The sequence below is a fragment of the Lissotriton vulgaris genome, assembly GCF_964263255.1.
Source record: "Lissotriton vulgaris chromosome 2_1 unlocalized genomic scaffold, aLisVul1.2 SUPER_2_unloc_1, whole genome shotgun sequence".
Taxonomy (NCBI): Eukaryota; Metazoa; Chordata; class Amphibia; order Caudata; family Salamandridae; genus Lissotriton; species Lissotriton vulgaris.
Genome location: NW_028240612.1, coordinates 1840227 through 1912315, shown reverse-complemented (window position 1 = coordinate 1912315; position 72089 = coordinate 1840227).

Genomic DNA, 72089 nt, shown 5'->3' with positions numbered 1-72089 from the left:
TAAATATGGTCCTGGATTTTCCCCGTGCTTCCGGTGCGCGTACCATGCGCTTCCCCCGCGCAAAACGAAAAAAATTTTTTAATGCCCTGCAGGACCCTATTTTAGTCCCTACATCAAACCTAGGGGGTCAGAGGGGGTCTACTCTTCCCCCTTATGGTCATTTGCCCCTTTTTTTTTCAAACCCCTTGTGTCTCGATTTTACCGAGACACAAGATGGCGGCCGCTCCGCACTGTTTAGAATGTTTACAGACAACTGAGATCCAATCAGCTTCCTGCGCGCAAGTCGCGTGTCGCGCCTGGAGCGCACTCCGGTGCGCGCACGGGAGAGCGCCTATAGATATATATATTTTTTTGAACCTAAATTACTCAAAATCCACTGGAGCACATATCTTGAGACATAGCAAAGGCACATCGGGCTACCAGTCCCTACAATTTTGCCAAGTTTGGTGGAAATCCATTCAGCCGTTCGGGCTAAAAGTGAAATCGACCGCCCTATGGAAATTAACATGGGGAAAACGTGTTTTGGGACCCCCCTTTTATCTCGGCCCCCGCTTGACGAATCCCCCCCAAACTTTCAGGGAAGGACCGGACCGCCATGAGACCATTTTCCTGAAAATTTCAGGCAGATTCGTCAACCGGCGCCAAAGTTATTCAAAATAGAATGTTGAGATTTAACATTGAAAATTATCCTAACTATAACTACCTACTGGCGACCGCCAGTAGGTAATATGTATATATTCACAGAAAAAACCATAGGTTTTACACACGTTATAGTTAGGAAGTAGCATTTAAAAAACCTATGAAATTCACTGAAAAAACCATAGGTTTGACACATGTTATAGTTAGCTGGAAATTTTACTGACATAAAACCAATGAAATTCCACGTTATAGTAAGTTGGACTCACTATAACTTGCGCGTGCAATGCACTGCTGATGACGTCACATATTACATCACTCATGACATGGTCAGTGACATCACTCATGACATCACTGATGACACCATCCTTGTGACATAGTGACAGACCTCCTTTCACTGTAATGTAACCCTTGAAACACATATTCAAAAATAGAAACTGAAATTTAAAAAAAAATGGAGATACCCATATCAGTTACAACAAGTAATTCAGTAATTCCACCATCTATATACACATCCACTCATTCACCAACAGTTCTATATAGTCACTCATACATATACTCACTCATCATATGAAGTGATACACCTATACATCCTGTTACACACCGACAGTCATCGAAAAGTTACTCACACACATACTCACAGGTGCAAATAAACTATTGAACATCCATTTATTTGAATATAGAGTTATACACACATGTCCACCTTACTTCTATTGAAAATTACACATATTTATTCTCTTAAACAATCACTTATAGAAACACATACTTATTTAAACAGGAACTCTTACAATCTCTTACTCTCACATATACTCACTTATATACATCAATATTCACATATACTAGATTAAAACATATGTCGTTACTGATAAAGACACTAGTGAGACAGTCATTCACTCACTAACAAACACATATACACACTCATCCACCCATACAGTCCTGCACATATGCTGTCTTCAAAACACATACAAACAGAGAGTCAGTCACTCATGCATCTATGTGCTAAGTAATACCCCCACAAAACCATATAGACACTCATACTGATACTAAGAGAAACATCTATAACCCATATACATACGCATGTAGCTACTTACCAACACATGTAGCCACTTATACACAAAGTGAAACACTAATATATATATTTAAATATTTAAACATTACTCACTAATATTTACTTTTCAGAAAGACACATATTCACTGGATGGTGTCATCAGTGATGTCATGAGTGATGTCACTGACCATGTCATGAGTGATGTAATATGTGACGTCATCAGCAGTGCATTGCACGCGCAAGTTATAGTGAGTCCAACTAACTATAACGTGGAATTTCATTGGTTTTATGTCAGTAAAATTTCCAGCTAACTATAACATGTGTCAAACCTATGGTTTTTTCAGTGAATTTCATAGGTTTTTTAAATGCTACTTCCTAACTATAACGTGTGTAAAACCTATGGTTTTTTCTGTGAATTTCATTGGTTTTTAAAATGCTAATTCAGAAAAATGTCGTGTATGCAACCTATACTTTTGGCAATAAAGTTCTGGCAATATTTTTTTTAAAAACAAGCCGTTTTCTTCACTGTTCAAGTTGCATAGAGACTCCTTGTAAAGCAATACAGAATTCGAAAGTCTGTACCTTGCCTTTTTTTAAACACATTAAAATTTGTCTGTAAATAAAAATAGCCTTACTAAACTTTCATGCGCGACCCGGTGTGCGCACTCTCGGCAACAGTTGTCAATAAAATGGATATCGCATTTCCAGGCTTTCGTGCGCGACCGAGTGCGCGCACCTGCCTATATATTTCGTAAAAACCTTGCGATTTGAACTTATTGAATTTCTTCATACACCCCTCAAAGAACTTATAGTACGTCAAAGAGACTGTACCTAGACTTCTTTTTTATTCTTATGAAACTTTTCAGTAAATGGAGCCGAATGTCTTTTTAAACTTTTGTGCGTTACCGGATGTACACACCTTGGTATTTTTTTTAGAAATATAAAACGTTTCATACTTTAACAATTGTGTGCTTAAATCCAGCTCAGAAGATATACAAAATCAGGATGGTAGTTGGTTCAACCTGGACCGTTTATTAGAGGTAGATCGTCCGACTCCACCGGAGGACACCCCTAATAAAAAGGACATATATATAAAATGCGGACTAGCCGCTGTATCGTGCTAGCAAACTATAACATATAAATCGTTAGAAAAAACAAAAGGAATCGAGCAAAATCAGTAGGCCACTGATGAGATCTTTTTTTGACCTCGCTAAAATAGAAAAATTAGGAACAACCCCTCATGAGAAATATGAAACTAGTGAGAGGAACCGAGCTCGACGCCATGATGGCTGCAAGACAGCTCGGCTCCGCCGCCCACCCCACCCAAAATAACGACAAATATTATAAAGATACACAACACACCAGCAAAGTAACAGGGTAAAACGTTTTATTAAATAACTATTTACATGGCAGCCTGCTGCAACATGAAAACAACACTTTCAATTGGTTCTTAATAGTTTCAATTCTGGAATTTACACGCAGCACTCCACCCACTTCCCTCACTATCTTTTCTACTCTCAAGAGAGAACAACGTCCTACATCTTTCGGAAGACTTTGGTGAAATGGCTACTGTATCTCATTCATCTTCCAAATCTGACCAAAATGATCGACTACCTTTAATAAGAAAAAATAAATCTTTCATCTGGCAATTTTTCACTTATCCTGAAGATCAAAAGAAAGTGAATGCACCAAAAGTAACCTGCACGATATGTGACTTGGTTCTCTCAAGAAGAAATCCAGCAAAAAAATATTCCTTTTCCATACATACCATGGTGCGGCATGTCAAACAAGTGCACCCTCTGCAATTTGCAGAGGCAACGACAAGAGCCCTGGCCACGCTATTACCATTAGAGGTGGCCAGCACATCTTCTGATCGACGACCAGTATCTCCATCGAGTGCAGAGATGGACTTCAGATATTTAACTATATATGGTCTATAACCTATGGTTTTTTCAGTGATTTTCTTTGGTTTTTTAATAGCAAATATCAAAAGCTTTTTTGTGGAAAATGACTAAAATTAGGTATACATAAGCGGCGTTCATTTATGTTCACCACAGCCATTGTTAAAAGTAAAGTGAAAGTTGCGAAACAGTGGCCACGCCATCTAGTCTCTTTTAGGCCCCATCATGCACGTAAGTAACAGCCATTTTCTGTGTCATGGCCTCTCTGCCCACTGCCAATAGCCTATGATTGTTTGAAATTGGTTCTCTTTGGGTCATTCTCTGTTCACAAATAAGCATAAAGTCACAATACTCTGTTTAGTTTTTGCAGATAGTGAAGGATAGGTAGTGCACACTTTTGTCCCCTTTGTAACCCGTCATGCCTATCTCTGCCCCGTTTGTTGGTAGTTGGTTCAACCCGGACCGTTTATTAGAGGTAGATCGTCCGACTCCACCGGAGGACCCCCCTAATAAAAAGGACATATATATAAAATGCGGACTATCCGCTGTATCGTGCTAGCAAACTATAACATATAAATCGTTAGAAAAAGCATGAAACTAGAGAGAGGAACCGAGCTCGACGCCATGATGGCTGCAAGACAGCTCGGCTCCGCCGCCCACCCCGCCCAAAATAACGACAAACACTATGCAAATATTATAAATATATACAACACACCAGCAAAGTAACAGGATAAAACGTTTTATTAAATAACTATTTACATGGCAGCCTACTGCAACATGAAAACAACACTTCTAATTGCTTCTTAGTAGTTTCAATTCTGAAATTGAACACCCAGTACATCCAGAGGTCATGTCCGACAAGTTGTGTGGGGGGATGCCTTGCTAATGCCGCCACCCCCACCACCTTCTGTAGGAAGGACTCTGGATATGCTTGGTCCCTGAGAGGCTTCGATGTCCCTGCCTTGCACAAATGTCATAAGTTCTGGATGTTGAGTGCCATACTTCAGGGTCCGACAAGTTGTGTGGGGGGATGCCTTGCTAATGCCGCCACCCCCACCACCTTCTGTAGGAAGGACTCTGGATATACTTGGTCCCTGAGAGGCTTCGATGTCCCCGCCTTGCACAAATGTCATAAGTTCTGGATGTTGAGTGCCATACTTCAGGGTCCAAGAAACGCGGACTCGGAGGGGGCGCTTGGCTCCTGCCCCCTCCCCAAGTCTTGTTCCCCTGGTATGGCCTGAGATCGCCCCCGACATAGGCGGCCGGCTACCGGGGTCAGGCGGAACTTCTTGCCTTTTGATGCCTCTTCCATTCTGGACCTTGTCCCACAATCCGTTTGACCTGAAGACACGTCCTGCGGTGCCCTGGTCCGACCATCACATATACCTGCGCCAGGAGACGGCGTGGGGTGCACTGGAAGGGAGAGGCGGCGCGAACGAGCCTCTCCCACCTCACCAGGTGGAGGTTTCTTAGCTACACCCCAGCGCTTCACTCGGCCAGCTGAGTTCCGCCTGCTCCTGCGGCACAGTGCCTCGCTCGGCCAGCTGAATTACGCCTGCTCTTGCTATTACACCGTCTCATCCGCCATCCGGCTGAATTGCACCCACTCTTCCGATACAGCGACAGGCGGCTGCCACGGAGCTCAGGAAATGGCGGTCGGCTCCACAGACTTGGGCCTGGCCTGCAAGGATGGCTCTGGGCAACCCTGGAACTCGGACGCTTGACTGCTAGGGCATGAGCCCCATTCCCAAAAGCGTCCCCTCAGCCTTGAAGATTCTACAAGAGTCACCGAGGCCCCCGACTCCTGCAGACTTCCGGTGGGGAGCGACTGCCATGATTGCTTGCGGAATGGCCACGACGTAGCCATGGGGTGCTCTCATGCTGACGCCAGCTTCAGTCTGAAACATCCAGAAACACTGTAGACTACCAATTCGATCAGTTCCGGTGGAGCCCCAACGACATATCGCGTTGTTGCGTAATCCGTCATATGACGCGCCGCGTTAGCGCACCCGGAAGTGCTCCGGTGCGCGAGGCGTGAAGCGCAGCTTCCCGGAAGCAATCCGGGGCGTGGCGCGGAGCGCGTAACGTAAGCATTTACATTTCAGTTGGTTCTCCCTCACAATATTTTCAATGTCACATAAAAGTCACCCATCACCCACTGCCATCTCTGGCTGTTTCCATGGTAACACCTCATTCTGCACCTGGCTGAAGGCACAGGTCAAAAGTTCATATCTCAACGTTCTACAGCAAAGTAACAACACTGTTTTCTCTCCAGAAACACTTGCCAATCCACAGCTCTGTTACATGTCTTTTTTTTTCACACCCAATAGTACTTTTCGTTTAACATAAACATTAACATGCAACGTACTGTTCAATCTCCACTTCTTACAATCAACCAATCATTTTTATTTTTTAAACCACACCCAGCCTCTTCCTTTTTCTTTATTTAGAATTTCAACTTCTAACTACCATTCCACTTCCAGAACCGATCGGAGGACGACTACAAATCCCTTGAAAATGAAGGTCTGGCTAATAGGACACAGTTATATTCACTGGAGTGAAAAATATGCAGTAAGCAGAGGAATTTGCAACCTCGGCTTACCAAATGTACACATAACATGGATTGGCAAAAGAGGATTGAAATGTCACCAATTGATTCCATTGGTGAAAACTTTTATGCATCTCCCAGAACCAGACCTTATAATTGTGCACTGTGGTGGGAACGATCTAGGCACAATCACTGGGGTAGGTCTGGAAATGCTTCTAAAAGACACCTTTCGACAATTGATGACACTTTTTCCTCGATCTGCCTTGGTATATTCCAATATATGCTAAAGACAGAAATGGAATTGGTCCAATCAACATTGTGCACAATTTGAGAAAGCAAGGAGACATGTAAATAAATCTGTTTCTGCTTTCCTCAGAGATTATAGCATGGGTTCTATTTACCACAACAACTTGCGATACCACATGCAAGACGTCTATAGGAGAGACGGTGTTCATTTCACGAATGAGGGAAACAGAATCTTCCTCTGCAACATCAGGCTCTGCATCGGTACTTACTTATAAATGCAGAAAACACTCAATTAACACAATGGCTCTTTTCAGAGCCACCTTATATCTAAGCACTCAAACTTCTGATTTATCTCCATTTTCAAACTCTTGTAAAAAGGTGTGCGCGACCGAGTGCGCGCACCACGCAACTTTAAAAACAAATATATATATATATATTTTCGCCTTTAAGGGCCTTACTGCACACCCTGAAAAAATCTACGCAGCAAAACAATCTCTACCTTCTCCCCTTTCCATATTCCAACGCTTTGAAATCAACAATATATTTACTCGCAATGACAAAATGGCGGTCAACACTTCCTGATTTCCTTCGAATCGAACGTTAACAGACGGCACGCAGCAAAATTCCGCTCGCGCGCGCAGCCGTTTGGGTGCGCGCACGTGTGCGCGCGTATAGATATATAATTGACTTTAACTTTAATTTCCTCAGCAACTACTGAACGGATTTACACCATTCCAAAAAAAGCGTAATCTGCGAGCCGGACTGTACAGTTTTGCCAAATTTCTTATAAATCCATTCACCCGTTCGACCTGTAGCCGAGTCTAAAGGTCCTATGGAAAATAACATGGAGAAAACACGTTTTGGGACCCCCCTTTTATCTCAGCCCCCACTTGACCAATCCCCCCCAAACTTTTAGGGAAGGAGCGCAGCGGACCGAGCCATCTTCTTTGAGAAATTCGCTAAGATTCTTCAACCAGGGCCAAAGTTATTCCAAATAGAATGTTGAGGATTTCCTATGGAAACTAGGTCCTAACTATAACTACCTACTATATACTATATATATATATATATATATATTCACTGAAAAAACCATAGGTTTCACACCAGGTATAGTTAGGAATTAGCATTTAAAAAACCTATGAAATTCACTGAAAAAACCATGGGTTTCACACCGGTTATAGTTAGGAATTAGCATTTAAAAAACCTATTAAATTCACTGAAAAAACCATAGGTTTCACACCAGTTATAGTTAGCTGGAAATTTTACTGATATAAAACCATTGAAATTCCCACGTTATAGTTAGTCGGACTCACTATAACTTGCGCGTGCAATGCACTGCTGATGACATCACATATTACATCACTCATGACATGGTCAGTGACATCACTCATGACATCACTGATGACACCATCCTTGTGACACAGTGACAGACCTCCTCTCAGTGTAAAGTAACCCTTGAGACACATATTCAAAAATAGAAACTGAAATTTTTAAAAAATGGACATACCTATATCAGTCACAACAAGCACTTCCACTATCTATATACACATCCACTCATTCACCAACAGTTCTATATAGTCACTCATACATATACTCACTCATCATATTAAGAGATACACCTATACATCCTGTTACACACCGACATTCATCCAAAAGTTACTCACACACATATTCACACGTGCAAATAAACTATTGAACAACCATTTATTTGAATATAGAGTTATACACACACTTCCACCTTACTTCTATTGAAAATTACACATATTTATTCTCTTAAACAATCACTTATAGAAACACATACTTATTTAAACAGGAAATCTTACAATCTCTTACTCTCACATATACTCACTTATATACATCAATATTCATATATTCTAGATTAAAACATATGTAGTTACTGATAATGACACTAGTGAGACAGTCATTCACTCACTAACAAACACATATAGACACTCATCCACCCATACAATCCTGTACATATGCTGTCTTCAAAACACATACAAACAAAGAGTCAGTCACTCATGCATCTATGCGCTAAGTAATACCTCCATCAAACCATATAGACACTCATACTGATACTAATAAAAATATCAAATAACCCATATACATACGCATGTAGCTACTTATCAACACATGTAGCCACTTATACACAAAGTGAAACACTAATATATGTATTTAAATATTTAAAAATAACTCACTAATATTTATTTTTCAGAAAGACACATATTCACTGGATGGTGTCATCAGTGATGTCATGAGTGATGTCACTGACCATGTCATGAGTGATGTAATATGTGATGTCATCAGCAGTGCATTGCACGCGCAAGTTATAGTGAGTCCGACTAACTATAACGTGGGAATTTCAATGGTTTTATATCAGTAAAATTTCCAGCTAACTATAACTGGTGTGAAACCTATGGTTTTTTCAGTGAATTTAATAGGTTTTTTAAATGCTAATTCCTAACTATAACCGGTGTGAAACCCATGGTTTTTTCAGTGAATTTCATAGGTTTTTTAAATGCTAATTCCTAACTATAACTGGTGTGAAACCTATGGTTTTTTCAGTGAATTTCAAAGGTTTTTTTAATGCTAATTCCTAACTATAAGTTTCACTTTATAAATAAGACTGTTAGCACTCTAGTTGTTCTTTTTAACACTCTGGTACATTCTGTCATTGGGCTACAGTTGGGCTACATCTAGTTGAATTTTGGGCTACATTTACAATTTTTGATCTCTGGTGGCCATCTTTGGGCTACATTGGGCTACTTTGGGCTACATTTGGGCTACATTTTGGCTCTAACATATATTAAGCCCAATGTAGCACAATACATATTTTTCTAAAGTTAATGTTTTTTACAAACCACTTCAGAATAGGGCTACCTGTCCCTACAATTATCCCATTTTTTATTTTTTATTTTTTTGGAGAGCGCTCCCGGAGCGCGCCCCGGGGAGCGCCCCAAAAAGCGTATTTTTAAAAAGCGCCCCGGGGCGCGCTCCGGGGAGCGTCCCGTGAGCGCCAATATCGCAAACGAAAACATGATCGTGACGTATCGCGTAGCCGCGACCGCGTGATACGCACGGCGTAAGCGCACCCGGAAGTACTCGAGCGAATACGATCGCACAACGTAAACTTCCGGCGCGCTTACGCTGCGCGACCCGGGGCGCGCCCCGGGCGCGTAGCGTAAGCGCGTCGGGTCATGTGAGCAGAAAATAACACTTTTCATTGGTTCATAACAGTTTTAGTTTCATAATGATGAAGCCCCTGGTCTTGTGACCTGAAAATAACACTTCTCATTGGTTCAGGACAGTTTTTTTTTCTAAATGATGAAAGACCCCACCTTTTTTCCTTATTCTGACTTTGTCCTTTGACTGAGGAAGACCTGTTTGTTGCTCTCTCTACTTTTTTGCTCCAAATAATGGCTTCAGTAGTAGCATCAGCTGGTGCATCTGCCCCACCACCACCACCACCACCACCAAGAGGACCAGCTCCAAATTATATTGGTGGTCAAGAACAGGAGGAGGAGGAAGAGGAAGAGGAGGAGGGGAGAAGAAGATGGCTGCCAGAAGAAAATACACCTTACAAACCCAAACCACACATTGTTTGGCAGTTTTTTTCAATTCCAGAGGGGAAAAAAAAGGTGAATGCGCCCAAGGTGACTTGCCTCATCTGCAATGATGAACTTTCACGGGGCAACCCAAACAAGAAATATTCTTTTGGTAACTATACCATGATTCGGCACATGACAAGAAAGCATCCAAACAACTACTCTCGTGCAGAGTTCCGGGAACTGGCCAGTAACCTCCCCCAGTCATCAAGGACCCCCTCCCAAAGAAACCAACCCACTTCCTCGGAACCAGAAACATCCGAGGTGATGCCTTGCATTCAGCCGAGATTTGCTGATTTTAAAATTACTTGTACTGCTTGTGGCAAGCTTATCTTCTATGGGGAACAAAGTGTTAAGCTCATCGTCCTTGCAGGTGATAATCACAAGTGCCCCAAAAAGAAGTAATTTTTTGGGTTTTTTGTTTTTTTGCTCCAGTTGAGCCAGTTTCAATTCCCTTTTTTTGTTTCTCCCCCTAAAAAATACAAAAAAAAATATAAAACTGTTTTGAAACGCCAAAAAAAGTTCAAAAAGTTCAAAAAACACAATAAAATATAAAACAACAAAAAGAAGAAAAAAAAAAGTTCTTTTTAGAACTACCTCCAATTTCTAAATCAAAACTTCATTTTTTGAAAACTCTGTCACCTTTTTTCATCATAGTGCGCTCCCCGGGCCGCTCCCCGGTGCGCGCACCGGGCGCTTCCCCCGCGCAAAACGAAAAAAAAATAATATTTTAAATGCCCCGCGGGGCCCTTTTATAGCCCCCACATCAAACCTAGGGGGTCAAGGGGGGGTCTACCCTGCTCCCTTATGGTCATTTCCCTCTTTGTTTTGCCCACCTCTCGTGTCTCGATCCTACCGAGACACAAGATGGCGGCCGCTCCGGACTGTTTAGAATGTTTACAGACAACTGAGAGCCAATCAGCTTTCTGCGCGCAAGTCGCGTGGCGCGCCTGGAGCGCTCTCCGGTGCGCGCACCGGAGAGCGCCTATAGATATATATATTTTTTTGAACCTAAATTACTCAAAATCCACTGCAGCACATATCTTGAGACATAGCAAAGGCACATCGGGCTACCAGTCCCTACAATTTTGCCAAGTGTGGTGCAAATCCATTCAGCCGTTCGGGCTAAAAGTGAAATCGACCGCCCTATGGAAATTAACATGGGGAAAATGCGTTTTGGGACCCCCCTTTTATCTTGGCCCCCGCTTGACGAATCCCCCCCAAACTTTCAGGGAAGGACCGGGGCGCCGCGAGGCCATTTTCAGGAAATTTTCAGGCAGATTCGTCAACCGGTGCCAAAGTTATTCCAAATAGAATTTTGAGATTTAACATTGAAAAAAATCCTAACTATAACTACCTACTGGCGACCGCCAGTAGGTAATATATATATATATATTCACTGAAAAAACCATAGGTTAGAGACCATATATAGTTAGCTGGACATTTTATTGACATAAAACCAATGAAATTCCATATATAGTTAGTTGCACTAACTATATATCGCGCACCCGCAATCCACTGCTGATGATGTCACATATTACATCATTCATGACATGGTCAGTGACATCACTGATGACATCACTGATGACATCTCAAATGACATCACTGATGACATCACTGATGACATCTCAAATGACATCACTGATGACATCATCTAGTGTCTGTGTGTTTTTGTAAAGTTTAAATATGTTTTACATATTGAAGAATGAGTGGATGTATGGAAGACTGAGTGTGTGTGTGGCTGGCTGGGAGGTGTGTGACTCTGTGCATATCAATGTGTACTTGTATCAGTGATTGTATAAGAGAGTAAGTATGTGTTAGTATATGTGTGAAAAGTATGGTGTTCTGTGTTTAACTGTATAGATGAGGAAATCGAAGTGTGATTGATTCTTCACAGGACTGACTAGGTGTATGAGTGCATATGATAGTCTTGTAATAATGAGTGACTGTATGTATGAGTGATTGTATGGGTGAATGAGTGAATGTGTGTGTAGACGTAGGAATCAGTGAGTGCGTATGTAGTAACTGGTATTGGTGTGTCATGATGTCATCAGTGATGTCATTTGAGATGTCATCAGTGATGTCATTTGAGATGTCATCAGTGATGTCATCAGTGATGTCACTGAAGTATGGTGTTCTGTGTTTAACTGTATAGATGAGGAAATGGAAGTGTGATTGATTCTTTACAGGACTGACTAGATGTGTGAGTAACTCCATGGATGAGTGGCAGTGTGTGAGTGTCTGCATAGGTGTATGAGTGCATATGATAGTGTTGTAATAATGAGTGACTGTATGTATGAGTGATTGTATGGGTGAATGAGTGAATGTGTGTGTAGACGTAGGAATCAGTGAGTGCGTATGTAGTAACTGGTATTGGTGTGTCATGATGTCATCAGTGATGTCATTTGAGATGTCATCAGTGATGTCATCAGTGATGTCATTTGAGATGTCATCAGTGATGTCATCAGTGATGTCACTGACCATGTCATGAATGATGTAATATGTGACATCATCAGCAGTGGATTGCGGGTGCGCGATATATAGTTAGTGCAACTAACTATATATGGAATTTCATTGGTTTTATGTCAATAAAATGTCCAGCTAACTATATATGGTCTCTAACCTATGGTTTTTTCAGTGAATTTTCAAGGTTTTGTAAATGCAAATTCCTAACTATATATGGTCTATAACCTATGGTTTTTTCAGTGAATTTCATTGGTTTTTTAAAAGCTAATATCTATAGCTGTAAAATATATTCTTTATTACGTGACGTATCACGTAGCCACGTGAGACGCCTCATGGCGCGTTGCATAACCGTGACGTATCGGCTCTGCTGTGCAAACAAAACCTGTAACGTAAGCGTGCCGGAGCACGCTTACAGATATATATTTTGTTTTTTAACCTTAATTAGACAAAATCCACACGTGCACATATCTTGAGGCCTTGCAAAGGCACATCAAACAAACAGTCCCTACAATTTTGTCAAGTTTGCTGGAAATCTATTCCCTTAATTTTTTTTTTACTGTTTCTCTTGGTTTTCCCCTTGTTACGCTTACCGGGACGCTACCCGGTACGCGAACCGGACGCTCCAAAAACACAAGATGGCGGGCTCCCGTTACGCTGCCGGTTAGCTGCCCGGTTCGCGTACCGGGAAGCGCCTCTACCGCGAAAAATCGCGGGGGACTTTAATATCCCCCTCATCAATCCTAGGGGGTCAGGAGGGGTTTACCTTGCCCCCTTTCCTTCATTTTCCCCCTTCTTTTCTCACCACATCTTGTCTCTCGAACCTACCGAGAGACAAGATGGCGGCTGCTCCGGACTGTTTACAATGTTGACAGCTACGCTGCCGGTTAGCTGCCCGGTTAGCTGCCCGGTGAGCTGCCCGGTTCGCGTACCGGGACGCGCCTCTACGGCGTAAAATCGCAAAAAAATTATTATTATTTTTTTTGCCCTGCGGGGCACTTTAATATAACAGAATGGCTTTAACTTAAACGAGGGCGAGATCTATTGCATTTTCAATGCTTGTTTACTTTGGTTCTATCAAGAAGGCATTCAGATGTTTCACACATTTGCCATGAATTCTGAATGTTAACACTCTAGTTGCTCATTAGATCACTGTAGTAAAGCTAGTGCTCATCAGGGAAGTCTGCTGCTAATCATGGTTTGCAGCCATTTTCCCGCATTTTTTATCCCGCAGACTTTCAGTCCGCATACCATTATCCCGCAATGTCATTGACCTCGCATAGCATTATCCCGCATTTTTTCAAAACGCATGTGCATTTATCGCGCATGCCTTTACAAAGAATTACGTTTTAAAGGCATGTATGGTAAATGCATTTGCGTTGTGAAAACCACGATGACGAGAGAGGTAAGTGGGTTTGTGTTAATTTTTTCGTGGGTTAGTGATTGTGTAGTGTAGTGTAGTGTTGTGTAGTGTAGTGTTGTGTTAGTGTAGTGTAGAGTTGCGGTGGTTGTTTAGTGTAGGGTCATGCTGGGGGTAGTGTTTTAGGGTTTAGGGTTGTGTTGTAGTGTTTGCGTAGTGTAGGGTCATGCTGAGGGTAGTGTTTTAGGGTTTAGGGTTGTGTTGTAGTGTTTGCGTAGTGTAGGGTCATGCTGGGGCTAGTGTTTTAGGGTTTAGGGTAGTGTTGTAGTGTTTGCGTAGTGTAGGGTCATGCTGGGCGTAGTGTTTTAGGGTTTTGGGTAGTGTTGTAGTGTTTGCGTAGTGTAGGGTCATGCTGGGGTGTAGTATTTTAGGGTTTAGGGTAGTGTTGTAGTGTTTGTGTAGTGTAGGGTCATGCTGGGGGTAGTGTTTTAGGGTTTAGGGTAGTGTTGTAGTGTTTGCGTAGTGTAGGGTCATGCTAGGGGGTAGTGTTTTAGGGTTTTGGGTAGTGTTGTAGTGTTTGCGTAGTGTAGGGTCATGCTGGGGTGTAGTGTTTTAGGGGTTTGGGTAGTGTTGTAGTGTTTGCGTAGTGTAGGGTCATGCTGGGGTGTAGTGTTTTAGGGTTTTGGGTAGTGTTGTAGTGTTTGCGTAGTGTAGGGTCATGCTGGGGGTAGTGTTTTAGGGTTTTGGGTAGTGTTGTAGTGTTTGCGTAGTGTAGGGTCATGCTGGGGGGTAGTGTTTTAGGGTTTTGGGTAGTGTTGTAGTGTTTGCGTAGTGTAGGGTCATGCTGGGGGTAGTGTTTTAGGGTTTAGGGTAGTGTTGTAGTGTTTGCGTAGTGTAGGGTCATGCTGGGGGTAGTGTTTTAGGGTTTAGGGTAGTGTTGTAGTGTTTGCGTAGTGTAGGGTCATGCTGGGGGTAGTGTTTTAGGGTTTAGGGTAGTGTTGCAGTGTTTGCGTAGTGTAGGGTCATGCTGGGGTGTAGTGTTTTAGGGTTTTGGGTAGTGTTGTAGTGTTTGCGTAGTGTAGGGTCATGCTGGGGGTAGTGTTTTAGGGTTTAGGGTAGTGTTGTAGTGTTTGCGTAGTGTAGGGTCATGCTGGGGTGTAGTGTTTTAGGGTTTTGGGTAGTGTTGTAGTGTTTGCGTAGTGTAGGGTCATGCTGGGGGTAGTGTTTTAGGGTTTAGGGTAGTGTTGTAGTGTTTGCGTAGTGTAGGGTCATGCTGGGGGTAGTGTTTTAGGGTTTAGGGTTGTGTTGTAGTGTTTGCGTAGTGTAGGGTCATGCTGGGGGTAGTGTTTTAGGGTTTAGGGTTGTGTTGTAGTGTTTGTGTAGTGTAGGGTCATGCTGGGGGTAGTGTTTTAGGGTTTAGGGTAGTGTTGTAGTGTTTGCGTAGTGTAGGGTCATGCTGGGGTGTAGTGTTTTAGGGTTTCGGGTAGTGTTGTAGTGTTTGCGTAGTGTAGGGTCATGCTGGGGGTAGTGTTTTAGGGTTTAGGGTAGTGTTGTACTGTTTGTGTAGTGTAGGGTCATGCTGGGGGTAGTGTTTTAGGGTTTAGGGTAGTTTAGTTGTTTAGTGTATGCTAAAGGCATATTCGTTCTAAAAGTTTTTGTTATTTTAATTTGCGGCCTAATAGTACATGCGGGATTTTTTTTGCGGACTGATGGTATGCGGGATTTCGTCATATATTCGCTAATCATACTTTCTATGGCAAAATGAACCCCCTCATTTTGTTCCTTTTTAAATTAAATGTTTTAAGAGTTACCACTTTATTCCAATCAAGATGGCTTCAGGTGTGCCATACCTTTGTAATAAGTAGGACTGTTAGCACTCTAGTTGTTCTTTAGAACACTCTGGGACATTCTGTCATTGGGCTATAGTTGGGCTACATCTGGCTGATATTTGGGCTACATTTGTTTTTTTTGTCTCTGGTGGCCATCTTTGGGCTACATTGGGCTACATTGGGCTACATTGGGCTACATTTGGGCTCCAACATATATATAGCCCAATGTAGCCCAATATATATTTTTCAAAGTAAATTTTCGTAAAAACCACTGGAGCCTATATCTTGAGACATAGCAAAGGCACATCGGGCTACCAGTCCCTACAATTTTGCCAAGTTTGGTGTAAATCCATTCAGCCGTTCAGGCTAAAAGTGAGGCCAACCGCCCTATGGAAAATTGCATGGGAAAAACACGTTTTGGGACCCCCCTTTTTTCTCGGCCCCCCCTTGACGAAACCCCCCCAAATTTTCAGGGGCTGCTCAGAAACAAAATGTTCCATTTTCCTGAAAATTTCAGCCAATTCTGTTCTCAAACGCCAAAGTTATTCGACATAGAATTTTCAAAAATCCCATAGGAAAAAAATCCTAACTATATATACCTACTGGCTATCGCCAGTAGGTAATATATATATATATATTCACTGAAAAAACCATAGGTTATAGACCATATATAGTTAGGAATTTGCATTTACAAAACCTTGAAAATTCACTGAAAAAACCATAGGTTAGAGACCATATATAGTTAGCTGGACATTTTATTGACATAAAACCAATGAAATTCCATATATAGTTAGTTGCACTAACTATATATCGCGCACCCGCAATCCACTGCTGATGATGTCACATATTACATCATTCATGACATGGTCAGTGACATCACTGATGACATCACTGATGACATCTCAAATGACATCACTGATGACATCACTGATGACATCTCAAATGACATCACTGATGACATCATCTAGTGTCTGTGTGTTTTTGTAAAGTTTAAATATGTTTTACATATTGAAGAATGAGTGGATGTATGGAAGACTGAGTGTGTGTGTGGCTGGCTGGGAGGTGTGTGACTCTGTGCATATCAATGTGTACTTGTATCAGTGATTGTATAAGAGAGTAAGTATGTGTTAGTATATGTGTGAAAAGTATGGTGTTCTGTGTTTAACTGTATAGATGAGGAAATCGAAGTGTGATTGATTCTTCACAGGACTGACTAGGTGTATGAGTGCATATGATAGTGTTGTAATAATGAGTGACTGTATGCATGAGTGATTGTATGGGTGAATGAGTGAATGTGTGTGTAGACGTAGGAATCAGTGAGTGCGTATGTAGTAACTGGTATTGGTGTGTCATGATGTCATCAGTGATGTCATTTGAGATGTCATCAGTGATGTCATTTGAGATGTCATCAGTGATGTCATCAGTGATGTCACTGTAGTAGGGTGTTCTGTGTTTAACTGTATAGATGAGGAAATGGAAGTGTGATTGATTCTTTACAGGACTGACTAGGTGTGTGAGTAACTCCATGGATGAGTGGCAGTGTGTGAGTGTCTGCATAGGTGTATGAGTGCATATGATAGTGTTGTAATAATGAGTGACTGTATGTATGAGTGATTGTATGGGTGAATGAGTGAATGTGTGTGTAGACGTAGGAATCAGTGAGTGCGTATGTAGTAACTGGTATTGGTGTGTCATGATGTCATCACTGATGTCATTTGAGATGTCATCAGTGATGTCATCAGTGATGTCATTTGAGATGTCATCAGTGATGTCATCAGTGATGTCACTGACCATGTCATGAATGATGTAATATGTGACATCATCAGCAGTGGATTGCGGGTGCGCGATATATAGTTAGTGCAACTAACTATATATGGAATTTCATTGGTTTTATGTCAATAAAATGTCCAGCTAACTATATATGGTCTCTAACCTATGGTTTTTTCAGTGAATTTTCAAGGTTTTGTAAATGCAAATTCCTAACTATATATGGTCTATAACCTATGGTTTTTTCAGTGAATTTCATTGGTTTTTTAAAAGCTAATATCTATAGCTGTAAAATATATTCTTTATTACGTGACGTATCACGTAGCCACGTGAGACGCCTCATGACGCGTCGCATAACCGTGACGTATCGGTTCTGCAGCGCAAACAAAACCCGTAACGTAAGCGTGCCGGAGCACGCTTACAGATATATATATTTTTTTAACCTTAATTAGACAAAATCCACACGTGCACATATCTTGAGGCCTTGCAAAGGCACATCAAACAAACAGTCCCTACAATTTTGCCAAGATTGCTGGAAATCTATTCCCTTAATTTTTTTTTTACTGTTTCTCTTCGTTTTCCCCTTGTTACGCTTACCGGGACGCTACCCGGTAAGCGAACCGGACGCTCCAAAAACACAAGATGGCGGACTCCCGTTACGCTGCCGGTTAGCTGCCCGGTTCGCGTACCGGGAAGCGCCTCTACCGCGAAAAATCGCGGGGGACTTTAATATCCCCCTCATCAATCCTAGGGGGTCAGGAGGGGTTTACCTTGCCCCCTTTCCTTCATTTCCCCCTTCTTTTTTCACCACATCTTGTCTCTCGAACCTACCGAGAGACAAGATGGCGGCCGCTCCGGACTGTTTACAATGTTGACAGCTACGCTGCCGGTTAGCTGCCCGGTTAGCTGCCCGGTGAGCTGCCCGGTTCGCGTACCGGGACGCGCCTCTACGGCGTAAAATCGCTAAAATTTTTGCCCCGCGGGGCACTTTAATATCCCCCTCATCAATCCTAGGGGGTCAGGAGGGGTTTACCTTGCCCCCTTTCCTTCATTTCCCCCTTCGTTTTTCACCACATCTTGTCTCTCGATCGTACCGAGAGACAAGATGGCGGCCGCTCCGGTTTGTTTAGAATGTTGACAGACACCGGAGAGCCAATCAGATTCGCTTCGCGAAGTTCCGTTACGCGTCAGGTACGCGAACCGGGCGCTAACCGGAGCGCTGTCACAGATATATATATTTTTTTAAACGTTAATTTCTCAAAATCCACTGGAGCACATATATTGAGACATAGCAAAGGCACGTCGGGCAAACCATATCTACAATTTTGCCAAGTTTCATGTAAATCTATTCAGCCGTTCGAGCTAAAAGTGAGTCCAACCGCCCTATGGAAAAATGAATGGGAAAAACACGTTTTGGGACCCCCCTTTGTTCTCGGCCCCCCCTTGACGAAACCCCACCAAATTTTCAGGGGCTGCTCAGAAAAAAAGGTGCCATTTTCCTGAAAATTTCAGCCAATTCCGTCCACAAACGCCAAAGTTATTAGACATAGAATTTTCAGAAATCCCATAGAGAAAAAATCCTAACTATATATACCCACTGGCTATCGCCAGTAGGTAATATACATATATAAACATATGTAATCTGCATATCTATATAAATATAAATGCATGCATACATATACATATACATATATGCATACATATGCATGTTATTTACATGAAAGTTTTAAAAACACTAATAAAAGCAAAACTAAAAAGCCACCTCATTACAAACAGAATGGCTTTAACTTAAACGAGGGTGAGATCTATTGCATTTTCATTGCTTGTTTACTTTGGTTCTATCAAGAAGGCATTCAGATGTGTCACACATTTGCCATAAATTCTGAATGTTAGCACTCTAGTTGCTCATTAGATCACTGTAGTAAAGCTAGTGCTCACCAGGGAAGTCTGCTGCTAATCATGGTTTGCAGCCATGTTCCCGCATTTTTTATCCCGCAGACTTTCAGTCCGCATACCATTATCCCGCAAGGTCTTTGAGCTCGCATACCATTATCCCGCATTTTTTCAAAAGGCATGTGCATTTATCGCGCATGCCTTTACAAAGAATTACGTTTTAAAGGCATGTATGGTAAATGCATTTGCGTTGTGAAAACCACGATGACGAGAGAGGTAAGTGGGTTTGTGTTAATTTTTTCGTGGGTTAGTGATTGTGTAGTGTAGTGTAGTGTTGTGTAGTGTAGTGTTGTGTTAGTGTAGTGTAGAGTTGTGGTGGTTGTTTAGTGTAGGGTCATGCTGGGGGTAGTGTTTTAGGGTTTAGGGTTGTGTTGTAGTGTTTGCGTAGTGTAGGGTCATGCTGGGGGTAGTGTTTTAGGGTTCAGGGTAGTGTTGTAGTGTTTGCGTAGTGTAGGGTCATGCTGGGGGTAGTGTTTTAGGGTTCAGGGTTGTGTTGTAGTGTTTGCGTAGTGTAGGGTCATGCTGGGGCTAGTGTTTTAGGGTTTAGGGTAGTGTTGTAGTGTTTGCGTAGTGTAGGGTCATGCTGGGGCTAGTGTTTTAGGGTTTAGGGTAGTGTTGTAGTGTTTGCGTAGTGTAGGGTCATGCTGGGGGTAGTGTTTTAGGGTTTTGGGTAGTGTTGTAGTGTTTGCGTAGTGTAGGGTCATGCTGGGGTGTAGTGTTTTAGGGTTTAGGGTAGTGTTGTAGTGTTTGCGTAGTGTAGGGTCATGCTGGGGGTAGTGTTTTAGGGTTTTGGGTAGTGTTGTAGTGTTTGCGTAGTGTAGGGTCATGCTGGGGGGTAGTGTTTTAGGGTTTTGGGTAGTGTTGTAGTGTTTGCGTAGTGTAGGGTCATGCTGGGGGTAGTGTTTTAGGGTTTTGGGTAGTGTTGTAGTGTTTGCGTAGTGTAGGGTCATGCTGAGGGTAGTGTTTTAGGGTTTAGGGTAGTGTTGTAGTGTTTGCGTAGTGTAGGGTCATGCTGGGGGTAGTGTTTTAGGGTTTAGGGTAGTGTTGTAGTGTTTGCGTAGTGTAGGGTCATGCTGGGGTGTAGTGTTTTAGGGTTTTGGGTAGTGTTGTAGTGTTTGCGTAGTGTAGGGTCATGCTGGGGGTAGTGTTTTAGGGTTTAGGGTAGTGTTGTAGTGTTTGCGTAGTGTAGGGTCATGCTGGGGTGTAGTGTTTTAGGGTTTTGGGTAGTGTTGTAGTGTTTGAGTAGTGTAGGGTCATGCTGGGGGTAGTGTTTTAGGATTTAGGGTAGTGTTGTAGTGTTTGCGTAGTGTAGGGTCATGCTGGGGGTAGTGTTTTAGAGTTTTGGGTAGTGTTGTAGTGTTTGCGTAGTGTAGGGTCATGCTGGGGGGTAGTGTTTTAGGGTTTTGGGTAGTGTTGTAGTGTTTGCGTAGTGAAGGGTCATGCTGGGGGTAGTGTTTTAGGGTTTAGGGTAGTGTTGTAGTGTTTGCGTAGTGTAGGGTCATGCTGGGGGTAGTGTTTTAGGGTTTAGGGTAGTGTTGTAGTGTTTGCGTAGTGTAGGGTCATGCTGGGGGTAGTGTTTTAGGGTTTAGGGTAGTGTTGTAGTGTTTGCGTAGGATAGGGTCATGCTGGGGGTAGTGTTTTAGGGTTTAGGGTAGTGTTGTAGTGTTTGCGTAGTGTAGGGTCATGCTGGGGTGTAGTGTTTTAGGGTTTTGGGTAGTGTTGTAGTGTTTGCGTAGAGTAGGGTCATGCTGGGGGTAGTGTTTTAGGGTTTAGGGTAGTGTTGTAGTGTTTGCGTAGTGTAGGGTCATGCTGGGGTGTAGTGTTTTAGGGTTTTGGGTAGTGTTGTAGTGTTTGCGTAGTGTAGGGTCATGCTGGGGGTAGTGTTTTAGGATTTAGGTTAGTGTTGTAGTGTTTGCGTAGTGTAGGGTCATGCTGGGGGTAGTGTTTTAGGGTTTTGGGTAGTGTTGTAGTGTTTGCGTAGTGTAGGGTCATGCTGGGGGGTAGTGTTTTAGGGTTTTGGGTAGTGTTGTAGTGTTTGCGTAGTGTAGGGTCATGCTGGGGGTAGTGTTTTAGGGTTTTGGGTAGTGTTGTAGTGTTTGCGTAGTGTAGGGTCATGCTGAGGGTAGTGTTTTAGGGTTTAGGGTAGTGTTGTAGTGTTTGCGTAGTGTAGGGTCATGCTGGGGGTAGTGTTTTAGGGTTTAGGGTAGTGTTGTAGTGTTTGCGTAGTGTAGGGTCATGCTGGGGTGTAGTGTTTTAGGGTTTTGGGTAGTGTTGTAGTGTTTGCGTAGTGTAGGGTCATGCTGGGGGTAGTGTTTTAGGGTTTAGGGTAGTGTTGTAGTGTTTGCGTAGTGTAGGGTCATGCTGGGGTGTAGTGTTTTAGGGTTTTGGGTAGTGTTGTAGTGTTTGAGTAGTGTAGGGTCATGCTGGGGGTAGTGTTTTAGGATTTAGGGTAGTGTTGTAGTGTTTGCGTAGTGTAGGGTCATGCTGGGGGTAGTGTTTTAGAGTTTTGGGTAGTGTTGTAGTGTTTGCGTAGTGTAGGGTCATGCTGGGGGGTAGTGTTTTAGGGTTTTGGGTAGTGTTGTAGTGTTTGCGTAGTGTAGGGTCATGCTGGGGGTAGTGTTTTAGGGTTTTGGGTAGTGTTGTAGTGTTTGCGTAGTGTAGGGTCATGCTGGGGGTAGTGTTTTAGGGTTTAGGGTAGTGTTGTAGTGTTTGCGTAGTGTAGGGTCATGCTGGGGGTAGTGTTTTAGGGTTTAGGGTAGTGTTGTAGTGTTTGCGTAGTGTAGGGTCATGCTGGGGGTAGTGTTTTAGGGTTTAGGGTAGTGTTGTAGTGTTTGCGTAGTGTAGGGTCATGCTGGGGGTAGTGTTTTAGGGTTTAGGGTAGTGTTGTAGTGTTTGCGTAGGATAGGGTCATGCTGGGGGTAGTGTTTTAGGGTTTAGGGTAGTGTTGTAGTGTTTGCGTAGTGTAGGGTCATGCTGGGGTGTAGTGTTTTAGGGTTTTGGGTAGTGTTGTAGTGTTTGCGTAGAGTAGGGTCATGCTGGGGGTAGTGTTTTAGGGTTTAGGGTAGTGTTGTAGTGTTTGCGTAGTGTAGGGTCATGCTGGGGTGTAGTGTTTTAGGGTTTTGGGTAGTGTTGTAGTGTTTGCGTAGTGTAGGGTCATGCTGGGGGTAGTGTTTTAGGATTTAGGTTAGTGTTGTAGTGTTTGCGTAGTGTAGGGTCATGCTGGGGGTAGTGTTTTAGGATTTAGGTTAGTGTTGTAGTGTTTGCGTAGTGTAGGGTCATGCTGGGGGTAGTGTTTTAGGGTTTAGGGTTGTGTTGTAGTGTTTGCGTAGTGTAGGGTCATGCTGGGGGTAGTGTTTTAGGGTTGTGTTGTAGTGTTTGTGTAGTGTAGGGTCATGCTGGGGGTAGTGTTTTAGGATTTAGGGTAGTGTTGTAGTGTTTGCGTAGTGTAGGGTCATGCTGGGGGTAGTGTTTTAGAGTTTTGGGTAGTGTTGTAGTGTTTGCGTAGTGTAGGGTCATGCTGGGGGGTAGTGTTTTAGGGTTTTGGGTAGTGTTGTAGTGTTTGCGTAGTGTAGGGGCATGCTGGGGTAGTGTTTTAGGGTTTTGGGTAGTGTTGTAGTGTTTGCGTAGTGTAGGGTCATGCTGGGGGTAGTGTTTTAGGGTTTAGGGTAGTGTTGTAGTGTTTGCGTAGTGTAGGGTCATGCTGGGGGTAGTGTTTTAGGGTTTAGGGTAGTGTTGTAGTGTTTGCGTAGTGTAGGGTCATGCTGGGGGTAGTGTTTTAGGGTTTAGGGTAGTGTTGTAGTGTTTGCGTAGTGTAGGGTCATGCTGGGGGTAGTGTTTTAGGGTTTAGGGTAGTGTTGTAGTGTTTGCGTAGGATAGGGTCATGCTGGGGGTAGTGTTTTAGGGTTTAGGGTAGTGTTGTAGTGTTTGCGTAGTGTAGGGTCATGCTGGGGTGTAGTGTTTTAGGGTTTTGGGTAGTGTTGTAGTGTTTGCGTAGTGTAGGGTCATGCTGGGGGTAGTGTTTTAGGGTTTAGGGTAGTGTTGTAGTGTTTGCGTAGTGTAGGGTCATGCTGGGGTGTAGTGTTTTAGGGTTTTGGGTAGTGTTGTAGTGTTTGCGTAGTGTAGGGTCATGCTGGGGGTAGTGTTTTAGGATTTAGGTTAGTGTTGTAGTGTTTGCGTAGTGTAGGGTCATGCTGGGGGTAGTGTTTTAGGGTTGTGTTGTAGTGTTTGTGTAGTGTAGGGTCATGCTGGGGGTAGTGTTTTAGGGTTTAGGGTAGTGTTGTAGTGTTTGCGTAGTGTAGGGTCATGCTGGGGTGTAGTGTTTTAGGGTTTTGGGTAGTGTTGTAGTGTTTGCGTAGTGTAAGGTCATGCTGGGGGTAGTGTTTTAGGGTTTAGGGTAGTGTTGTAGTGTTTGTGTAGTGTAGGGTCATGCTGGGGGTAGTGTTTTAGGGTTTAGGGTAGTGTTGTAGTGTTTGTGTAGTGTAGGGTCATGCTGGGGGTAGTGTTTTAGGGTTTAGGGTAGTGTTGTAGTGTTTGTGTAGTGTAGGGTCATGCTGGGGGTAGTGTTTTAGGGTTTAGGGTAGTGTTGTACTGTTTGTGTAGTGTAGGGTCATGCTGGGGGTAGTGTTTTAGGGTTTAGGGTAGTTTAGTTGTTTAGTTGTTTAGTGTATGCTAAATGCATATTCGTTCTAAAAGTTTTCGTTATTTTAATTTGCGGCCTAATGGTACATGCGGGATTTTTTTTGCGGACTGATGGTATGCGGGATTTCGTCATATATTCGCTAATCATACTTTCTATGGCAAAATGAACCCCCTCATTTTGTTCCTTTTTAAATTAAATGTTTTAAGAGTTACCACTTTATTCCAATCAAGATGGCTTCAGGTGTGCCATACCTTTGTAATAAGTAGGACTGTTAGCACTCTAGTTGTTCTTTAGAACACTCTGGGACAATCTGTCATTGGGCTATAGTTGGGCTACATCTGGCTGATATTTGGGCTACATTTGGTTTTTTTTGTCTCTGGTGGCCATCTTTGGGCTACATTGGGCTACATTGGGCTACATTGGGCTACATTTGGGCTCCAACATATATATAGCCCAATGTAGCCCAATATATATTTTTCAAAGTTAATTTTCGTAAAAACCACTGGAGCCTATATCTTGAGACATAGCAAAGGCACATCGGGCTACCAGTCCCTACAATTTAGCCAAGTTTGGTTTAAATCCATTCAGCCGTTCAGGCTAAAAGTGAGGCCAACCGCCCTATGGAAAATTGCATGGGAAAAACACGTTTTGGGACCCCCCTTTTTTCTCGGCCCCCCCTTGACGAAACCCCCCCAAATTTTCAGGGGCTGCTCAGAAACAAAATGTTCCATTTTCCTGAAAATTTCAGCCAATTCTGTCCCCATAAGCCAAAGTTATTCGACATAGAATTTTCAAAAATCCCATAGGAAAAAAATCCTAACTATATATACCTACTGGCTATCGCCAGTAGGTAATATTACCTACTGGCAATAGCCAGTAGGTATATATAGTTAGGATTAATTCCCTATGGGATTTCTGAAAATTCTATGTCTAATAACTTTGGCGTTTGTGGACGGAATCTGCTGAAATTTTCAGGAAAATGGCACATTTTGTTTTTGAGCAGCCCCTGAAAATTTGGTAGAGTTTCGTCAAGGGGGGGCTGAGAAAAAAGGGGGGTCCCAAAACGCGTTTTTCCCATTCATTTTTCCATAGGGCGGTTGGACTCACTTTTAGCTCGAACGGCTGAATGGATTTGCACGAAACTTGGCAAAATTGTAGGGACTGTTAGCCCGATGTGCCTTTGCTAGGTCTCAATATATGTGCTCCAGTATTTTTTGAGAAATTAACGTTCAAACCAAGATATATATCTGTAACAGCGCTCTGGGCAGCGATCCGGTTCGCTTACTTTTCGCGAAACGGAACTTTGCGCGCAGAAAGCTGATTGGCTCTCCGGTGTCTGTCAACATTCTAAACAGTCCGGAGCGGCCGCCATCTTATCTCTCGGTAGGATCGAGAGAGAAGAGGTGAAAAACGAAGGGGGAATTTATTGAAAGGGTGCAAGGTATACCCCTCTTGACCCCCTAGGATTGTTGTTGGGGTTATTAAAGGGTCCCATGGGGAAAATAAAAAAAAAAAGATTTTTCACGGTAGAAGCGTTTCCCGGGCCGCGAACTGGGCCGCAAACTGGTAGCGAAACGGGAATTCGCCATTTTGTACTTCGTTTTAATTGTTTAGAGACAAAAATTATCGCCGCACATCGGCCACAATGCATGAATATCGTTGAAAAGTCAGCGATATTCATGCATTATCCAGCAAATGCTCTTAGCCATGTTATCCACCTTCCATTGGATAACAGAAAGCTGATTGGCTCTCCGGTGTCTGTCAACATTCTAAATAGTCCGGAGCGGCCGCCATCTTATCTCTCGGTAGGATCGAGAGAGAAGAAGAGGTGAAAAACGAAGGGGGAATTTATTGAAAGGGGGCAAGGTATACCCCTCTTGACCCCCTAGGAATGTTGTTGGGGTTATTAAAGGGTCCCGTGGGGAAAATAAAAAAAAAAATATTTTTCACGGTAGAAGCGCTTCACGGGCCGCGAACTGGGCCGCAAACTGGTAGCGAAACGGGAATTCGCCATTTTGTGCTTCGTTTTAATTGTTTAGAGACAAAAATTATCGCCGCACATCGGCCACAATGCATGAATATCGCTGAAAAGTCAGCGATATTCATGCATTATCCAGCAAATGCTCTTAGCCATGTTATCCACCTTCCATTGGATAACAGAAAGCTGATTGGCTCTCCGGTGTCTGTCAACATTCTAAATAGTCCGGAGCGGCCGCCATCTCATCTCTCGGTAGGATCGAGAGAGAAGAAGAGGTGAAAAACGAAGGGGGAATTTATTGAAAGGGGGCAAGGTATACCCCTCTTGACCCCTAGGAATGTTGTTGGGGTTATTAAAGGGTCCCGTGGGGAAAATAAAAAAAAATTTATTTTTCACGGTAGAAGCGCTTCACGGGCCGCGAACTGGGCCGCAAACTGGTAGCGAAACGGGAATTCGCCATTTTGTGCTTCGTTTTAATTGTTTAGAGACAAAAATTATCGCCGCACATCGGCCACAATGCATGAATATCGCTGAAAAGTCAGCGATATTCATGCATTATCCAGCAAATGCTCTTAGCCATGTTATCCACCTTCCATTGGATAACATGGCTAAAAACCGCTCTGTGCGTGAGCTTTTTTTTTTTTTGCTGCGTGACGTTTGTTAACGTTCGATTCGATGGAAATCAGGAAGTGTTGAACACCATTTTGTCACTGCGAGTAAATATTTTGTTATAAATGAATCCTTATTGATAAACATTGTCTGCGCCATCTTGCGTTTTTGTCCAATGCCACAATTTTGTCGTGCACAGCAGCCATTTTAGATGCCTTGACCAGGGCCACTCTCTGCACGCCGTCGATTCTCAGCATGGCTCCCCACCCTCGCACGCATCTCCCCCACGCAATGGTCACCCCCGCTCTCTCTCTCATGCATGGGCCATATACTTCCCCCATCTGCGCTGCTCTTCTCTGAGAATCACACCCTGTGCCCGTTCGACACCTCCCTTTCACCCTATTCACTACCGCACCCTCTGACACTTCTCTTCCTCTGTGTCCGATTGTCCAGGCCGGACCTAGGCTATCACCTAGCCCTGCGGATGTAGTGTATGGCTCCAGCTGTAGAGTATCCAGACATGCCAACCCTCCCGATTCAGGTGTGAGACTACTGATTTCAGTGCTAGTCTTTCGTTTCCCGATTCCTGCAAGGAAAAACCCGGGGGCATATTTCCAACAACTAGCGGTAATTTTTGTCTCTAACTTGTTTAGAGACAATAATTATCGCCGCACTTCGGCGAATTTTATCGCACATAAACCTTGCTATTAGCAAGGTTTATCGCAAATGCGATAAAAAACGGCCGCAATGCATGAATATCGCTGAAAAGTCAGCGATATTCATGCATTAGTCAGCAAATGCTCTTAGCCATGTTATCCACTTCCCATTGAACAAGCGCATGGTCTTTTAAAGATTTGTGAAGTACTCGGGGCGGCGGTGTGTGTGTGTCCTCTTTCAGGAGCGGGCGGGGGGGCACTGGCAGCAATTTGCAGGCCAGGCAGTGTTCAACACGTGCATCACCCTTTCTCTGCCTGCTATTGCGCTCCATGCTTCGGAAAGGTAAGAAAAAGAACGTGCATTTGAGTTTGAAATGTCCGATCTTGTAGCAGTACACTTGCAAAGCCCACACATGACAATAACCCGATTCAAGGCCCCATTCACCCGATTTTTAAAAAAAATATAGTACTCCAAGACAGTTACATTTTAAAACTTTATTAATATTTAAATATAACGAACGCAACAAAAACTGTAAATATATTTAACCATTTTTTGAAATTAACCAGAACTATAACGATAACAACAACAACAACAATAATATAACTTTTATGCCTAAATTACGCAAACATTTAGCTAATCTGCTAAAGGGGGGAGTCGCCATTTCTTTACAATAATCAATAATGAAAAATCCACATCAATAGTGTTGCCCGTTTTGTCGATGCAGCACTATAGTGCAATATACACAGCACCTGGGGTGTCAAGAGTGAACAGGTGTTTCTTTGTTCCTTAAGATGTTATCTCCGAGAATGCTGATGCATTGGTGTCTGTACACTTCTTTGTCAATTCTGTCAAGATGATAACTGCTTTATAAACAGACGATATCTTTGTTTCATCATTAGTGTTAAGTGTGTCTGAAACTACAGTGCCCTTCTGTTTTTTTTCTTCAGGCTCTACAGAGTTTTGTGTGTTGTTCTTTTGAGCGACAATTATTCCAGAGGTTTCAGGTTCACTTGTTTTGTTCTGCAGTGAGTTAACAGCTTTAGAGAGTTCATGTTTATTTGCTATGTCCTGCTGTTCGTGAACTGCTTCAGAGACGTCAGCCTCATTTTTTATGTTTCAGTAGATCCTGGACCTGCCCGGCCGCGCCCAAAATGGCGCCGGTGTAAATGGGACTCGTAACTGCTTGTTCTTTACTGGTTGCCCAACTTTGATATCACGAGATACATATGCAGTTTTGAAGCACATGGCGGAGGCTTGTCTGCTGTAGTGGGGCGCCCCTTTATCGTTTCAGTCGCCATTCCGCCCGCTTTTGCTACACTGTGCCTCATCCGCCATTCAGCTGTTTACCGCCCGCTCTTACGGCTACAGCGTCTCGCTCACCATGTAGTTGAGTTGCTCCCACTCTTGCGGTGCAGCGGTAGGCGGCTTCCACAGGACTCTTAAAATGGCGGCCGGCTCTTCGGATTTGGGCCTGGTCCAGTAAAATGGCCCTGGGACACCTTGGAACTCGGACGCTTGTCTGCCAGGGCTTGGGTTCCATTCTCGAAAGCGTCCCCTCAGCCTTGAAGATTGTACAAAAGTCTTGGGCGCCCTCGACTCCCGCAGGCTTCCGGTGGGGAGCGGCTGCCATGATTGCTTGCGGAATGGCCACGACGGAGCTACGAGATGGTGGTGCTCTCATGGTGACGCCAGCTTCAGTCTGAAACATCCAGAAACAAGGTGGGGCTTTCATCGTTTGGGAAAAAAAAAGTTTTAATCCAATGAAAAGTGTTATTTTTAGGTCACATGACCTAGTCTTACATAATTAGGAAAAGAAAAGTAAAATGAACCAATGAAAAGTTTTATTAACAAGTCACATGACCTGTTATGCTTACGTTACGCGCTGCGCGGCGCGCTCTGGATCGTTTCCGGGAAGCTGCGCCTTGCGCACCGGAGCACATCCGGGTGCGCTAACGCGTCGCGTCATATGACGCATTACGCGACAATGCAGGTGCAGAATATAGTCAAAATGTCTCCACCAACCAGCGGTCGGAATTCCACCGCTTTCAGCAGTCCAAAAAGTTCGGTCAAATCTTAAGAGCGGGAGCAACTCAACTACATGGTGAGCGAGACGTTGTAGTCGCAAGAGCGAGCGGTAAACAGCTGAATGGCGGAAGAGGCACAGAGTACCAAAAGCGGGCGGAATGGCAACTAAAACGGTAAAGGGGCGCCCTAAGACAGCGTGTCTTCAGGTGAAACGGATTGTGGGACAAGGTCCAGAATGAAAGATTCTTCAAAAGGGAAAAAATTCCGCCGGACCCTGGGAGCCGGCCTCCTATGCCGGGGGCGATCTCAGGCCTCACCAGGGCAACACGACTTGGGGAGGGGGCAGGAGCCAAGCGCCCCCTCTCAGTCCGCGCCATCTCACCGCTCCTCGGGAGCCTCCGTCAAGCGGTTTAGGGAGGCACCGTATCACATTGTTTTCCAATGCAGTCAGGTCCACAAATGGACCCCACTACTTTGAATAGTGAAGCTGCAGCAGGTGCAAATAAGGTTTAAACAGTGTTACAAGAACTGCTTAGAACTCTGAAGTATGGCACTCAATAACCAGGACTTATGCCATTTATGTAAGGCAGTGACATGGAAGCAACTCAGGGACAAAAAGCATGAACGAACATTCACGTATGAAAATCTTATTTGGAGAAGGGGTAGAATCCAAACGCCCCCTGCCAGTTCGCGCCACTACACTGTATGTGGAAAATCTGAAGCCATCATTCTACAAACTCTCAACGCTTGTTATCAGTGCATGACTTTCATGCTCGATCGATTGAGCTAGCCGGATCGGGCAATAAAAAGTATAAAATAGTTATGTAAATAGTTATTTAATAAAATGTTTTATTCTGTTTCTTTGGTGGTGTGTTGTGTATATTTATAATATTTGCATAGGGTTTGCCGTTATTTTGGGCGGTGTGGGTGGCGGAGTCGAGCTGTTTTGCAGCCCTCATGGTGTGGAGCTCAATTCATTTCACTATTTTCGTATTTCTCATGAAGGGTTATTCCTAATGTTTGTATTTTACCGAGGTTAAAAAGAGATCGAAATAGTGGTCTACTGATTTTGCTCGATTACTTTTATTTTTTTTGCACGATTTTTCACTATCTGCAAAGACTAAACAGAGTATTGCGACTTTGTGCTTGTTTGTAAATAGAGAATGATCCAAAGAGAACCAATTGTAAAACAGTAAATGCTTGGATAATAATCAATCAAATGGAGAGACAAGCAGGTACGACGGATTACAACAGGGGTAAAGGTCTGCGTTAACTACCCTTCACTATCTGCAAGGAGAGAGTACTACTAAGAGAAAAGAGGGGAGGGGGGGGGCAGCGTTCAAAGCACATCAGCGTGCATAAACACGAAAACGTTTTTACCTATCACGTACTTGACATTTGACAGCTTTTGATGTTTGCTATTAAAAAACCATTGAAATTCACAGAAAAAACCATAGGTTATACTCCATATATAGTTAGGAATTTGCATTTACAAAACCTTGAAAATTCAATGAAAAAACCATTGGTTTTAGGCCATATATAGTTAGGGATTTGCATTTACAAAACCTTATTTTACTCACACAAAACCATTGAAATTCCATATATAGTTATAAGCGCTAACTATATATCGCGCACCCGCAATCCACTGCTGATGATGTCACATATTACATCATTCATGACATGGTTAGTGACATCACTGATGACATCACTGATGACATCTCAAATGACATCACTGATGACATCACTGAAAACATCTCATTTGACATGACTGATAACATCACTGATGATATCATTCATGTGATAATACGATGAACCTCTTCAGACTCTAATATAACCTTAGATACAATCAGTGTAAACAGACACTCACAGACTGTCACTCATCCATGGAGTTACTCACACACCTAGTCAGTCATGCAAAGAATCAATCACACCTCCATTTCCTCAACTATACAGTTATACAAACTTTACTTATTCAAACATATACTAACACATATTTACTCTATTATACAATCCCTGATACAAGTTCACAATGATCCATACAGCCACTCACACATTCACTGGCTCTTATGCACAGTTATTTATATATGTCAACTCTCACATGTACTGTGTTTTACATATGTACTTACTTTGACATGTAGCACTGAGATATCCATTCACTCACCAATACACTCATGCACACAGTCAACCGCCCATACAGCTGTTTCCACATGCACTTTTGAAACCATACATCGAGTGAATCAACTGCTCACACATCTATGCACAGAGTCACACACCTCCCAGCCACCCACACACACACTCAGTATCCCATACAAATACTTGGGCAACCAATCAATAACCCATATAGTTACTCATATAGCTACTTATCAACACATGCAACAGTTTACAGAACAACCGACATAATGATGCACAAATTAAGACAGTTTAGTCACTAACCCATGCACTCAGTGAGACACATTTAATCACTCACTCATACAGTCAGTCATGCACCTACTAAATCCTTCATCCAGACACTTATATATCCACTCATTCTTCAATATGTAAGAGATATTTTAACTTTACAGAAACATACAGTCACTGGATGTTGTCATCAGTGATGTCATCAGTGATGTCATTTGAGATGTCATCAGTGATGTCATCAGTGATGTCACTAACCATGTCATGAATGATGTAATATGTGACATCATCAGCAGTGGATTGCGGGTGCGCGATATATAGTTAGCGCTTATAACTATATATGGAATTTCAATGGTTTTGTGTGAGTAAAATAAGGTTTTGTAAATGCAAATCCCTAACTATATATGGCCTAAAACCAATGGTTTTTTCATTGAATATATATATATTCACAGAAAAAACCATAGGTTATATTGGATATATAGTTAGGAATTTGCATTTACAAAACCTTGAAAATTCAATGAAAAAACCATTGGTTTTAGGCCATATATAGTTAGGGATTTGCATTTACAAAACCTTATTTTACTCGCATAAAACCATTGAAATTCCATATATAGTTATAAGCGCTAACTATATATCGCGCACCCGCAATCCACTGCTGATGATGTCACATATTACATCATTCATGACATGGTTAGTGACATCACTGATGACATCACTGATGACATCTCAAATGACATCACTGATGACATCACTGATGACAACATCTAGTGACTGTATGTTTCTGTAAAGTTAAAATATCTCTTACATATTGAAGAATGAGTGGATATATAAGTGTCTGGATGAAGGATTTAGTAGGTGCATGACTGACTGTATGAGTGAGTGATTAAATGTGTCTCACTGAGTGCATGGGTTAGTGACTAAACTGTCTTAATTTGTGCATCATTATGTCTGTTGTTCTGTAAACTGTTGCATGTGTTGATAAGTAGCTATATGAGTAAATATATGGGTTATTGATTGGTTGCCCAAGTATTTGTATGGGATACTGAGTGTGTGTGTGGGTGGCTGGGAGGTGTGTGACTCTGTGCATAGATGTGTGAGCAGTTGATTCACTAGATGTATGGTTTCAAAAGTGCATGTGGAAACAGCTGTATGGGCGGTTGACTGTGTGCATGAGTGTATTGGTGAGTGAATGGATATCTCAGTGCTACATGTCAAAGTAAGTACATATGTAAAACACAGTACATGTGAGAGTTGACATATATAAATAACTGTGCATAAGAGCCAGTGAATGTGTGAGTGGCTGTATGGATCATTGTGAACTTGTATCAGGGATTGTATAATAGAGTAAATATGTGTTAGTATATGTTTGAATAAGTAAAGTTTGTATAACTGTATAGTTGAGGAAATGGAGGTGTGATTGATTCTTTGCATGAATGACTAGGTGTGTGAGTAACTCCATGGATGAGTGACAGTCTGTGAGTGTCTGTTTACACTGATTGTATCTAAGGTTATATTAGAGTCTGAAGAGGTTCATCGTATTATCACATGAATGATATCATCAGTGATGTTATCAGTCATGTCAAATGAGATGTTTTCAGTGATGTCATCAGTGATGTCATTTGAGATGTCATCAGTGATGTCATCAGTGATGTCACTAACCATGTCATGAATGATGTAATATGTGACATCATCAGCAGTGGATTGCGGGTGCGCGATATATAGTTAGCGCTTATAACTATATATGGAATTTCAATGGTTTTATGCGAGTAAAATAAGGTTTTGTAAATGCAAATCCCTAACTATATATGGCCTAAAACCAATGGTTTTTTCATTGAATTTTCAAGGTTTTGTAAATGCAAATTCCTAACTATATATCCACTATAACCTATGGTTTTTTCTGTGAATTTCATTGGTTTTTTAATAGCAAATATGAAAAGCTTTAAAATGTCAAGTACGTGATAGATAAAAACATTTTCGTATTTATGCACGCTGATGTGCTTTGAACGCTGCACCCCCCCCCCTCCCCTCTTTTGTCTTAGTAGTACTCTCTCTTTGCAGATACTGAAGGGTAGTTAACACAGGCCTTTACCCCCGTTGTAATCCGTCGTGCCTGCTTGTCTCTCCATTTGATTGATTGTTGTCCAAGCATTTACTGTTTTAGAATTGGTTCTCTTTGGATCATTCTCTATTTACAAACAAGCACAAAGTCGCAATACTCTGTTTAGTCTTTGCAGATAGTGAAAAATCGTGTAAAAAAATAAAAGTAATCGAGCAAAATCAGTAGGCCACTAATTGGATCTCTTTTTGACCTCGCTAAAATAGAAATATTAGGAACAACCCTTCATGAGAAATACGAAAATAGTGAGATGAACTGAGCTCCACACCATGAGGGCTGCAAGACAGCTCGGCTCCATCACCCATCCCGCACAAAATAACGACAAACCCTATGCAAATATTAAAAATATAGACAACACACCAGCAAAGAAACAGGGTAAAACATTTTATTAAAAAACTATTTACATAACGTTGGTTTATAAGATGATGTCAGTAGTGGACCGATGTGTGAATAGGTCGAAAGCAGCACAAGGCTCCAAGATCCGGATGGCAACCTCCTGGATGTTGGGTGCCATAGTTCAGAGTTCTGAGTTTGAGCCTTTTTCAATGCCTGTGCTTTGTTGAATCAAAATGGCGGCTTGACACAAAGCTGACTCAAGCGTTGCTACTGATGCTATGCAGACCAAAACTGGTTTTCAGTTTGTACATTTTTCTAGATTTTTCAATCCAAGTTTGGTTGACTTTGTAGAACGATGGCTTCAAATTTTCAACATACGGTGTGGTGGCGCTGACTGGGAGGGGGCGCTTCGCTCCTGCCCCCTCCCAAGTAAGATTTTCATACGTGAAAGTACGTTAATGGTTTTGGTCCCTGAGTTGCTTCGATGTCACTGCCATTCTCAAATGGCATAAGTTCTGGATGTTGGGTGCCATAGTTAAGAGTTCTGAGCAGTGCTTGTAACACTGTCTGAAGCTTATTTCCACCTACTGCAGCTTCACTATTCTCAAAGTAAGTGAGTGTCGTTTGTGGACCTGACTGCATTAGAAAACAATGTGATATGTTACCTTCCTGAACAGCTTGACGGAGGCCCCTTAGGGGCGGTGCGATGGCCATGGACTCGGAGAAGACGCTTGGCTCCGACACCCTCCCCAAGTCTTATAGAACTGGTGTAGCCTGAGATCGCCCCCGACATAGGCGGCCGGCTCCCGGGGTCCGGCAGAACTTTTTGCCTTTTGATGACTCTTCAATTCTGAACCTTGTCCCACAATCCGTTTGACCTGAAGACACGATGTAGTGGGGCGCCCCTTTACCGTTTCAGTTGCCATTCCGCCCGCTTTTGCTACACTGTGCCTCTTCCGCCATTCAGCTGTTTACCGCCCGCTCTTGCGACTACAGCGTCTCGCTCATCATGTAGTTGAGTTGCTCCCGCTCTTGCGGTGCAGCGATAGGCGGCTGCCACAGGACTCTCAAAATGGCGGCCGGCTCTTCGGTTTTGGGCCTGGTCCACTAAAATGGCCCTGGGACACCTTTGAACTCGGACGCTTCCCTGATAGGGCTTGGGTCCCATTCTCGAAAAGCGTCCCCTCAGCCGTGAAGATTCTACAAAAGTCTTGGGGGCCTCCGACTCCCGCAGGCTTCTGGTGGGGAGCAGCTGCCATGATTGCTCATGGAATGGCCACGACGGAGCTACGAGATGGTAGTGGTCTCATGCTGACGCCAGCTTTAGTCTGAAACATCCAGAAACACTGTAGACTACCAATTCGATCAGTTCCGGTAGCGCCCCAACATGACCCGGAAGAGAAGAACTTGCCCTCCCCTCTTTGACTGATGGTTCTTGTTGCCTGTCCCCTCTGTTGTCATTTAACAGAACTTTTTGGACTGCTGAAAGGGGTTGTGTTCCGAACGCTGGTTGGTGGAGACATTTTGACTATATTCTTGACCTACGTTGTCGCGTAATGCGTTATATGACACGCCGCGTTAGCGCACCCGGAAGTGATCCGAGGCGCGGCGCGCAGCGCGTAACGTAAGCATAACAGGTCATGTGACTTGTTAATAAAACTTTTCATTGGTTCATTTTACTTTTGTTAATTTAATGATGAAAAGCTTGATCATATGACCTAAAAATTACGCTTTTTATTGTTTTCGAACAATATTTTTTTTTCAAACATATGTTATAATATTCCAGGCTAATGTACTTTCCCGGAAAATTTACAACTGTCTTGCAAGTAAAATATATTTCTTTTTCGAGAAAAAGGGCGTTTCTTCCTTCCATGACGGAGCCGTTGAGTAAAAGAGATTCGGCCTGCTGTCTTAGTCGCCGATACGCCTGATTATCAGATTCTTATCGATCACTTTATGTTGCAGACATGAAAAACACAACTGCCCTTGACCATTTATCTTTACTGCGTTCCTACATATTATACCTTTTATCCGTCATGTAATTGGACTGCTTTATTTCACTTGCCTTTTACTGATTCGAAAACAGTGACTAAAAGTAAAAACTTTACCAATGTAAATACTACTACCGTGTTTTGTTTTAAAAACCTTTATTGTGAAAATGTCAGTATACAAATACGGGCCTATAACCACGTGGGCCGGCCACGGAGCAAACTGAAATCGTATATGATGAGGAGACATTTACACTGTAGAAGAACGTAACGAGCGGGCCATTAGGTTGCAAGAACAAAGGTGTCTAACAGTTGCGGAATCGGTGGACGTACATTTTGTAATTAAAATACGACAGGGCCACTTACAATAACATTTTCTAGATATACATTTGCGGGCAAAGAGTTACGAGTCCCATTTATACCGGCGCCATTTTGGGCGAGGCCGGGCAGGTCCAAGATATAGTCAAAATGTCTCCACCAACCATCGGCCAGACCAGAACCCCTTTCGGCCCTTTATGCTACAAGATGGTGTCTTCCATTCAGAAAATATTGTTGGCAGCATTTTGAAAGGAAACAGAAACAGCCGTTCTCCTAGTGAGTTTCACATTGTTACATTTAGGAAGAATGTTGAAGAGTAGTATTTGGAAAATCTGAAGCCATTTTTCTACAAACTCTCAATCAGACTTGGATGGAAAAAAAAAACATGAAGAATGTACAAACTGAAAACCAATTTTTGTCTGTATAGCATCAACAGTAACGCTTGAGTCAGCTTTGTGTCAAGCCGCCATTTTCATTCAATCAATAGCGTCCCCCTACACACATTCAGGGACCTGGTCGTGTCTTCAGATGAAACGGATTGTAGGAAAAGAAGCAGAAAGGAAAAGGAAAAAAGTTCCGCCGGACCTCGGGAGCCGGCCGCCTATGTCATGTGCGACCTTTGGCCACACCAGGGCAATAGTGAAGCTGCAGCAGGTGCAAATAAGCTTCAGACAGTCTTACAAGCACTGCTCAGAACTCTCAACTGAGGCACTCAACATCCAGGACTTGCCATTCGGATCTTGGCGCCTTGTGCTGGTTCCAACCTATTACCACCTTGGGCAATAGTGAAGCTGCAAAAGGTGCAAATAAGCTTCAGACAGTCTTCAACTTACTCTGATTCTTATAATAAACTTCAGATAGTCTTACAAGCACTGCTCAGAACTCTCAACTATGGCACTCAACATCCAGAACTTGCCATTCGGATCTTGGCGCCTTGTGCTGGTTCCAACCTATTCACACATCGGTCCACTACTGACATCACCTCATAAGCCAACGGGGCACCCCACGCCGACTTTCGGCTCAGCATTGTAGGATGGCCACACCAGTGCGGCAACTTGCTGGACACAACATCGGGGCCATCCAGATCTCGGCGCGTTCGACTCACTGTACCGCAAGAGTGACCGCAACTCAGCTGGACACGCCATCTTTCGGCGCAGCATTGTAGGATGGCCACACCAGTGCGGCAATTTGCTGGACACCACCTCGGTGCCATCCGGATCTCGGCGCGTTCGAGTCACTGTACCGCAACAGTGACCGCAACTCAGCTGGACACGCCGTCTTTCGGCGCAGCATTGTAGGATGGCCACACCAGTGCGGCAATTTGCTGGACACCACCTCGGTGCCATCCGGATCTCGGCGAGTTCGAGTCACTGTACCGCAACAGTGAACGCAACTCAGCTGGACACGCCGTCTTTCGGCGCAGCATTGTAGGATGGCCACACCAGTGCGGCAATTTGCTGGACACCACCTCGGTGCCATCCGGATCTCGGCGCGTTGTGCTGCCTTCGGCCTATTCGCACATCGGTCCGCTACTGACGCCGCCTCACGTGCCAACGGATTTTCTACGCTTTTTGTAGCCCTATGCCGCATAACAGGTCATGTGACTTGTTTATAAAACTTTTCATTGGTTCATTTTACTTTTGGTTTCCTAAAGATGGAAGTCTTGGTCATATGACCTAAAAATAACACTTTTCATTGGTTTAGAACATTTTTTTTTCCCAAACGATGAAAGCCCCACCTTGTTTCTGGATCATTCAGACTGAAGCTGGCGTCAGCATGAGAGCACCACCATCTCGTGGCTCCGTCGTGGTCATTCCGTGAGCAATCATGGCAGCCGCTCCCCACCGGAAGCCTGCGGGATTCGGGGGCCCCCAAGACTGTTGTAGAATCTTCACGGCTGAGGGGACGCTTTTCGAGAATGGAGCCCAAGCCCTAACAGGCAAGCGTCCGAGTTCCAAGGTGTCCCAGGGCCATTTCAGTGGACCAGGCCCAAAACCGAGGAGCCGTCCGCCATTTTAAGAGCCATGTGGCAGCCGCCTATCGCTGCACTGCAAGAGTGGGAGCAACTCAACAACATGGTGAGCGAGACGCTGTAGCCGCAAGAGCGGGCGCAACTCAGCTAGATGGCCGCCACCTGGGGAGGCCCGTTCACGCCGCCTCCCCCACGCCCCCCCCCCCCGGGCCGCCGCACGCCAATTTTCGGAGCAGCATTGTAGGATACCAAAACCAGTGCGGCAGTTTACTGGACATCACCTGGGTGCCTGTCGTACATGTTGTGTCAGCCATGGGACACTGGACACAGTCCCATCAACATCTCAACGCGTTCTGCTGCCTTGGGACTATTCGCATGTCATCAGTGATGTCATCAGTGATGTCACTGACCATGTCATGAATGATGTAATATGTGACATCATCAGCAGTGGATTGCGGGTGCGCGATATATAGTTAGTGCAACTAACTATATATGGAATTTCATTGGTTTTTTGTCAATAAAATGTCCAGCTAACTATATATGGTCTCTAACCTATGGTTTTTTCAGTGAATTTTCAAGGTTTTGTAAATGCAAATTCCTAACTATATATGGTCTATAACCTATGGTTTTTTCAGTGAATTTCATTGGTTTTTTAAAAGCTAATATCTATAGCTGTAAAATATATTCTTTATTACGTGACGTATCACGTAGCCACGTGAGACGCCTCATGACGCGTCGCATAACCGTGACGTATCGGTTCTGCAGCGCAAACAAAACCCGTAACGTAAGCGTGCCGGAGCACGCTTACAGATATATATATTTTTTTTAACCTTAATTAGACAAAACCCACACGTGCACATATCTTGAGGCCTTGCAAAGGCACATCAAACAAACAGTCCCTACAATTTTGCCAAGTTTGCTGGAAATCTATTCCCTTAATTTTTTTTTTACTGTTTCTCTTGGTTTTCCCCTTGTTACGCTTACCGGGACGCTACCCGGTACGCGAACCGGACGCTCCAAAAACACAAGATGGCGGACTCCCGTTACGCTGCCGGTTAGCTGCCCGGTTCGCGTACCGGGAAGCGCCTCTACCGCGAAAAATCGCGGGGGACTTTAATATCCCCCTCATAAATCCTAGGGGGTCAGGAGGGGTTTACCTTGCCCCCTTTCCTTCATTTCCCCCTTCTTTTTTCACCACATCTTGTCTCTCGAACCTACCGAGCGACAAGATGGCGGCCGCTCCGGACTGTTTACAATGTTGACAGCTACGCTGCCGGTTAGCTGCCCGGTTAGCTGCCCGGTGAGCTGCCCGGTTCGCGTACCAGGACGCGCCTCTACGGCGTAAAATCGCAAAATTTTTTGCCCCACGGGGCACTTTAATATCCCCCTCATCAATCCTAGGGGGTCAGGAGTGGTCTACCTTGCCCCCTTTCCTTCATTTCCCCCTTCGTTTTTCACCACATCTTGTCTCTCGATCGTACCGAGAGACAAGATGGCGGCCGCTCCGGTTTGTTTAGAATGTTGACAGACACCGGAGAGCCAATCAGATTCGCTTCGCGAAGTTCCGTTACGCGTCAGGTACGTAACCGGGGCGCTAACCGGAGCGCTGTCACAGATATATATATTTTTTTAAACGTTAATTTCTCAAAATCCACTGGAGCACATATATTGAGACATAGCAAAGGCACGTCGGGCAAACCATATCTACAATTTTGCCAAGTTTCATGTAAATCTATTCAGCCGTTCGAGCTAAAAGTGAGTCCAACCGCCCTATGGAAAAATTAATGGGAAAAACGCGTTTTGGGACCCCCCTTTGTTCTCGGCCCCCCTTGACGAAACCCCACCAAATTTTCAGGGGCTGCTCAGAAAAAAAATGTGCCATTTTCCTGACAATTTCAGCCAATTCCGTCCACAAACGCCAAAGTTATTAGACATAGAATTTTCAGAAATCCCATAGAGAAAAAATCCTAACTATATATACCCACTGGCTATCGCCAGTAGGTAATATACATATATAAACATATGTAATCTGCATATCTATATAAATATAAATGCATGCATACATATACATATATGCATACATATGCATGTTATTTACATGAAAGTTTTAAAAACACTAATAAAAGCAAAGCTAAAAAGCCACCTCATTACAAACAGAATGGCTTTAACTTAAACGAGGGCGAGATCTATTGCATTTTCAATGCTTGTTTACTTTGGTTCTATCAAGAAGGCATTCAGATGTGTCACACATTTGCCATAAATTCTGAATGTTAGCACTCTAGTTGCTCATTAGATCACTGTAGTAAAGCTAGTGCTCACCAGGGAAGTCTGCTGCTAATCATGGTTTGCAGCCATTTTCCCGCATTTTTTATCCCGCAGACTTTCAGTCCGCATACCATTATCCCGCAAGGTCATTGAGCTCGCATACCATTATCCCGCATTTTTTCAAAACGCATGTGCATTTATCGCGCATGCCTTTACAAAGAATTACGTTTTAAAGGCATGTATGGTAAATGCATTTGCGTTGTGAAAACCACGATGACGAGAGAGGTAAGTGGGTTTGTGTTAATTTTTTCGTGGGTTAGTGATTGTGTAGTGTAGTGTAGTGTTGTGTAGTGTAGTGTTGTGTTAGTGTAGTGTAGAGTTGTGGTGGTTGTTTAGTGTAGGGTCATGCTGGGGGTAGTGTTTTAGGGTTTAGGGTTGTGTTGTAGTGTTTGCGTAGTGTAGGGTCATGCTGGGGGTAGTGTTTTAGGGTTCAGGGTAGTGTTGTAGTGTTTGCGTAGTGTAGGGTCATGCTGGGGGTAGTGTTTTAGGGTTTAGGGTTGTGTTGTAGTGTTTGCGTAGTGTAGGGTCATGCTGGGGCTAGTGTTTTAGGGTTTAGGGTAGTGTTGTAGTGTTTGCGTAGTGTAGGGTCATGCTGGGCGTAGTGTTTTAGGGTTTAGGGTAGTGTTGTAGTGTTTGCGTAGTGTAGGGTCATGCTGGGGGTAGTGTTTTAGGGTTTTGGGTAGTGTTGTAGTGTTTGCGTAGTGTAGGGTCATGCTGGGGTGTAGTATTTTAGGGTTTAGGGTAGTGTTGTAGTGTTTGCGTAGTGTAGGGTCATGCTGGGTGTAGTGTTTTAGGGTTTTGGGTAGTGTTGTAGTGTTTGCGTAGTGTAGGGTCATGCTGGGGGTAGTGTTTTAGGGTTTTGGGTAGTGTTGTAGTGTTTGCGTAGTGTAGGGTCATGCTGGGGTGTAGTGTTTTAGTGTTTTGGGTAGTGTTGTAGTGTTTGCGTAGTGTAGGGTCATGCTGGGGTGTAGTGTTTTAGGGTTTTGGGTAGTGTTGTAGTGTTTGCGTAGTGTAGGGTCATGCTGGGGGTAGTGTTTTAGGGTTTTGGGTAGTGTTGTAGTGTTTGCGTAGTGTAGGGTCATGCTGGGGGTAGTGTTTTAGGGTTTTGGGTAGTGTTGTAGTGTTTGCGTAGTGTAGGGTCATGCTGGGGGTAGTGTTTTAGGGTTTTGGGTAGTGTTGTAGTGTTTGTGTAGTGTAGGGTCATGCTGAGGGTAGTGTTTTAGGGTTTAGGGTAGTGTTGTAGTGTTTGTGTAGTGTAGGGTCATGCTGGGGGTAGTGTTTTAGGGTTTAGGGTAGTGTTGTAGTGTTTGCGTAGTGTAGGGTCATGCTGGGGGTAGTGTTTTAGGGTTTAGGGTAGTGTTGTAGTGTTTGCGGAGTGTAGGGTCATGCTGGGGGTAGTGTTTTAGGGTTTAGGGTAGTGTTGTAGTGTTTGCGTAGTGTAGGGTCATGCTGGGGGTAGTGTTTTAGGGTTTAGGGTAGTGTTGTAGTGTTTGCGTAGTGTAGGTTCATGCTGGGGTGTAGTGTTTTAGGGTTTTGGGTAGTGTTGTAGTGTTTGCGTAGTGTAGGGTCATGCTGGGGGTAGTGTTTTAGGATTTAGGGTAGTGTTGTAGTGTTTGCGTAGTGTAGGGTCATGCTGGGGGTAGTGTTTTAGGGTTTTGGGTAGTGTTGTAGTGTTTGCGTAGTGTAGGGTCATGCTGGGGGGTAGTGTTTTAGGGTTTTGGGTAGTGTTGTAGTGTTTGCGTAGTGTAGGGTCATGCTGAGGGTAGTGTTTTAGGGTTTAGGGTAGTGTTGTAGTGTTTGCGTAGTGTAGGGTCATGCTGGGGGTAGTGTTTTAGGGTTTAGGGTAGTGTTGTAGTGTTTGCGTAGTGTAGGGTCATGCTGGGGGTAGTGTTTTAGGGTTTAGGGTAGTGTTGTAGTGTTTGCGTAGTGTAGGGTCATGCTGGGGGTAGTGTTTTAGGGTTTAGGGTAGTGTTCTAGTGTTTGCGTAGTGTAGGATCATGCTGGGGGTAGTGTTTTAGGGTTTAGGGTAGTGTTGTAGTGTTTGCGTAGTGTAGGGTCATGCTGCGGTGTAGTGTTTTAGGGTTTTGGGTAGTGTTGTAGTGTTTGCGTAGTGTAGGGTCATGCTGGGGGTAGTGTTTTAGGGTTTAGGGTAGTGTTGTAGTGTTTGCGTAGTGTAGGGTCATGCTGGGGTGTAGTGTTGTAGGGTTTTGGGTAGTGTTGTAGTGTTTGCGTAGTGTAGGGTCATGCTGGGGGTAGTGTTTTAGGATTTAGGTTAGTGTTGTAGTGTTTGCGTAGTGTAGGGTCATGCTGGGGGTAGTGTTTTAGGATTTAGGGTTGTGTTGTAGTGTTTGCGTAGTGTAGGGTCATGCTGGGGGTAGTGTTTTAGGGTTTAGGGTTGTGTTGTAGTGTTTGTGTAGTGTAGGGTCATGCTGGGGGTAGTGTTTTAGGGTTTAGGGTAGTGTTGTAGTGTTTGCGTAGTGTAGGGTCATGCTGGGGTGTAGTGTTTTAGGGTTTTGGGTAGTGTTGTAGTGTTTGCGTAGTGTAGGGTCATGCTGGGGGTAGTGTTTTAGGGTTTAGGGTAGTGTTGTAGTGTTTGTGTAGTGTAGGGTCATGCTGGGGGTAGTGTTTTAGGGTTTAGGGTAGTGTTGTAGTGTTTGTGTAGTGTAGGGTCATGCTGGGGGTAGTGTTTTAGGGTTTAGGGTAGTGTTGTACTGTTTGTGTAGTGTAGGGTCATGCTGGGGGTAGTGTTTTAGGGTTTAGGGTAGTTTAGTTGTTTAGTGTATGCTAAAGGCATATTCGTTCTAAAAGTTTTCGTTATTTTAATTTGCGGCCTAATAGTACATGCAGGATTTTTTTTGCGGACTGATGGTATGCGGGATTTCGTCATATATTCGCTAATCATACTTTCTATGGCAAAATGAACCCCCTCATTTTGTTCCTTTTTAAATTAAATGTTTTAAGAGTTACCACTTTATTCCAATCAAGATGGCTTCAGGTGTGCCATACCTTTGTAATAAGTAGGACTGTTAGCACTCTAGTTGTTCTTTAGAACACTCTGGGACAATCTGTCATTGGGCTATAGTTGGGCTACATCTGGCTGATATTTGGGCTACATTTGGTTTTTTGTCTCTGGTGGCCATCTTTGGGCTACATTGGGCTACATTGGGCTACATTTGGGCTCCAACATATATATAGCCCAATGTAGCCCAATTTATATTTTTCAAAGTAAATTTTCGTAAAAACCACTGGAGCCTATATCTTGAGACATAGCAAAGGCACATCGGGCTACCAGTCCCTACAATTTTGCCAAGTTTGGTGTAAATCCATTCAGCCGTTCAGGCTAAAAGTGAGGCCAACCGCCCTATGGAAAATTGCATGGGAAAAACACGTTTTGGGACCCCCCTTTTTTCTCGGCCCCCCCTTGACGAAAACCCCCCAGATTTTCAGGGGCTGCTCAGAAACAAAATGTTCCATTGTCCAGAAAATTTCAGCCAATTCTGTCCTCATAAGCCAAAGTTATTTGACATAGAATTTTCAAAAATCCCATAGGAAAAAAATCCTAACTATATATACCTACTGGCTATCGCCAGTAGGTAATATATATATATATATTACCTACTGGCGGTCGCCAGTAGGTATATATAGTTAGGATTTTTTCCCTATGGGATTTCTGAAAATTCTATGCCTAATAACTTTGGCGTTTGTGGACGGAATTGGCTGAAATTTTCAGGAAAATGGCACATTTTGTTTCTGAGCAGCCCTTGAAAATTTGGGGGGGTTTTGTGGAGGGGGGGCCGAGAAAAAAGGGGGGTCCCAAAACACGTTTTTCCCATGTTAATTTCCATAGGGCGGTTGGACTCACTTTTAGCCCGAACGGCTGAATGGATTTTCACGAAACTTGGCAAAATTGTAGGGACTGTTAGCCCGATGTGCCTTTGCTAGGTCTCAATATATGTGCTTCAGTGGATTTTGAGAAATTAACGTTTAAATCAAGATATATATCTGTAACAGCGCTCCGGGCAGCTATCCGGTTAGCGAACCTTTCGCGTAACGGAACTTTGCGATGAGAAGCTGATTGGCCCTCCGGTGTCTGTCAACATTCTAAACAGTCCGGAGCGGCCGCCATCTTGTCTCTCGGTAGGATCGAGAGACAAGAGGAGGGCAAAACAAAGGGGGAAATTACCATAAGGGGGCATAGTAGATCCTCGTTGACCCCCTAGGTTTTATGTGGAGGTTTTAAAAGGGCCTAGGAGGGTCCAAAAAAAAAAAAAAAAAAATTTTTTTTTGCGTGATAAGCGCCAAGTTCGCGAACCGGAAAGCGTTCTGGGCAGCGAACTTTATGGATAAAAGAATGAAAGACTTTTCTAATGCTGTATGTTAATTGTTTGTTGTTTTTCTTGTTTTTTTTTGTTTTCTTTTTTTTAAAGTGTTTTTTTATTTTGATTCTTTTTCATAATTTATTAAACTTTCTAATATTTCAGTGTCTGAAATGTCATTATTTTCTTGATATATTGTTTGCAATCTGTGAGGTTGCAAAATGTCCTCATTTGCAAGGAGGACATCTACTGCTTGGACACATTGCAGCAGTTCATTATCCAAGCTTTCATCCATAAATTCCATGTCAATTTGTTCAATTAATTCCTGGCTGCTCTCTTGCAGGTCCATCTCAAAAGAAACTTGCTGCTCGCCTTCCATTTTGCCTGAAATTTGGATTAAAAAAATATATATTAGTAGAGATAGGGCACTGTTGGGATTAATTTTAGATAGGCAGTTTTTATCAGTGAATTTATCTTTTGGCAGTGTATAGTATGAGAGTGGAAATAGGACTATAATTTTGCCTGAAATTTGGATTAAAAAAATATATATTAGTAGAGATAGGGCACTGTTGGGATTAATTTTAGATAGGCAGTTTTTATCAGTGAATTTATCTTTTGACAGTGTATAGTATGAGAGTGGAAATAGGACTATAAAAAAGTGTATGTGATTTAACCAAGACAAGCCTTACTCCATTGATAACTATAACAGAGACGTCTATCTAAATACATTACTACTACAGAGGGATAGTGTATATCTAGCAAAAAAAAGTCTACTATATTAAGTCATAGTGCACAATATATTAAATTATAACTTACCTTCACAAAGAAGTTGAAGTTTTTTGAAGCTATTGAAATAGGAGGTACAACAAGAAGTAGTATTCAAAATGGCTGTGTTTCCTTCTCTCCCTTTATATATATACAGGTATATAACCAATCAAATGTCAGGTAATAAAAGTAGAAAATGAAAGTAACATTTTCATTGGTTGTCAATGCCAACAATTCAGATGTGTTTTGTGAAGTAATTTACCTCACGGTACTTGGAGAGGTCTACAGGCTAAATGGCTAAATTGAATTTCAATGAAATTTGTGAGAATGGAAGGGATTGTTATGTAGTATGAGCTAATCTATATTTGGTGAGAGTGTCTCTAGTCGTTTTTCTGTAAATTACTTTCCCGCCTTTTTTTAGGACCGCTTTCCGGAAAGCGGCCCGGTTAGCGAACCTTAAGCGTCACGGGAGTCCACCATTTTGTGTTTCGGTCGCATTAAGATACAAGATGGAGGGCAAATAATGTTTAGAATGGGTAGAAGGGGTCATGGTAGACTTATCTTGACCCCCTAGGTTTTCTGAGCGTGGCTGAGGAGGCTTATATGTGCGGCAAAAAAACTTTTTTAAAAAAAATCCGCGAGGTTAGCTTTCGGTTAGCGAACCGGGTAGCGCTCCGGGGAGCGAACTTTGTGGAAAATTAGTGAAAAAAGTTAGAGGAAAATAATAATTGTGAGTGATCAGATGTAGGGTAGCTCTGAGAAGAGCTTTTGGGTTTATGGTACATTTAGGTACTTATAAGTAGGTACCAATGCACAGTCTTAAATTCAGAATGAAAATTCTGTTGCCCTCATCTGAGAAGTGAACTCCATCTCCTCTGTAGATATCTTGCATGTAGTAACGCAAGTTATTGTTGTACAGAGAGCCCATTCCATGGTCTCTCATGTAAGCTGAAACAGATTTGTTTACATGCTTCCTCGCTTTCTCAATTTGTGGACAAAATTGGTTGGACCACCTCCATTTCTGTCTTTGGCATATATTGGAATATACCAAGGCAGTTTGAGGAAAAAGTGCCATTAATTGCTCAAAGGTGTCCTTTAAAAGCATTTCCAGACCTACCCCTGTCAAAGTGCCCAAATCATTACCTCCACAGTGCACTATTAACAGGTCAGGTTTTGGCAAATGCATAAAGGTTTTCACCAATGGTATCAATTGGTGACATTTTAATCCTCTTTGGCCCAACCACTTAATTTCCACATCTTGTAAATTGAGGTTAGGTAAATTTCTGCTCTCAGCATACCTTTGAGCCCAGTGGATGTAACTATGTCCAACAATCCAGACCTTAAACATGGTGGGAGAAGGTTGTTCTGCAGTCAGATGAAGTGTGGTAATGAAAGGGCAGTTGAAACAGTAGGAGTTTCTAAAGAAAAAAAACTGTGGATTTACAATGCTAATGATTCATTAGCAGTGATTGGTGCATTTCCATTTCTGAAAACAGAAAGTTAGGGTGCATGGATGTGTTCTTTGAAAGATGTAATTTGAATGGTCAAGGAAGAAACATTTATTGAAAGATTGCTCTGGATACGCAGGTGCACTGAGAGTTCAGAGTTCAATTGAAACATTGTTGTGTGAATTTGCAAACATGAGAGGTCTTCCAGGAGGTGGTTGCTATGGAAACAAGGGAGAGAGGGCAGAGGGGGGAAGGGTTTTGATTTGAAAAAAGTGAGGGAAGAGGTATGATTGGCTAATATGAGAGATATGTGAAATGAATATCTGTATTTCTGTGCTTTCAATAGCTGCAGCCTTTGGAGTGCATCCTTTTTCTTCTGCTGAAGACAATTTGGTGTATTTCTGAGACTGTTTTCAAAACTCAAACAATATTTGCTAAGGTGAGAAAAGATTTATTTAATTTAGATAGAGAATAGTATGATTTAAGGAGAAAATGATGAAGAAAGCTGTGTTTTTAAAATGTGGTTTTGTCTCTAGTGATATAGTAATAGAATTAGTTTTATAGAGAAATTGTAATTGCATATTTGGTGTAACATTCTGGCATGCAGTAACATAAGTTATTGTGGTACATGGAGCCCATTCCATGGTTTGTTATGTAAGCTGAAACAGATATGTTGTTTTTAAAAACGATTTAAGAAATCAATTTATGTGCGATAAAATTCGCCGAAGTGCGGCGATAATTATTGTCTCTAAACAAGTTAGAGACAAAAATTACCGCTAGTTGTTGGAAATATGCCCCCGGGTTTTTCCTTGCAGGAATCGGGAAGCGAAAGACTAGCACTGAAATCAGTAGTCTCACACCTGAATCGGGAGGGTTGGCATGTCTGGATACTCTACAGCTGGAGCCATAAACTACATCCGCAGGGCTAGGTGATAGCCTAGGTCCGGCCTGGACAATCGGACACAGAGGAAGAGAAGTGTCAGAGGGTGCGGTAGTGAATAGGGTGAAAGGGAGGTGTCGAGCGGGCACAGGGTGTGATTCTCAGAGAAGAGCAGCGCAGATGGGGGAAGTATATGGCCCATGCATGAGAGAGAGAGCGGGGGTGACCATTGCGTGGGGGAGATGCGTGCGAGGGTGGGGAGCCATGCTGAGAATCGGCGGCGTGCAGAGAGTGGCCCTGGTCAAGGCATCTAAAATGGCTGCCATGCACGACAAAATTGTGGCATTGGACAAAAACGCAAGATGGCGCAGACAATGTTTATCAATAAGGATTCATTTATAATAAAATATTTACTCGCAGTGACAAAATGGTGTTCAACACTTCCTGATTTCCATCGAATCAAACGTTAACAAACGTCACGCAGCAAAAAAAAAAAAAAAAAAGCTCACGCACAGAGCGGTTTTTAGCCATGTTATCCAATGGAAGGTGAATAACATGGCTAAGAGCATTTGCTGGATAATGCATGAATATCGCTGACTTTTCAGCGATATTCATGCATTGTGGCCGATGTGCGGCGATAATTTTTGTCTCTAAACAATTAAAACGAAGCACAAAATGGCGAATTCCCGTTTCGCTACCAGTTTGCGGCCCAGTTTGCGGCCCGTGAAGCGCTTCTACCGTGAAAAATCATTTTTTTTTTATTTTCCCCACGGGACCCTTTAATAACCCCAACAACATTCCTAGGGGGTCAAGAGGGGTATACCTTGCCCCCTTTCAATAAATTCCCCCTTCGTTTTTCACCTCTTCTTCTCTCTCGATCGTACCGAGAGATAAGATGGCGGCCGCTCCGGACTATTTAGAATGTTGACAGACACCGGAGAGCCAATCAGCTTTCTGTTATCCAATGGAAGGTGGATAACATGGCTAAGAGCATTTGCTGGATAATGCATGAATATTGCTGACTTTTCTGCGATGTTATGTTTACCTTTTTAAATGGAAAGTGTTCCTCTTGGGGCAAGTGTCTTGTAAATACGCTCCCATTTGCGCTTGGCAAATTTAGATTTTGATTATGGGAGTTACCTAGCCATGTTAATAGTGTCCCAAAAATGGTGCTAGGGCATTCCAGAAAACACTTTCATGTGTCTCAAGGACATTTTTAGTCATTTCTTCATGAATGCAGGTATACAATTGATTTATATGCTGTGTTTAAAAACGAATTTTGAAATCAATTAAATTTCAGGATATGTACTGTTAGAGCTTCATAGGTTGTTTGGGGTCATATTTAGAAGGCATTTTAGTGTCTTTGATGTTATTTTTCCCTTTTTAAATGGAAAGCGTTGCTCATGGGGCCCTGAGCAGTTCTTAGCCATGTTATTTAATAGGAAGTGGATAACATGGCTAAGAGCATTTGCTGGAAAATGTATGAATATCGCTGATTTTTCTGCGATATTCATGCATTGCGGCCGTTTTTTTTCACATTTGCAAGCACTTCTTAGCCATGTTGTCCAATGGGAGGTGGATAACATGGCTAAGAGCATTTGCTTCAAAGGTTGTTTGGGGTTATACACCATTTTTGGGAAATTATTAACATGCCTATCTAACTCCCATAATCAAAATCTAAATTTGCCAACCGCAGGTGGGAGCGTATTTACAATAAATTTGCACCATGAACAACGTAAAATAGCATACTACACACTCAAATGCCTTATAAATATGACCCAAAACATCTTATGAAGCACTAGTAGTGCATATTTCCAGAAATGTATTGGTTTTCATTTAATGATTTACTTCATTGGTAGGCCTTCACATGTTTTTTTACCTTGTTTTTTTTCAGTGATAATCTTATCTGCAACCATGTGTTGGCCTCACCTCAAATAAACAAAACAGGTGATGGACTGAATGTGGATCAATGACACACATTCACCCCAGTCTAAAGATCTGGGCCTAAACAAATCTTTAGATAGGCTACATCTTATCGTCATGCTGAATTAATGATTTAAAATATTAGGGAGTGATTTATGAGTGTTGTATGCCTGTTTTGTACCATTGAGTGTCATTTTTGTGATGCAGTGCTGGTGGAAAATATTTGCTATGTTAAATAATTAGTACGGCATTAAGTTTTAGATGACTGTTATTTATTTACTGTTTGGTAATAGTGGTTAATAACATTTTATATTATATTTTTCCACAGATTCAACTGCAGATTCTTTCATAGTTTGTAAAATGCCTTCCAAAAGTAGAATAAGAAAGGCTAGAAAACGTCAAAGACAGCAGGATGATGTTTTATTGCAGCAGTCCTCTTCCCCAAATACTTGTCAAAACAGCAACAAAGGTCCGGGTAAGAGCACGAAATCATTCTTAAGAAATATTTGTAGTAAAAAAAGTTTTGCTCAAAAAAATGTTTCAGTTCACAAAAAGAAAAGTAATTTAAATGGAAAGGAGAGACCCATCACAAATGTTACTGGTAGAGGAAGAGATAACTCTGTGCATGATAGTAGAAGGAAACAACAGTTTAGGGACATTCGAAATCGAATGTTCCGTAATAGGATATTAGTTAATTTATTGAAAAATATTAAAAAGAAAGGCCAACAGAAAGCGGCATTTTATAAGAAGAAGAAAAATGTAGAGAAAATTATTGATCATGCTTTTGAAATTAAGCGAAAGTTGTTTATTTTGGTAATCAATAGAATTAGGAAACTAAGCAAGGTAATTTCTGATTTCAAAACAAAAAGTAGATGGAAGAGAGTAGTAAATCGTACTAACTTTTGTGAAGTTTTTTCCGGAGAATGGATGCATAGTTCAAGTTCTGAGGCATTTTTTAATGAGGAGACTTATTTTCAGGATAATGATTTGGTGCATGCAGTTGACATCAGTGGTCGAGCTTATGAAGTGAAGGATGGTTGTCCAGTTGAAAAAGAACAACTTGTGACAACAGAGACAGAAGAGGCGCTAAGTGATGAGGTTTTAGGAAGACGTCCTAAGGGTCCTGTGTACATTTGGAAGTGTAGTTCTATTTGCAGTGTGCGACAGGTTTCCATCAATTTGCTTTGTGATTTTATACGGACATTTAATAAGAAAAGTTTGAAGCAGAAAATGAAGTTGTTGCAAGATTTAGATCCTTGCAGAGTGAGACAAATGACAGGTTTGCGTGGTCATTCACTGGCTTGTCTTTCCAGGAGAGTATGCCAGAGTGTTTTTCATCATTTCAGGATGCTAGCAGTGCATCATAATAAAGTGAGAAAATTAGTGAGAATGTTGTATTATGCTAAGAGTCCAGCAATTATGCTTAAACAATTATGTGCTGCTCTTTTGCATGGTTCTGAAATAGATGTGAAGAATATTTGTGAAGAAATTGAGTTTTGTTACTTTGGTAGTAAAGATGAGAATGTTCAAATTGACCCAGAAGTAGAGGGTAATGTGGAAGATAATGTACAGGTTTCCAGTACAGATAATTTTCAGAAGGAAATTGCCACTTTTCAGATGAAATCAAGTGAGAGGCCTAATTTCACTTGTGTATGTTGTCGACGCACTTATTATAAGAATCAGACTAAGGTAGTGGATTTATATGCAAAAAGTGAAAGGGAAAATAATAGTGAATGGAAGGATTTTGCCACATACTTGATGGTAGAAAATTATTTTGATTTGGGATCGGATCAACGTGTGTGTACTTATTGTTGTTATAAATTAAACCAAAACCAGATGCCTGCTAGGGCAGTTCATAATAATCTGGAATTGGTTGAGATTCCTTCTGAATTGAAGGATTTAAATACTTATGAATATATTTTGATTCAAAGTATCCATCCCTTTCAGGCTATTGTAAGAATGGAGCCAAAGACAGGGAAGTTGCCTCCAGCAGATTTACAGAGAGGATTAAAGGGAAGAGTTGTTTATTTGCCTCTAGATTTGAACAAAAACATTAACACAATTGGAATAGAAGAAGTGGAAGAGGAACCTCTGGTTATCTTGGTTAATGGGGTTCCGACAAAGAATAAGAAAATATGGCAAGATTTAGTGGATGTTAGGAAAGTCAAAAAGGCAACAGTGTATTTGAAGAAAAATAATAAGTACTATAAGAATGTATATGTTGCAGAAGAGGAAGTAAGTGATGAAGAGGATAGCGATTTGTGTGCTGGCCAAATTGAGAAAGTAGAGGCCTCTAAAAGTGAAGAAATATATGAACATTATAGTGTTCATCCTTTGCATTCCAAGGAAGTCATGGGGAATGCTATTGAGTTGTTTCAAATGAAACAAGCCAAAGGGAGTCCCATTAGTGTTTGGGAGGAAAGTTTGGAAGCTCGGTGTTTCCCACAGCTATTTCCCACAGGTCAAGGAGGAAGATATGATGAGCGACCTCATCAAATTCCTGCGTCTGAATACCGGACTTTACGATTGTATGCAGCAGATCCTAGGTTTCGGCAATGCATTCCCTATTTGTTTCATCTCCTGTTTGAAAGCGATCTGTCTGGACTGTCATATGCAGTGAACCACATCTTAAAAAGTGGTATACAGATGCGAAACATCTCGGCAAGTGACTTTATGCATAAAGTCAATGTCCAAGACAGTATTTTGGATTCTCACTTAATTAATCTCATGGCGTGTCAGCGTGGTACTAATGAGTACTGGTACCGTCGTCATGGTGATTTAAAATGTATGCTGAGGAACTTAGGAACTCCAACATGGTTCCTCACTCTGAGCTGTGCCGAGTATGGCTGGGAAGACTTACTTGAATTTCTACGAGAGGCAAATGGAAATATTGAAAACATTGAATTCAAGACACCTGGAGAACTGTGTTCTTTGGATCCAGTGAATGTATGCAGGTACTTCAATCATAGATTTGAAGCTATGATGTCTTTCATCACAAATAAAAAGAATCCACCTCTTGGAGAGGTGTTGGATTTCTTCTGGAGAAAGGAGTACCAAGCAAGAGGTGCCCCTCATATACATATGTTGTTGTGGATCAAGGATGCACCTAAATTTGGAACAGATCCGGATGACTTAGTGATGAATTTCATCGAACAGTATTCTACGTGTGCTGTTCCAAACGCAACGGAGAAGAAAAGTCTAAGAGAACAAGTTCTACGTTTCCAAAGCCATCGTTGTGGAAAGTACTGTCGTCGTAAATTCAGAAACAAGGACAAGTTCTACACCAAATGTCGTTTCAACTTTCCACGACCGGTGATTTCTAAAGGAAGAGTGAACAGTTTGATGTCTTCGCTGCGACATAATGTGACGAGGAAATCACCCAAGAATACATACAATTTGAAAAGGAACGAAGAGTCCAAGTACATCAATGACTACAACCCAGTGATTTTGTCCATGTGGAATGCTAACATGGATATACAGTTTGTGGCTGACAACTGTATGGCTGTGGCTCGGTATGTGACATCTTACATCACCAAAAAAGAAAAGACCGAACTGAAGGATATGTGGGAGGATATTTCTCATGAAAAGAGCCTCAGCAAGAAGTTGTACAGTTTCAGTCTGAAGATGTTGTCGCATCGAGAAATCGGAGCTTACGAATGTTCTGACCGGTTGTCTTCAGCAAGTCTCTATGCCAAATCCAGGAGTCTAGTTTGGGCGAGTCTTGGTCTTGCTGCAACGCGAAATCGAGTTCTAAAACCTGTCCGGGAAATTGAGTATTTGGCAGAAAAGGAACCAAACAGTACCGACATTTTGAAGACCAACATGTTGGATACATATTATCCAAATCGAAGCAGTCACCTTGAGAATGTTTGTCTATATGAGGTTCTCCAAAATTATATATTCAAGAGGAACATCAAAGAAGATATTGAGAAAGGAGTGTATGCTGTAATTGGAAGTGAGGGATGCCTGGTCAAGCAAAGAAAATGCCAATTAGTAAACCATCGAAAATTGAGTGGTGAATCTCCAGAAAAAAAGGAGTTTTTTTATTTAGCACTTTTGCAACTTTTCAAGCCTTGGCGTGCAGAAGAGGAACTGCTTGGAGATTTCCTCTGTTACGAAGACTCTTTCAATGCAGCCAAGGAGTCCATAGAATGTCCTGCTTTTTCTAAATATCAAGAAATGCTAACTTTGGAAATTGAGCAGGAAGCAACGATTGCAGCCGAGATTGCCAGAGACAGTTCTCAGGACAGTCAGAGTTCTGTTTCATTGAGTCAAGATCCACTTGGAGGACCTATTATCGAAAATGAAGCTGCCACTGCTATGAATGAAGTGGAAAGAGCCATGGCACATGCTCAGGAGGATTCAGTTAACTTAGAAGACTTGGAAAAACAACTCAACGTTGAGCAGAGGAAAATATATGATGAAGTTACCACGGAAATTGAGCACGGATTAAGTCATGAGAAGAACAAGTGCTCATGTACATCGTTGAAGCCTGTCCGACTGTACGTGAGTGGAGAAGCGGGAACTGGAAAAAGTTTCCTCATTAAAGCAATCTCTTGTTATTTGAAGGAAAGGACTGAGTCATCGCTGTCTTGTGTTGTCACCGCTCCTACTGGACTGGCAGCACATAACATTAAAGGTATTACTTTGCATCGTCTACTGATGCTGCCGGTGGAGCATGACAACAAATTACAATACAACAAGTTATCTGGAGATGTTTGCTGTGAAGTTTCAAGAGTCTTGAGGAAAATGAAACTACTTATCATTGACGAAGTAAGCATGGTTTCCAATGTCATGCTTGCCTTTGTGCATTTGAGAATGCAAGAAGTACTTAAAACTGAATATGATGTGTTATTTGGTGGGAAACACATCATTGTTTTCGGAGATCTTCTGCAGCTGACACCAGTAAAAGGTCAACCTGTGTTCAAAATACTCACGCATGAAGATACCAGGAAGTGCCTAGGGAGCATTGGCAACGTCAATATATGGTTAAACTTCAATTATGCAGAACTGCATCAAAATATGCGTCAGGCAAAGGATGAAGATTACAAGAATATTCTACAAGATATTAGAATTGGAAAAGTGACTGAGCATGGGAAAGAAGCTTTAAATGCACGATTACTGTCAAATTTATATCCCAAACAAGAGATTGTGCCTGAGAATATTTTTCAGAAAATTACTGAGAAGAAATCCGGGATATGTCTCATGCCAACTCTTGCAGAATGTGCCATCTTCAACAACAAAATGTTGAATTTAGAAAAGCAAGAGATTGTGAAACTTGAAGCTATCGACAAATTAGAGCATATGGGATCAACAATTATTTTGTCAGACAATTTGAAATCAAAATTGGATTCATTAGAGAAGACTATATCTAAAACAGCGGGTTTTGAAAAGACTTTGAATGTGTGTTTAAATTGCCGAATTATTTTGAGAAGGAATTTACATGTAGAAAGAGGTCTGGTAAATGGATCAATGGGTAATGTTGTTGATTTTGAGAAATACAGAAATAGAGATGGAATAGAATTTTTAAGAATTAAATTTGATGGCATTGAGGAAGTACAGCAAATTGGTCGTTGTTCTGCTAGGTTTTTGCTTGTTAAAGATTTATATGTTCGCCGTAAACAGTTTCCTGTTTGCTTGGCATATGCGGTGACAATCCATAAATCGCAAGGTTGAAGTGTAGACTGTGCATTGGTGAATATTGGCAGTTCTGTGTTCAAGGAGGGTATGGCATATGTGGCATTGTCACGAGTTAGAACTTTATCGGGATTGTACTTGATTGACTGTGATGTCACAAACATTTGTGCGGATCTAGATTGTGTTAAGGAATACAATAGGTTAAGAAGAGAGTATGCGCCACATTTGCCTCAATATCCTTTGTTTGAGAAACGTGTGGTAGGCCGCAAACGTAGAAATAGCAGTAATAGTAGGGAGGTTGTTGCAAAAAGACTAAAAGTCAATGAACCGAAAATTGTTAGCAGAAAGAAAGTGGATTCTGTTGAAGATGTTGTCGGTTTTCAATTTGAAAACAGTTCTGGTGTCAACTGCTATGCAAATGTAGTGGTTAATGTTCTCTTTTCACTAGAGAGTTTAAAAGAACAGATTCTGTTGAATTCTGAACAAATTTTATGCTGTTTGTTGAATTCTGTTTTCGAGAAATGTAGCACTGATCGAACAAAAGTAGAAAGTGTGTCTGAAGTTCGTTATCTGTTAGATGAATGTTCAGGTCAAACAGACTTCTCTGAAAATAATCAGCAAGATTGTCAGGAGTTTTTAATGTATATGCTTGATATATTGCAAGTTGAGGGTGTAGATGTAGATCACCTGTTTGGGCTTTCTTATCAATGGCAGCATGACTGCGAGAATTGTAGGGTATCAAGTACTACTAGTGTAGACTCAGAAAGATTTATATATTTAACTTTGCCAGACAGTAAATCAGTCTCCTTTAATAAGCTAGTAAATGCAGCGGATCACAACATGCAGTGTAGCCAATGTAAATCTGAAATGATGTCAACATTACTTATACGTAGATATGGACAGTATGTCATTTTAATGATCCAACGATGTAGGCCTGATGGATCAAAATTGTCAACTTTAATAACAAATTTTGTGGCTTCTCAGCTTTCAATATCAGGAAGGACTTTTGTAACTGTAGCAATTATCTATCACGATGGTCCTTCAACAACTTCAGGACATTATACAGCTTATTTAAAGTCTCGAAACGGCTGGTCATTCTGCAATGATTCCGTTGTAAGTTTCAAAAAAAAATTGCCGTTTGACCTTAAAAATTCTTACCTGGTGTTTTTAAAACCAAAATTTTAAAGAAAGAATCTAGAGATTTCCTGTGAAGAATTGGAAAAGGTTCATCAAGTTGAGGGAATGTAAGTCTGCAATGCTGTCTAGATTATTGGTCCAAAACTTTTAATTATAATGTTATTTTGTAAAATCCGACTATATAAACCTGATGCAAGTAAGTCTGCTTCATAGTAAGCAGTATCAGTGTCATAGGAAAAGGAGAACATGAGTGACAAAGAAGAGTAAGATATTAGTAGTCCAGGATTGTGAAAATAATCTCAAATGTTTTCTTTTTGCAAGTTGCGAAAATAGAAAATGTCGGGATTTGATTGGAAGAATTACAAGACTTGCGAATCGCGGCAACATGATTTGGCCTAGTGGAAACATGTGATAGAATGAGAGAAGTCTTTTTTTCTATGTAACATATTTTTCGTATCGATGGAGGTTTTCTTTCAGAAAGTGGCGGGCTGAAAATATTTATAGCACAACAGAGTGGATGCTGTTCATAGGAGATCCTTCGACGTCATTGAAAGTAAGTTAATTTTAAGGAGTTTTGAAATCAGATTTCTTAGGTTGTATGGGTTTTTTAAACACAGTCATTTTGATTGTGTTTTTTTTTCCCCGCTGTTACATGATGAATATCTTCAAGTCACTGATTTAAGTGAAATTTGATACATTCTGAGAACAGCAAAAATAAACCATTTAACATGTATAATTAATGTTCTTCTGTTTGTACTTATGATATACATTTAGAAATGTGAGGTAGATATGGAAAAACTGAGTCTTTTGTAAGTGTCAATTTTAATGCTTATAGTGCTGTATTTCCGGGTACTGTTTTTTTAAAAAGGAATAGGCCTCACCTCAAAGAAAGCTCTTCAAAGCAGACATCTTATTTGCATCCTGAAACTATCATTTAAAATATTAGAGACAATTTTATGATGGCTTTACATCTTCAACATCAAGATACAGTTTTTTGTAAAATATATATATTTAGGATTGTGTAGGGGACGTAGAGAAGCAGAGACTTCTGTAAATGTCAAAGTTGTTGAAAAACTGTTTGTTCTTGAACCTTTTCCCTTGTCTTTTCTAATTTTTAAGTACATGTTTTAATATTTTTGGAAATGTTTGTTCTCTGTTTTACAGATTGAAAGTATGAAAAAATATTTTAAAAAGGTAACAAGAATTATAAGGTAAATGTTTTCTACTCTTTTTACCCGCAATGCACTGCTGATGATGTCACTGACACTATCTCTCATTTACTCTCTATAGCTGTCTTTCTTTTTACATTATTCTCTGTTTACTTCCCTTATACTAACTCTTCTTTTTTTTAAAAAAATATTTTTTTAGTTCGCTTAAAGTTCGCGAACCGGTCAGCGAACTTGAAGCGAACCAAAAGAAATAGAGCTTGCCAGAGTGATAAACATTCTAGCAATTTTATTTGAAAGGGGAGGTAGTTCTGAAAAGAACTTTTTTTTTTTGTTTTTGTTGTTTTATATATATTTTTTTTTTTTTCTGAACATTTTTTGATTTTTTTGTATTTTTAGAACAGTTTTATGTTTTTTTTGTGTTTTTTATGGAGGGGAAACAACAAAAAAACAGGCATTGAAAACGGCTCAACAGGAGCAAAAAAAAAATTACTTCTTGGGTGCATTAGGGCACTTATGGTTTTCGAACACCATATTAATCAAATTGATGCTCATGTTCCCATACGACAACATTGCACCGCAATATATACAAGTAAACCTCATATGTTGGAAATTTGGTTGAATATTTGGCACAGTTTCCTGTGCCTCTCTTCCTGACAAAGACATTGATGAGGTAGATCTGGCCACAGGAGTTGTCGGGGGATTGTCTTGTAGGTCCCTTAACTCAGCCCGGCTGTAGTTCAAGGGATGCCACCTGGTCATATTTATTTATTTATTTAAGGTATTTATAGAGCGCGTAATCACCCGTGAGTATCTCAGCGCTATACCAAGTAGTCGGGCAGGGACACAGGACAGGAAATTAAGAGGGTTTGGGGAAAAGGAGGGTTTTGAGTGATTTTCTGAAACGGAGATGGTTGGATTCCGTTCTAAGTTCCCGGGGCAGCGCATTCCACTGCTTGGCCGTATGCACCGAGAATCGGCGGCCTCCTGCCCGGGCTTTCTTCACTCTCGGTACCACTAAGAAGTTTTCGTGGTCCGATCTCAGTGCTCTGGCCGGTCTGTAGGGGGTGATGCAGTTTTTAAGGATTGGAGGGCCTTTTTCGTGCAGCGTTTTGTGGGCCAGGCAGAGCGCCTTGAACACCACTCTTTCCCTGACCGGGAGCCAGTGGAGCTTCGCCAAGGCGGGTTTCGCAGATGTTCTGGCCGGTGTGCCCGTGAGCATCCGGGCAGCAGCGTTCTGAATTTTCTGAAGAGTGTGAAAAGTTGCTTCTGGGGCTCCCAAGTAAATGGCATTACTATAGTCCAGCCTGGACACAATCAGGCCCTGGATCAGTAGTTTCCGAGAGTTAAAAGGCAGCAGGGGGAGAACTTTCCTGCATGCCCTGAGAAGGCCGAAGCAGACGCCAGCCGTCTTCTTTGCCTGTGTTTTAAAAGTGAGATCTTTCTCCAGCCATACTCCTAGGCTCTTCACCTCAGTTTTGGGGGAAGGTGGTTCACCGAGGCAAGCCGGCCAGATGTTAGGGGGGAGGGAAAGATCTCTGTGCCCCAGGAGTAGGATCTCCGTTTTCGACCCATTGAGTTTGAGGGCTGAGTCATTCATCCACTGATGAATTTTGGTGAGACAGCCGTGAAGGTCCGAGGGGTCTTGCTTCGGGTGGGAAAGCGTAACCACCAGCTGTGTGTCGTCAGCATAGCTGATGGTGGTTACTCCAAATGGGGTAACCACTTCCTCCAGTGTGGCCATATACACGTTAAATAACGTGGGGCTAAGTGACGAGCCCTGGGGCACGCCACACTGGAGGGGGATGGTGGGGGAGCGGCTGTCACTTTCCCAGACTTGGAAGGAACGTTGATCGAGAAATGACGTCAACCACTCGAGAGCTTTGTCCCTCACTCCGACCTTCCCCAGGCGTTGGATGAGGACCTGGTGGCTGACAGTGTCGAAGGCCGCACTGAGGTCTAGGAGGACCACTGCCACTGATCCTCCCGAGTCCAGAATGTCTCTGGCCTTCTCCACTGCCGCCAGCAGTGCGGTGTCCGTACCTTGGCCCGGTCTGAAGCCAGTTTGAGAGTTCTTGAGCAGATGGTTGGTTTCCAAGAACTCCGACAGTTTTTTATTAACCAGCTTCTCCGCGACCTTACCCACCCAAGGGAGGAGGGAAATGGGTCGGTAATTGGATAGATCTGTCGGGTCAAGGGAAGGTTTCTTAAGGAGACCTTTAACGACCGCCGCTTTCCAGCTCGGCGGGACTTCTCCTAGAAGTAAGGAGGTGTTGATTAGTGCGGTCAGTGGGGGCAGTATGGTCTGGATGATTTTTTTTAGGAACCGTATGGGCACCGGGTCGCTAGGGGCGCCGCTCTTGACCGATGCAAATGTGGAGGCTACTTCCTCGGTAGTAACCGGTCCAAATGAAGACAGGACCGGGGAAGAGGATTTCCGGGAGTACGGGGGGGGGGGGAGTGGCGTTATCTCCTTCATTGATAGCGGCAGTGGTCGCGGGGAGGGAGGCAAGAATCTTTTTTATTTTGTCATCAAAGAATGAGGCCAAATTAATACATTTGTCCTCCGCTTCTTTAGGGCTCAGATGTTTCTCTGGGGGGTCAGGGACCTGAAGGAGCTCCTTAAGAATAAGGAAGGTTTCCCTAGCAGAGCAGGAGGCATTTTTTATTTTTTCATCATAGAAGACGCTTTTGGCTCTGCGGAGTGCCATTTTGTAATTTTTCATGGCTGTCTGGAATACCTCTTTTTTATTCGCAGACCTATCCTTCCTCCATGACCTTTCTGACTTTTTGCATTCCTTTCGTAGGATATTTAATGCAGGGGTGTACCAGGGGGAGGGGTTGATCCTCTTGGTATGTTTGAGCGTGCTGGTGAGGGGGATGAGCTCATCTAGGGAATGAGTCAGCCACTCGGTAAATTCCCTGTCCGCAATTTTGGGGTCTAAGGAGGGGGAGGGGGTGGATTCTCTCAGCTTCGTTTCCCATATCTCGGGTGCCAGCTTGTGCCATCGCCGAGCAAGGGTCCTGGCTTTGGGGGTTTGCGTCGGAGTTGTTTTAAAACACCAGTGCATGGGGATCAAAAAGTGATCAGTCCATGGGTAAGAGATGGGTGCATCAGTATTAAAATTATTAAGATTCGTGAAAATCGGGTCCAGCAGCTGGCCTTTTTCATGTGTGGCTTGTGCATTCATAAGATGTAGGTCGACTGAGGAGAGGTCTGTCAGAAGGTTGGCTGCCGGGTGGTCCGTGGGGTCGAGGAAGTGAAGATTAAGATCCCCAAGGAGGAGAAGATTAGAGGCAGTGGAATATGGCATATGTCGATGCATAGTATAGTTGCCCATACTATATTTCTTCTCTGTGCCTCTTGACAATCTGTAATCACAGATGAGGCAGGTGTCATATTTCGCATTCACCTTCTTCTCCCCTGGAGGGATGGAAAAAAACTGCCAGATGAAACTAGTTTTTCTCTTTGAAACACGGGGCAACTCTGGGATAAATTGTTGTTGATGTGGATCCTCTTCTTCTTCTTCCTCCTCTTCCTGCTCTCTGTTGGAGGTAAATTGACTTGGTGGTCCTCTCTTCTTATGAGGAGGTGGAGGTGGTGGTGGGGGTGTACCAGCTGCAGCAAGAATGGAAGCCATTGTTGAACTTCAGGTAAATGGTCTTTCTCTCACCAAGATGAAAGTCAGAGTGAGGAAAGAAGGAGGGGTTTACATGATTTGGGAAAAGCAAAAGTTCTGAACCAATGAAAAGTGTTATTTTTAGGTCACATGACCTAGTATTACATCATTAGGAAACCAAAAGTGAAATGAACTAATGAAAAGTGTTATTATCGAGTCACATGACCTGCTGTCTTTACGTTTCGCGCTTTGCGCCACTATCCAATCCGCTTCCGGGTCCGCTAACTTGGCGCGTCGGATAACGTATTACGCGACAACGCAAAACGTCATGATAACGTAACAGTTACGCTTAAGGAACGATTACCGGCTCGCGCACCAAGTCGCGGCTTTGAATTCAGCTAACGGGAAGCTGACCAGTTCGCGGACTAGGAGCGGAACAAATTTTTTTTTTTAAAAAATGTATAAAAAACATGTACAATATATTTTATGATTTAAAGAAGAATACATTTTACAGATACAAATATTAGCTTTCAAAAAACCATTGAAATTCAATGAAAAAACCATAGGTTATAGTCCATATATAGTTAGGAATTAGCATTTACAAAACCTTATTTTACTCGCATAAAACCATTGAAATTCCATATATAGTTAGATGCGCTAACTATATATCGCGCACCCGCAATCCACTGCTGATGATGTCACATATTACATCATTCATGACATGGTCAGCGACACCACTGATGACATCACTGATCACAACATCCAGTGACTGTATGTTTCTGTAAAGTTAAAATATGTCTTACATATTGAAGAATGAGTGGATGTATAAATGTCTGGATGAAGGATTTAGTAGGTGCATGACTGATTGTATGAGGGAGTGATTAAATGTGTCTCACTGAGTGCATGGGTTAGTGAATAAACTATATTAGTTTGTGCATCATTATATCTGTTGTTCTGTAAACTGCTGCATGTGTTGATCAGTAGCTATATGAATAACTATATGGGTTATTGATTGGTTGCTCAAGTATTTGTATGGGAGACTGAGTATATGTGTGAGTGGCTGGGAGGTGTGTGACTGTGCATAGATGTGTGAGCAGTTGATTCACTAGATGTATGGTTTCAAAAGTGCATGTGGAAACAGCTGTATGGGCGGTTGACTGTGTGCATGAGTGTATTGGTGAGTGAATGGATATCTCAGTGCTACATGTCAAAGTAAGTACATATGTAAAACACAGTACATGTGAGAGTTAACATATATAAATAACTGTGCATTAGAGCCAGTGAATGTGTGAATGGCTGTATGGATCATTGTGAACTTTTATTAGGGATTATATAAGAGAGTAAATATGTGTTAGAATATGCTTCAATAAGTAAGGTGTGTATAACTGTATAGTTGAGGAATTGGAGGTGTGATTGATTCTTTGCATGACTGTCTAGGTGTATGAGTAACTCCATGGATGAGTGACAATCTGTGAGTGTCTGTTTTCACTGAGTGTATCTAAGGATATATCAGAGTCTGTAGAGGTTCATCGTATTAACACATGAATGATGTCATCTGTGATGTTGTCAGTGATGTCATTTGAGTTGTCATCAGTGATGTCATCAGTGATGTCATTTGAGATGTCATCAGTGATGTCATTTGAGTTGTCATCAGTGATGTCATCAGTGATGTCACTGACCATGTCATGAATGATGTAATATGTGACATCATCAGCAGTGGATTGCGGGTGCGCGATATATAGTTAGCGCATCTAACTATATATGGAAAGGGGCGACCGAATCGGTCCCCCCGAACGTATGGCCGAGTGCCTCGATCCCCCCGGGAAGCCATTTTGGGCGGGAGGCGCGTCTCAGCTGGTATGCCCGAAGCGGCGTAGCCGGGGCGCGCTCGTTCCCGCCCTAGAGTGGGCTGGCCTAGACACCGACGCAGCCAGCCACGCCCTCAGGGGCAGGCAGGGGCGGGTATACGCCCGCCCTGAAGACGGATAAAAAAGGACGCAAGACCAGAAGACATCCTCTTGTTCTTGTGCTCTGAAGCTGCACCTCCTCGCTGCACGTGAGCTCGGGACAGAACGAAGAGCCAATTTTGAGCGTTTTAATCTCTCTCTTTGTCTTTTAGATACTTCGTCTGAAAAGATGCCCAAGAAAGGAGCGAAGACAATGTCGACTGACCAGTTGGTTCGGGCCCTCATGAAGGACATGTCCGAAATTAAGAAGCGGTTGGCGGAGCGAGACGGCGAGGAGGGATCGGGGCGTCCACCGGCCGGAGGGAAGCCAAAGAGGCCGAGAAGGGGGCCGGTCGGGGGAGACGTCCCGGTTCCCTGTTCCCCGCTCGAGGCGCCAGCCCCGGTACCGGCCCCGGTACCGGATGAGGGGAATCCGATTCCCGTGGTAGTCAACCCGACGTCTGCCGAAGATATGCCTCCCGAGTTGGCGGCACAGTTAGCAGCATGGTTGGGGGACGGTAATGGGGGCGCCATGGCTACCGAAGCGCAAGCACTCATAAAGCAGTTGCGCGTGAAACGTGATACAGCCAAGGTGCCCGCGCCGGATGCGGCGATAGACAAGCCACGAGGGACGGAAGCAGCGTCCGGCGCAGGTAAGCGGCCATTGCCGATTGCAAGGGATGAGTCAACACCGTCTCGTAGAGAAAAATTGGGGCAACATGTTCCTTTGCCAATAAAGGAAAAGATTTGGGCGGGGGAATACGTTAACATTTTCTCCCTGCTCGTTGATCACTATGAGGTCGAAACTGTTAAGGGTCAAAAGGATCTGATGCATCCGAGTGTTTGGCGCGCAAAAATGGCCGCCTTTAAAGTGAATGAAAATATTGGTAACTGGGGTAATGCTTGGGGAATTTTTACGGCAATTTTGGGGGAACGTAGGCCTGATTTGCTCCCTGAATTTCCAGTATATCAGTCACGAATTATGGGGTACTCGACATCACACCAAGGTAACCAATGGTTCTGTTATGACAACCTTTTCAGGAAAGCGATGGAGCATAACAAAAGTTTAACCTGGGACTGTTACGATTCTTTAACATGGAATAAGATGAAAGAGTCGGGGATGTTGAAAGTGCGTTGGTGGGGAGTGCTGTTGGTGAGTCCTCCCGCCAAAATGGGGGGACACCCTTTCGGTCGGGTACGGGTACAGACGATTACCCGAGACCCGCCGGCAATACAGGGAAGAGGGGTTTCTGTTTCAATTTCAACAGAAGTAAATGTACTAGGCCCCCGGGATCTTGTAAATTCAAACACGAATGTAGTGGTTGTGGGGCACCCCATCCTGAGTCCTCGTGCAGAGCCAAATCGGGTGAAAATGGGGGTAGAGGAGGCGCTAAACAGGTCTAATATAGTCCGAGGGGCGCCTTTACCAACCCCGATTGATACCCTGGCGATGATTCCCTGGCTCAGCGAATACCCAGATCGTACTTCTGCTGGGGTGCTACGAAACGGTTTTTCATATGGTTTCCGCATCCCGGTGGGTAACTTTCAGGGTGTCGGGACGTGCAAAAATCAACTTTCCGTCTTGCAGCATACGACTGTAGTACAGGATAAGATCCGGAAAGAGGTTACCCGAGGTCGGGTTGCCGGCCCGTTTCCTGTCCCCCCGGTACCGAACTTTGTTTGTTCTCCTTTAGGGGTGGTCCCCAAGAAGGACCCGGGTGAGTTTCGATTGATTCACAATTTATCAGCCCCTCAGGGCCTTTCTGTAAACGATGCAATTAATCCAGAAATGTGTTCGGTGCGGTACGCATCATTCGATGAGGCCGTAGCCATTTTGAATCGCCTGGGGCCCGGGACGCTGATGGCGAAATCAGATATCGAGTCAGCGTTCCGTTTGCTCCCGGTATACCCGGAAGACCAACGTTTTTTGGGATTCATGTTTCAAGGTTTGTATTACATGGACAGGTGTATGCCGATGGGGTGCTCGATATCTTGTGCTTATTTCGAGAAATTCAGTAGTTTTCTACAATGGGTTTACACGAAGAAAACAGGTTTTCGGAATGTGATGCATTACCTCGATGACTTTCTGTTCCTTGGGGCCGCTGGGGATGATGAATGTGCCCGGGCCTTGACTGAATTTTGTGTTTTAATGAATCAATTTGGCGTGCCGTTGGCACCAGGTAAAACTGTGGGTCCCACGACTTGCCTCGAGTTCCTCGGGATCGAGTTGGACTCTAGTGAGGGTTGTTTTCGTTTACCAGCTTCCAAAGTATCGAAATTCAAGACAGCCCTGCAAATGTGTATCACTGCATCTAAAGTTACGCTGCATCAATTGCAGCAATTGGTGGGGAAGTTGAATTTTGCCTTAAGGGTGATCCCGATGGCCCGCCCCTTCTCCCGTTCGATTGCACAGGCGATGGTCGGCCTAAAGGAGGGTCACCATCGCACGAGGTTATCGGCCGAGGTCCGCCAAGACATGCGTATTTGGTTAGCATTTTTGGCGGATTTCAATGGTCGAGTCGTCTGGAACAAACCGGCCTTGTCCTCTGAAGAGCTTGGTCTATGGACGGATTCAGCGGGAAGCATGGGTTTCGGCGCCATCTTCGGCACAAAATGGTCGGCACAAAAGTGGCCAACATGGTGGCACGAAGAGGGGCTGACGAGTAATATTGCTTTCCTTGAGCTGTTTCCCATTTGGTGGCCCTCAGATCCTGGCCCGATGGATTCAAAAATCACTCTGTCATATTTTGGTCTGACAATATGACCGTTGTAGAATGCATCAATAGTCAGGCAGCACGTTGTAAAATGATTTTGAGGCTGCTTAAAGAAATTGTCTTACTGTGTATGCAACTGAACGTGGTATTCAGAGCAAAACATGTCCCGGGGGTGATGAATCAGGCTGCTGATGCACTGTCTCGTTTTCAAATGCAGGCTTTCTCGGGTTTCCTTCCCTCAGCGGACCCCGAGCCAGCACCCTTTCCCGAAGCTCTCTGGTCTCTCGGTGCCCCGAACTTCGTTACCTCGTGGGAGAGAGTCTAGCACCAAGGACGAGGAAGGCATACGAAGGGGCGTTTCGGGCTTATTTAGCCTTTTTGGGGACTGAGAGAGGGGGACTTTGGGGGCATGAGGATTGGGTAGTACATTTTCTGATGTCCTTGCGTAAGGCTGGGAAGTCGGTGGCTACAGCCCAGAGGCATCGTGCTGCCATCTCCTTTGTTGCCAGGGCTCATAATATCCAGGACCCGACAGCGTCTTTTGCTGTACAGAAAGCGCTGCGTGGGTGGCAACGCCTTGAGGGTCGCAGAGTAGATGAGAGGCGCCCGAAAGGTCTGGATAGGTTGTCCCAGTTGCTGGCCACACTCCCCGACATATGCTCGTCTCAGTTCGAGGCCTGTTTGTTCCGAGCCGCTTTTACGCTTGCATTTCACGGGGCTATGAGGATAAGTGAGCTGGTGGCAAGGAGCAAGCGGGATGTGGCGGGGGGTTTGTGCCGGGAACACGTTCAGATCAGGGGTGAGACTATGACGGTATCCTTTGTCAAGTCAAAAACCGATCAAAGTGGGGTGGGAGACTGCATAGTCATTCGCAGGATTCCAGGGTCTTCCATGTGTCCGGTGAAGTGTTTAGAGGATTACCTAGCACGAAGGGTGGCATCATGGGGGGGGACAATGTTGAGACACGCGGACGCCACCCCACTGACGAAGTTTCAGTTTCAGCGGGTGCTCGCGATGTCAATTACCGCAGCGGGCTTGGACCCGGGTGAGTTTGGGACCCATTCCTTTCGGATAGGGGCTGCCACTGAAGCTGCAGCCAGGGGTCTTAATGTGGAACAAGTAAAACGAGTGGGGCGTTGGTCCTCCAATTGTTATAAGAGGTATGTGCGGTTGCACATGTTGTGAAGCTGTAATAATGTACTCACGCTTCTTGTCTTTTGTTTGGTTTTCAGTTACGCAAGCCTTCGAGGCGGGGCGGACTATGCAGTCGACCCAACACCGGGCCAGCGGTCAGACATCACCGGCTGTGAGAAAGGAGGTGTGGGTCGTGGGCCACTCATACGTGAGGCGTGCCGCAGACGTATTCGAAGCAGGTGACATGATTCACGTAGCTGGGGAATACGGGTACAGGATGTCCTTCTACGGAAGGGGCGGTCTCTGTATTGACCAGTTTCAGGCATACTTTGAGGGTTTGTTAGGGCGGATGAGGTCACCGCCGTCTATAGTCATAGTACATTTAGGGGGCAATGATTTGGTCACCACCGGTAGACGACTTCTCCTGGAGGCAATGCTTTCCACTGTAAGTTGGTTGGCGAGGAAAGTTCCGGGGTGCATAATTGCGTGGTCTCATATGATCCCACGAAAAGTGTGGCGGGGGGCTATTTCGATCCCTGCTTTGAACCATTCTGTTAGGAAACTTAATAACAAAATGAGTAGGTTGTTCCGTTCCAGGACATTGCATTCTATCTCGCACGGTTGTATTAATGATGACAGTATGTATCTGGGGGATGGTGTGCATTTGTCTCGGGTGGGAAATGAGTTACTCATAGGAGACTTCTTAGCATGGTTAAAAACGTTGGAACATGACCTTTAGCTAGGATTTTTGTGGGGGGCCCGGATAGCCGGTCAACTATCCGGGCCTGTGGCGGTAAGGTCATGATCGGTGAGCACTAATTAGTAGATCCCTATGAGTGGGCGTCACCCAACACGGATGGGAGCGCTCGGGAGAGGTGGCCATTGGCCCCTCAATGGGGAGGCGGTCCCTTCTAAGGATGGGTCGCCGGAAGTAAAGGAAAGGCGGTCAAGGCCCCTTCCTTTGTAGGAGGGGTTACAGCCCCCTCCTGGGGAATTTCCCGGGGCCAGTGACATCTGCGACGGCAGATGCGGTAAGTTGTGTGGGGTTGGGATAAGGGCCACGATACCTTCTAGATACCTCACACGAGTATTCGAACGACCTTTAACTGGCGTCGAGTTTTAGGTGCCCCCGTCAAGTCAAGGGAAATTGGTAGTAGTTGCACTTGAGGTACGCCTCCGTGCTGTCGCCCATCCCAAGTGGGAGGGGTAAGTCTGGTTAGGGATCTTGACACCGGTTATGACCTTGCCGTTGGCCCTTAAACGTTAGGTTGTACAATTTCAATATGTCAAGAAATGTTTTGTAGGTTGCTAGTTCGGCTAGGAGAACCTCTGTATTAGAGAATCTGTTAAGGTTAGCCAAACATCGCAATATGGTAATGAAATTGTACATAACATGAAACGTTTAATGTTTTAATTTTGTTTTAATAAATACGGCCGGGATGGTCACTCCATCCCACTTCCAAAAACTTCAAGAACTGTTTCCGGTTTCACTCCTTTTGGGGATTGTGTTGAGAGGGGGTGGCGGGTATCTCGGCCATATGGAAAGGGGCGACCGAATCGGTCCCCCCGAACGTATGGCCGAGTGCCTCGATCCCCCCGGGAAGCCATTTTGGGCGGGAGGCGCGTCTCAGCTGGTATGCCCGAAGCGGCGTAGCCGGGGCGCGCTCGTTCCCGCCCTAGAGTGGGCTGGCCTAGACACCGACGCAGCCAGCCACGCCCTCAGGGGCAGGCAGGGGCAGGTATACGCCCGCCCTGAAGACGGATAAAAAAGGACGCAAGACCAGAAGACATCCTCTTGTTCTTGTGCTCTGAAGCTGCACCTCCTCGCTGCACGTGAGCTCGGGACAGAACGAAGAGCCAATTTTGACCCACCCACCAGCCCCTGAAGACAGCCAGTTGTGTATAATAAAGTTGATTAATTTTGTTTTGTTTTCGTTTACAGGTTGTAGTGCCATGTTGACTTTGAGTTAATAAAGAATGGTCGTTTTGAGTATGTTTGCCATTAAAGATATTCAGTTTAGTGTTGAATTTTGATGTATGCTCTTTCGGTCATAGTGGCCAATGTATTCTTAGGTTAATTTGCACTGTCGTATTTATTTTGGTAGGCGGTAAGGTCATGATCGGTGAGCACTAATTAGTAGATCCCTATGAGTGGGCGTCACCCAACACGGATGGGAGCGCTCGGGAGAGGTGGCCATTGGCCCCTCAATGGGGAGGCGGTCCCTTCTAAGGATGGGTCGCCGGAAGTAAAGGAAAGGCGGTCAAGGCCCCTTCCTTTGTAGGAGGGGTTACAGCCCCCTCCTGGGGAATTTCCCGGGGCCAGTGACATCTGCGACGGCAGATGCGGTAAGTTGTGTGGGGTTGGGATAAGGGCCACGATACCTTCTAGATACCTCACACGAGTATTCGAACGACCTTTAACTGGCGTCGAGTTTTAGGTGCCCCCGTCAAGTCAAGGGAAATTGGTAGTAGTTGCACTTGAGGTACGCCTCCGTGCTGTCGCCCATCCCAAGTGGGAGGGGTAAGTCTGGTTAGGGATCTTGACACCGGTTATGACCTTGCCGTTGGCCCTTAAACGTTAGGTTGTACAATTTCAATATGTCAAGAAATGTTTTGTAGGTTGCTAGTTCGGCTAGGAGAACCTCTGTATTAGAGAATCTGTTAAGGTTAGCCAAACATCGCAATATGGTAATGAAATTGTACATAACATGAAACGTTTAATGTTTTAATTTTGTTTTAATAAATACGGCCGGGATGGTCACTCCATCCCACTTCCAAAAACTTCAAGAACTGTTTCCGGTTTCACTCCTTTTGGGGATTGTGTTGAGAGGGGGTGGCGGGTATCTCGGCCATATGGAATTTCAATGGTTTTATGCGAGTAAAATAAGGTTTTGTAAATGCTAATTCCTAACTATATATGGACTATAACCTATTGTTTTTTCATTGATATATATATATATATATTACCTACTGGCGGTCGCCAGTAGGTATATATAGTTAGGTTTTTTTCCCTATGGGATTTCTGAAAATTCTATGCCTAATAACTTTGGCGTTTGTGGACGGAATTGGCTGAAATTTTCAGGAAAATGGCACATTTTGTTTCTGAGCAGCCCTTGAAAATTAGGGGGGGTTTTGTGGAGGGGATGCCGAGAAAAAAGGGGGGTCCCAAAACGCGTTTTTTCCATGTTAATTTCCATAGGGCGGTTGGACTCACTTTTAGCCCGAACGGCTGAATGGATTTGCACGAAACTTGGCAAAATTGTAGGGACTGTTAGCCCGATGTGCCTTTGCTAGGTCTCAATATATGTGCTTCAGTGGATTTTGAGAAATTAACGTTTAAATCAAGATATATATCTGTAACAGCGCTCCGGGCAGCGATCCGGTTAGCGAACCTTTCGCGTATCGGAACTTTGCGATGCGAAGCTGATTGGCCCTCCGGTGTCTGTCAACATTCTAAACAGTCCGGAGCGGCCGCCATCTTGTCTCTCGGTAGGATCGAGAGACAAGAGGAGGCCAAAACAAAGGGGGAAATTACCATAAGGGGGCATAGTAGATCCTCGTTGACCCCCTAGGTTTTATGTGGAGGTTTTAAAAGGGCCTAGGAGGGTCCCAAAAAAAAAAAAAATTTTTTTTTTTTTGCGTGGTAAGCGCCAAGTTCGCGAACCGGAAAGCGTTCTGGGCAGCGAACTTTAAGGATAAAAGAATGATAGACTTTTCTAATACTGTATGTTAATTATTTGTTGTTTTTGTTCGTTTTTTTTGTTTTCTTTTTTTTAAAGTTTTTTTTTATTTTGATTGTTTTTCATAATTTATTAAACTTTCTAACATTTCAGTGTCTGAAATGTCATTATTTTCTTAAAATATTCTTTGCAATCTGTGAGGTTGTAAAATGTCCTCATTTGCAAGGAGGGCATCTACTGCTTGGACACATTGCAGCAGTTCATTATCCAAGCTTTCATCCTTAAATTCCATGTCAATTTGTTCAATCAATTCCTGGCTGCTCTCTTGCAGGTCCATCTCAAAAGAAACTTGCTGCTCGCCTTCCATTTTGCCTGAAATTTGGATTAAAAAAATATATATTAGTAGAGATAGGGCAATGTTGGGATTAATTTTAGATAGTCAGTTTTTATCAGTGAATTTATCTTTTGGCAGTGTATAGTATCAGAGTGGAAATAGGACTATAAAAAAGTGTATGTGATGTAACCAAGACAAGCCTAACTCCATTCATAACTATAACAGAGAAGTCTATCTAAATACATTACTACTACAGAGGGATAGTGTATATCTAGCAGAAAAAGTCTACTATATTAAGTTATAGTGCACAATATATTTCATTTTTAGAAATTATAACTTACCTTCACAAAGAAGTTGAAGTTTTTGGAAGCTATTGAAATGTGAGGTACAACAAGAAGTAGTAGTCAAAATGGCTGTGTTTCCTTCTCTTCCTTTATATATATACAGGTATATAACCAATCAAATGTCAGGTAATAAAAGTAGAAAATGAAAGTAACATTTTCATTGGTTGTCAATTCCAACACTTCAGATGTGTTTAGTGAAGTAATTTACCTCACGGTACTTAGAGAGGTCTACAGGCTTAATGGCTAAATGGAATTTCAATCAAATTTGTGAAAATGAATGGGATTGTTATGTAGTATGAGCTAATCTATATTTGGTGAGAGTGTCTCTAGTC